Source organism: Neltuma alba, unplaced genomic scaffold, assembly GCF_004799145.2.
Source record: "Neltuma alba isolate B1F8T4 unplaced genomic scaffold, ASM479914v2 tig00010114_pilon, whole genome shotgun sequence".
In the NCBI taxonomy this organism is placed as follows: domain Eukaryota; kingdom Viridiplantae; phylum Streptophyta; class Magnoliopsida; order Fabales; family Fabaceae; genus Neltuma; species Neltuma alba.
The window spans coordinates 314283-386371 of record NW_021635066.1 but is presented as its reverse complement, the minus strand read 5'-3'; the positions used below and the strand labels follow the sequence as shown (position 1 = coordinate 386371).

Genomic DNA, 72089 nt, shown 5'->3' with positions numbered 1-72089 from the left:
AAGCTTCTAGAAGGGTAATTAGCCAAGTTAATCAAGGAATTAAGAGAGTTAACCTTGATTAAAGCCTAATTAATCTTAATGGATAAAAAAGATGACATAAGCCCTAATGATTCACCATCCAAGTGTCAACATATTAAGCTACATAGCCTAAGATTTGTACATGTGGATAGAGGTAAAAATTGGAAGGTCAAGATTAAGTCTTATGCAAGAAGGGCGTATGTGGAATTAATGAAAAAGGAAGCCTATAAATACCCCTTCCCATATGTTCATTTTGTGTGAAGCCTTTCAAGTAGGAAAACTCTTGCAAATTTTCATGTAGAGAGAGAAAGAGAAGAGTTCTAGTGAGAGAAAAAGTCATTTTGAATCAAGGTAAGCTTCTACAACTCTTCTATTTCAAGTTATAATGATGATATGTTAGTTTTAGGCTATTTTAATGATGATGGAAAGTCATATTTCTAAGGGGAAGTATTGTTCAAATTTCCTCAAAATGGATAGGAAGGGTTTAGGTTATGTATGGTTAAAGGTTAAGGATTAAGTAATTACATATTAGTTTGGTGGAAAATCCTTTTCCCTATAATTATATATATGGTTCAACCAAGTCAAGTTCAATGGGAAGGGATTGGATTTTCATAAAACTAATATGAATAGTGCGCAGAAGCATTCTGTAACTTGAGGTCGTAACCTGAGAAGTTGAGGTCGTGACCTGGAGGCAAAAATGGCCTCTGTAACCTCAAGTCATGACTTGGAAGCACTAAGTCGCGACCTGAACTGGGAAAATGAAAAAGTTTCAAATTTTTAAGCCTTTTCTCATACTTAAGGGCCATATAAAGTTTCAAACGTGATTTTTCATAATTTGTAGTCTTCAAAAGTGATTCCAAATGCTTCTGCAAGGCAAGTTATCTGGTATAAACTTAAGGTGTAACATGGTGCCTCAATTCGCTCTGAACCTTTTATGCCTGAGACTTAGACATAAAAGGAGGGGTGAATCCAGTAATGAGATAATTAACGATATGTGAATACCAAGGCTCTTTAAAAGCTAAAGCACATAAAGCTGAATCAGGAAAAGAATCACAAGTGAGTTTAAAAGAGTCTACTCCCCTTGTATCCTTTGGTAGCCTACTCAAGTGATCAGCTACGTGATTCATTACCCCGGCTCAATCCTTTATCTCAATGTCAAATTCTTGAAGAAGTAGTGCTCACCTTATCAATCTTGGTTTAGATTGTGGTTTCTTGAAAAGATATCGAACAGCTGTATGGTCAGTAAAAATAGCTGCATAGTCAGTAAACAGCTCTTTCTCTGTTGTTAGTTAGTTGATTTAAGCTAAATCTAGTGTTTTCAAGGCATAGGTAATGGCTCTTGAGAGTTTCTTCTCCCTTTGGCCTAACATAGCTCCTACAGCAAAATTAGAAGCATCACATGAAAGCTCAAAAGGTAAATTCCAATTAGGGGCAATTAGAATAGGAGGAGAAATAAGTTTGGATTTCAACTCATCAAAAGCTTCTCTACAAGAACCATCAAAATCAAACTTCACATCTTTTTGTAAAAGCTTTGAAAGAGGTAATGCAATCTTGCTAAAATCTTTTATAAGATGCCTATAAAATCCTGCATGACCCAAAAATGATCTTATATCTTTAACACAAACAGGATAAGGCAAAGAAGATATGACCTCAATCTTAGCTTTATCAACTTCAATTCCCTCGCTAGAAATCAAATGACCCAGCATTATTCCTTCATTGATCATAAAATGACACTTTTTAAAGTTTAAGATCAAATTCTTTTCAAATACATCTTTTCACAACTTTTTCAAGACAAACAAGGCAATCATCAAAAGAACCACCATAAATAGTAAAGTTGTCCATAAAGACTTCCATGCATTCCCCTAAAAAATCATAGAAAACAGCAATTATATAACGCTAGAAAGTCCATGAAGCGTTACATAATCCAAAAGGCATCCTACAATAAGCGAAGGTACCAAATAGACATGTAAAAGTGGTTTTCTCTTGGTCCTCTAATGCAATAGGTACTTGAAAGTACCCAAAGAAACCATCAAGAAAGTAGTAATGAGATTTGCCGTAAGTCTCTCAAGCATCTGGTCTATGAAAGAAGAGGGAAATTATCTTTTGTGTGGCATCATTTAGCCTTCTATAATCTATGCACACATGTCAAGAATTCTGCACTCTTGTAGGAATAAGATCATCACTCTCATTTCTAACCACCTACTCTTTTTAGGCACTACATACACTAGACTAACCCATTCACTGTCAGAAATTGGATAAATAATCCTAGCACTCAAAAGTTTGGTGATTTCCTTCTTAACTACATCAAAGATAAGGGGGTTTAGTCTTCTTTGGGGTTGTCTCACTAGTTTGGAACCTTCACTAAGTAGGATCCTATGTGTGTAAATAGTTGGACTAATAATCCCTGGAATGTCCACTAAAGTCCACCCAATAGCCCTTTTATGCTCTCTCAACACAGCAAGGAGTCTCTCTTCCTCAATCTTAGACAAGGAGTTAGCAATAATAATAGGTAATTGCTCATCAGACTTAAAGAAAGCATACTTTAATGTAAGGGGCACAGGTTTCAATTCAATCACAGGTGGTTACACAACAGAAAGAATTAATTTATAAAGTTCAAGAGAGAACAGATTACTCCTCTTGACTTCAACCAATGATAGCTCAGGTTCCATGTGATTAGCTTTACAATCTCTAACTATTCCAAGCATTGAACCAATCTCAAGTTGGTCTATAGTAGCAATTGTCTTGGATAAGTTCTTCTATATACCTGAATCATAACTAACTAGACAACAACTCATTCAAGTATCTCATGGTATGAAAAGAATTAAAAGTAGATAAGTCATGAGGTGTAAGGGATTGAGAATAATCCTTAGATTCTAGGTGTCTCTGCATTAAATGAGTAGGTGGAATAGCTAAAAGTGGATTGTCTTTGTTGTCTTCAGCCAGACACTTTCGTTGAGGAAAACCATCTTCATTAATTGCCACTGCAACATTAGCTTCTACAATGCTAGAATTACTTGAAACATTAACAGAATACCTTTCTCCAAGGAGATAATCACTGATAATAGAAAGAATAGAACTTATATGCGAGTCAGTAGATGATACAATAAATGTGTGTGGGATGGAAAGCATGCAATTAACTACTATATAGTTAAGGCATGTCACGTCATCGCCACATAAGTAAGTAGAAGGAAAAGAATAAAGAGATGAAAAGGAAGAAATGGTGTCATCCTCATCAACAGAATCAAGTGAATAAAGTTCAAAGCGAAAGGAATCATCTTACAATTTGAATTCAGAGCAAGCATCATCAGCAGTAATATCAATCATGTTAACACCCAAAAGAGAGTAATCTTCATAAGGATATTTTATTGCCTCATACATATTAAAAAAACTTTGTAATCACCTACTTCTATTGTGATGGTGCCTTATTTCATGCTAATCATAGTGTTAGCAGTCCTTAAGAAAAGTCTACCAAGAATTATTATGGTGTCATCAACAAATTCAAAAGACATGTCAAGCACATAAAAATCAGCAAGAAAGACCAAATCCTTAACCTAGACCAAAATATCCTCTATAATGCCCTTAGGATACCTTATAGTCCTATCAGCTAACTTGAGTACTACAGTGGTAGACTTAAGAGGCTTGACTCCCAATGAAGTGTAAATGGACTTAGGCATGACATTAACGGCTGCCCCTAGATCTAATAAGGCTCCCCCTATATTAACTTTACCTATAGTGCAAGGGATAGTGAAGGATCTAAGGTCTTGGTATTTAATAGGAATTTGAGGTTTAAACAGGGCAGATGTATTTGAGCTCACTTAACTCTTTCATTTAGTCTAAACTTTCCTCTTATGGGTGCACAGATCTTTCAGGTATTTGGCATAAGCAGGAACCCTCTTCACAAGATCAAGCAAAGGAATATTGACTTCCACTCTACTAAATAAATCAATAATATCTTTTTTATGCTTAGTTTTAGTCATTCTTTTGCTCATCAAATATGAATCAAGAAAAGGAAGGTCTTTAAGATTTACCTCCTTACCATTGGTTTTATCAGCTCTTTGCTTACTTGCCTTGACATGCTCCTTTGCTGTTGCTTGTTCATGGTTGCTCTCAGAATTTGCTCCTTTGTTATTTAGAGATGTGGACTCCTTTTCATCTAGCAGTTTTCTCTCTTTGGTACTTTCAAAATGTTTAATCCTTCTAGTTGAGGGAGGCAACTTACCACATTCAATCTCCTTATCAACAACTTCTTCATCCTTATCAGTGAACCTTACTTGCTTCCCACTTCGAAAAGTGATCGCATTTAAACCCTTAAGGTTTATAACAATATTTGAGAGTATGGTGCCACTGCTCCTAGCTTGTTGGTCACTCATATTATTAGATAGCTAAGTGACATAGGAGTTGATATTCTCAGTTTTTGTCTCCCATTGCTCTATTCTTTTCTTTAGGGCACAGAATCTAGCATCATTCTTAGAAGAGCCTTGTTGAATCAGAGAAGCTAAGGAATTGAACTGGTTGTCATTAGAGGTCCTTTCCTCTTTCATCAATGCCATCATATTATGTAAGAGTTTATTAGTGTCTTTCTTGGGTGGAACAGTCAAGGCTTGCTGTTGGTTTTGGAGTTGGTTAGTAGATGGACAAGCCCCTCCACCTCATGAAAATTTGTTTGGAGGTCTACTTTCATTTGCTTTCCGTCCCTCATTTTATATATTAGAATAAGGGTCTCACTTTTGTTGGGCCATAAATTGAAAGCCATTTTATCTCAAAAATTTCATGTGGATGAGAATGAAATTCTGTCAGTGACTTGAAATTCAACTTGGCTTCACAAAAAGAAATCACGAATTCGCATGAGGATTTTAGAAGAAAATTTCCACCATTTAGGAGGCCGTCAATCAAAAGCCATTTTGTTTCACCCAATTCATGCGTATGAGAATGAAATTTTGTCTTTGCCTCGGAATTCACCATTGCTTCACAAAAAACCTTAGAATGCAATAGGTATTCCTGAAATTTATCTAGACCAAACACTATGTCTTAGATGCATATGCAATAACTCTTGACAATTTTTCTACCCTTTGTCCCAACATCACCCCCACAGCAAAATTAGAACCATCACAAGATAATTCAAATTCTAAATTCCAATTAGGAGATATTAAGATGGGTGACAAAATAAGCTTTGCCTTCAGTTTGTCAAAAGTTGTCCCACAACAATCATCAAAGACAAAATCAGCATCCTTTTGGACTAATTGAGAATTAGGTTCTTTTCTACACTTTAACTAAAGCTTTTTCCAAAGTTAGTATACAGTCATCAAAACTGTCTCTATACAAGGTAAAGTTATCCATAAAAACTTCAACACCTTGTTCTGAAAAGCTCATTAAAGAAAGAAGTCATACACCTTTGAAATCTTACAGGGGCATTGCATAATCCAAATGGCATTCTTTGGTATGTAAAGGTTCTAAAAGGACAAGTGAAAGTTGTTTTGTCTTGGTCCTCTAGTGCTATAAGAACCTAGAAGTAGCCACTAAATCCATCCAAGAAACAATAGTGAGATTTACAAGCTAATATCTCCAACATTTGATCAATAAAAAGGAGGGGGAATGATCTTTTCTTGTAGAGTCATTTAATTTTCTATGATCAATACAAACGCTCCAAGAATTCTAGACCCTGGTTGGAATTAACTCATCTTTTTCATTCTTTACAACTGTGAGGCCACTCTTTTTAGGAACAACTTGGACAGGTGAAATCCATTCACTATCACTAATTGGAAAAATAATACCAGCACTTAGTAGTTTAGTTACCTCCTTTTTCACTAGCTCTAATATTAAGGGATTAAGTCTCCTTTGTCGCTCTAGAATTTTCATGTAATAATATTCTATGTGTGCAAACTGTAGGATTTATTCTAGCATGTCAGCCAAGGTCCATCAAATTGCTCTTCTGTACTTGCGAAGAGCTTTGTTTCCTCAATTTTAGTCAAAGAATTAGCTACTATTATAGGTAACCTTTTCATTTGCTTCCAAGAAAACATATTTCAGATTATGGGGTAGTGGTTTTAAATCAACACCAAGGCGTTATTCAATGGAAGGAATGAGCTGTTTAAGTTCCAGGGCACTAAGAAACTTCCTTATTATTTTAGCTTCATCATATCTGTATCTTATGTGCTCTTCACTATCCACAGATATCTTTCCATGTTCTGTCAAATCCAGTGCTGCATCTTTCTTTGTGGTGATTCCTGTACCAATAGCAAAACAAGATTTATGTAAAAAAATTATTCAATTTTTGTGGAAAAAATTTCAGTTAAGGTAGTTTGTTTCAAATTACTCCCCTTTCTGGTAGTCAAATTAATTGGCATTGGAAATGCAGAATCTGTGCCTTGTGTTCCACTCTTTACTTCTAAATTCCTTAGACTTAATTATTGCACTTGCTCCCTTAACCTTTGAAATTGATGTGCAGGAGGTACAACTATTTTAGAACATTGTCCATTCTCACATAGAGCTACCATTAGATTCTGAAAAACAAAAGTGAAATGCACTAGAGGTAGAAAGTGAGCTATATTAAATGTTAAGCATCTAATACTACACACATCACTCTTTAAGCAATGAGAAGAGATAGAATTTGAATGGGTAAAGGCAGAATCAAATGAGCAAACATTACAGTCTTCTTCCTAATTTTCAACATATTTATGCAAAGTCATCCTATGTTCTTTAATGGCATAATTAATGGCAGTATCAATCATGTTTAACCCCAATAAAAAAATAATCTTCAAATGGTTGTTTCATGGCCTCATATACATTAAATTTAACAATATGATCACCAACCTCTATTGTAATGAAACCATCCTTTAAGCTAATCACAGTGTTTACAGTCCTTAAAAATAGTCTTCCTAATATCAAAGGTTCTTTAAGGCAAGACTCATTTGACATGTCTAAGACATAAAAATCTAGTAGAATTACAAGACCCTTAACCTTGACTACAATGTCCCCTAAAAATCCATAAGGTTTCCTAATATTCCTATAAGCCAACTGAAGTATTACAATAGTGGTTTTAATATTTGTGATTCCTAATGAGTTGTAAATTGAATGGGGCATCACATTGATAGCAACACCTAAATCCAAAAGTACACCACTAAAGTTCAATCTTCCTATGTGGCATGGGACTATAAAGGAACTAGGGTTAGCACATTTGATAGGTAATTGAGGTTTGAATAATGCCAAAACATCATAATCGAGTTGAACTCTTTTATTAGGTGTGTAAATCCCTTTTATGTATGCATAATTCCTTCAGAAACTTAGCATAACTCGGTATTTGTTTAATTAACACCAATGTAAGAACATTAACCTCTAGTTTGCTAAAAAAGTCCATCATTTCTTTTTCAAGCATTTCATTACTCTTTCTTTGCATCTTATAACATGCATTCACTGGAATTTGGCTCATTAACTTTTGCATCTTGAATGTGCTTTGCAGTTGCAGAATGCTGTTTGATTCTTCTTACTACTGTCTAATTTTCGTGCAAATTATTCTTTGAGTATAGCTGCCTCTGATTCTTGATATTTTGGAGCATTTGTCTCCAGTACAGCCAGGGCTTGTGGCATTTTAGTCCTCCCAATTACCATTTTGCAGAGAATCTTCCTTATCTTCCTCGGCATTTCCAATCTTCTTTCCACTTCTTAATGTTAGCATGCAGTGCTATGGGATTTATGACATGTTGGAGGGTAAAGTGCCTCCAATTTGAGCCTGTTGATTACTCATGCTATTGGACAGCTGTGTAACATGAGAGGACAGATTGGAATTCTATATCTTGACTTCGTCTAGACCTTTACAAATAGCAGTAAGTTGAGAATTTATAGCTGCTTTGTCATTGTCCATCTTCTGTAGTACTAAAGTTAGCAAAGAATTGTAAAATTTTTTGTCTTCTTTCATTTGATTCAGCAAAGATTGCTTGTCTGTAGCCATTTAATTGTTCAACTGAGTCATATCCCTTCAAGAGTTGATCAGTATCCTCATATTTTCTAGAGTTGTCATGAATAGGTATTAGCACTTTAGATGGTTCAACTAGATTTTGATTTGTGGTTTGAAACTATGATGGTCCAACATTGTTGGATAAGAACTTATTATTAAAGTTCCTGTTCTCACCACCTCGCCACCGTAAATTGGGATGGTCCCTCCATCCTTCATTGTATGTAATGAAAATAGACCTCTTTTTTAGTACTAGTTGGGTTTATTCTGATAGAAAGCATTGACCTCTTCAAATTTTGAAGGACAGATAATAGAGAGGTACATCATAGATCGATAAATGTCACAAGAAGGAGCCATAATTTGGTTGCAAGGGGCTACTGGTCGAGAGGAATTATTAGGAAGGGTAGAGATTTCAGTTTTCAAACTCTCTATTTGAGCCACTAAATATTGTAGGACAGAATCAGAGGCAGGTCCGTGACTCACTTCTCTCACATCATAAATGTCTCTTGAACTAAATTTTTTATTGTTTCCAGCCATTTTTTCAAGAAGATCCCATCCAGCCGTTGGTGTCAGGTCCAAAATAGAACCATTGCCAGCAGCATCAGTTATGGCTTTTGTTTGAGGGAGCACGCCTTCGTTTACCAACTACTGTTTTGGTATTTGGTGATGAGGGCATCGAGTTAACATTCCCATAAATCTAGACCAGCAATCATATAAAGATTCTCCTTTATTTTTGCCTAGCACTATAAATTTCTTTTTTTAATGTTACTGTTCTAAAGGTTGGAAAATATCATTCCAAGAATAGTTTCTAGAGTTGGGACCATGTGAGCATGGCATAATGTTGAGGAAGAGACCTTAACCATTCTTTTGCATCGCCCAAACTTAAAAATGAAATTCTTTTTTCAGAACTTCTTCAATTGGCACATTATGTCGCTTGAATAAAGAACATGCCATATACAAGTCTTGCAAAATGTTGATGTGGATCATCCCCTATATGGCCATAGAATTTAGGAATTGCATTCAGTAAAGAACTCTTAATTTCAAAATTCACAGCATTATTCCACAGACCATATGGATCATAATCGACTATAGAATTATATAACTCCCTAATACTTCTACTTTCAACTTCAGGATTAGCATTTAAATGTTCAGGCCTATTTTCAGCTTCCTGTTCTTGAGCATGATTGACATTATTAGGATCATTAGGCCTGGGATTATTAGGATGAAGATGTGGATTCATGATAAAATGATGATCTATGAAATATCCTAAAGAGGATTTAGTATCATATATATGTGTTGGGTCAGAACTAACTGAATTAGTAGATGAAGGTGTAAGAGGAATAGGTGAGGTTTTTGATAGAGCACTAGTGGCTTGAAGCTGTTTGGCTTTTTTCAGTTTTCTTAAAGTTTTATTGATCTCTCTATCCAAAGGATAAAATTCACTAAAGTCACAGCTCATACAAGAATGTAATATCTAACTAGGAAAAAAAAATTCAAAGTAGATTGGAACTTTCAATATAACAGAATAAAATTTCAACAATCAAAATGAATATCTAGGAATTAAAAAGCTGGCAACGGTGCCATTTGATTAGTCCTTAGTCATATATGTAATCAAAAACACTAGGAAAGAGATGTGTAATACAATGATGTAGCCTAGGTGTCAAATCACTTGGTCTATTAACTCTCTGAATTCTTTAGGTGAAATTAACACAATTCAAGTATGAAAAAGTGTACAGATAGATTAGTGTCCTGTTCAGTGAAAGAAATTCTTTATTTAAGTTCTAAAAGAAGTAATAGGACGTAGGCCGAGGAACTGAGCAAGAAAGATAATTAGAATATCAGTTCTTCCAAGAAATTCACTTCATCTTCATTGCCTTAGGGGTGTTTGGATGAAACCAAACCATGGTTTGGAGAATAGCTTCTAAAGAATAGATTCTTGGGAGAATAGATTTTATGAAAAAGTGATTCTGATAAAGTGAGAGTGTTTGGATAGTTGTTATCAGAAGCACTTCTTATATGTACAGATCACTAAAAAGGAAACAAGTTAATATGATAATTACATAAAAGATAGATTTTATAATATATTTTAATTTGAAGGAATAAAATTGTTAATAATAAATTTTTTACCAACATAATTAACAATATGTAAGATAATGTAATTAATAAGTAATTAATAGGTGTGTATATATATTTATAAAATATAAGATTAAATATGTTTATAGAAAAATAATTAAGGGTGTTAAAGTCATATTACTGTTGGGATCTACTCTGATAGGCACAATCATACTCTTCAGTTTGAGCCAAAAAGTAGAATGGATTCACTTCTTCTGAAACCATGGTTTTGAGTCCAAAACTGTGGTTTGTCCATTTGTCTCCCTGTTTGGCAAATTTCTGACCCAAACCATGGTTTGGATCCCAAAACCATATTTGAGCATTTTGCCAAAAAGGCCCTTAATCTAATCTGGAGCTAAGTGCTACTGAATGTGCAAAAAAAACCAATCACTCTTAATCAAATAGAACTTTTATTTGAAAGAATCAATTAATCAAACCATAATGTTCAAGTTACTAAATTGGAACAAGGATCTAATTAACTTGTAACTCAAGAGTGAATTACCAAGTTCTCTACAACATTCAATTACACAATATTCATTTTAACATCTGAACAGAATATAATTGAACTCTATTCTAATTACTCTACAACTAGCATAGCAATTAAAGAAGATAGATGAATGTAAACTCCCTCTATAATCCAGTAGCTCAGACTTAGTTCTGCTGTTGGAATAATTTATGGGATTTAGCTATGCATGATGGCAACATTCTCTCTTTTCCCCTCTGAATACAGCTCTGCCATGGACGATGATGATTCGTTGATTACAACTAGAGACAGAGCAGACACGTTAGAAAGATAGAAATCAATTCAAACCAGCAAACATGAACCTCCTTCACGGAATTACCAATTCTCACTCGATGCCCCCTGCTTGTCCTCCTCTTTTCCTTTTTATATCCACTAGGGATTTTCTCTTTTCTTCTTCTGTCTGGTTACTTCTTTTCAGTCATCCACTTAATCTAGGCTAGCTATTACAACCAGTTTTATTAGCTTCTTAGCTGAGCGAGGAGGATTTTGAGCCAAATTTTAGTTTTCCCATCTCTGTGTTGAAATTTCTGAATATGATTATTAGCATTTTTTGTGGAATCTCTTTTCCATTGGTGATAGAAATTGGTTTCCATTAATGATGGAATTTCCTTTCCTCTGGACTCTTCTTTCCTTCCTCACAGAAAATGTGTTTCTGTCACTTTATATTTACAATTCTGCCCCTGAATTTAGAACAATAAGCCGAAGTTATATCCAATGGTGGAATTTCATAAGAAGAACTACTAAAAATATCATAACTACTTGATTCTTTTACTCAAGTGCTTCAACATTGTATTTATTTATTAATACAATTAATACTCAATCTATTTCTTGAAGTAGCCTAAAATACATATTCTAAACACATCAAAAATATGATTTATCAAGGTGACTTCTGCATAACTTTTGGAGCTTATAAATTATGTAGGATTGCTTGTTAAATGCTATGATATGTGATTGAATTTTATTTGAATGGTTATGGTTTCTTTTTGAAAAGTTATACCAAAAAGGGGTAAAAGTTGACGTTTTTAAAGGTAATGTTTGACCATATAAAACTTAACAGTCTAATAGGTCATATTTTTATCTTTAAAATGAGTGGTATTTCATAAAGTTTGAAGTTTTGTATAAAAAGTTATGGCCTTCTAAAATTGGGTATAAATTCTAAAAAATTGAAAAGTTCTGAATATATTTTTTCCCCCTTAAAGAGCTCATTACAAGCTTCAAGTATTAGGATTTGGAGCCATATCATTTTGATTGTTCTATAACTAGTTATGATGTGAAATTGGATAACAAAGTAAGGTGTGACATATGTGGATGATGGTAAGCCAGAAGGCCATAGAGATGAGCTAGTGGCTTAGAGAATTTAAGAGGCATAATGAAAAGAAAAGTGGCCTAAGGAAGCTAAAAGCTAAGAGTTAAGGAAACGCAGGAAGATGAATGATTCTGGAGTTAACAAAAAGGATAAAGTAAGGCTTAAGAAGGCAATACCAGTGTCTATGATTAGTCTTGGGAAATGATTAGTCAAGTTATTAGCTGAGTGGAGGCGACTTATTTTATAACTCAGTTTTGTGGTCGATGTTAATATGGATCGAGTAGATTATAGTATTCCAGGGTCATAGTAGATCTTGAAGAAGCTTACAGTTGACCATAGTAGATCCTAAGGTCACAGTAGACTAAGCCTAAGTAAAGTAGCTGAGCCATAAGAATAAGAGTACAGTACCTCTGTAGGAAGATGATAATGACTAAGGGTGAGTTTGAAATGTGAAAATGTTCTCAAGTTGGACAGCTAGTATAGAGAGAATACCCTTGACTTATCACCAGGTACCATTGTTATTGATTAGACCGAGCTCGATTCTATTTTGGTAAATGAAGGAAAATAAGAAAAAGTAAGAGTTGAAAGAATTGAGAGCTGTAAGTCCTGATCGTATGTATTTAGGCAAGTTAAGCATGAAATGAGAATTTGAAAGAAAGGAAATAGCCCTCATGATAAAGATAAAAATAATAGGAAACTTGCATTTAATCTTGCAATTTTCAAAACCTGCAACTCTTTCCTCCTTTTTTTTCCTTCCAATTTTCAGATTTTTTTTATTTTTTTCTTTTCACTTCTCTTTCCAGCACAACTGTCACATCTAGTAATATGGCATTTAGGAATAGGGATATTTCTAAATATTCAAAGGCCAAAAAGGATGATTAGGAAGAAGGAATATTTCTAAATAATTAAGGGTCAAAAATGACAAGGAGAAATAGAAGAATTTTGGTGGAAAATAATTATTATGGTTTTCCAAGTCGATTATGAAAAGTTTGACTAATTAAGAAAAATTGGTCAAGAATAATTATGGAAAAATATTTCCAAGCCTCAGAAAATTAAGAAAAAACAAGGATGATATCCTTGAAGAGTTATATGGGATTATAAAATTGGTTTTATGACCAAATTGCCCTTAGAGAAATTATAAAGGAATCTAAGGGTGATTTAAGCTAATTTAAGGTCCTTTATTTGGAAAATTCCAAATAAATATTTTTAAGAAGGATAAAATCTCAAGAAAATTCCTATGATATCCCAAGAAATTATAATAGATTATGAAATTAAAATAAGACCCTCAAGTATCCAACATTTTTCCCAGTTCCTTTGAAAAGTGGAAAAATCACTAAAGAAAAGGAAATTAGTTTTCCTTTCTATTTAATTATTGGGAAATTAAATTGGAGGCAAAGAGGGAAATTTGGAAGATAAAAATGAGGAGAATAATTTATGGATCTGATAGAAAATAATTACAGAGGCTAGAGCACTGTAATTATAGAAAAGAAGTTAAGCTCGGAGTAAAAGTGCACTGATAAAGTGAAGACTAGAGTCTTAAACTTTACTTGTCCCACAAGTTGCCACTTGTCAAGCCTCTAATGGATGATAATTAAAGCTTTCCAAGTGTCAAGCCACCAATAGAGAGGATCTTGACTTTTGAAATTAATTTCATTTGGCATTAAGTTAATTAAGAGAGAGGATTAAGATTAAGTAAGCATTTGACACTTGGCAAATCATTAATGTTAGTTTGTGGGATAATTTGTGCACTTAATAAGCTCCTCCTCCCCCATTTTTTTGAATATGTTTCAGCCAAGAGGGAGCTAGAGAGGAAAAGGAAGAACTTCAAAGAGAAACCAAGGAGAAAGGCATCAACTTTAAGCATACAAGTGAGAATCAAGGTTAGTTTATGGTTCCAAATGGTTCATTGCTTGTTTCCCTTGAGTTGTATGGTTGAAATTTCTAGTTTTCCTCCTTCATTATGCTAGCCGAAATGTATAATAAGTAAGATAGGAAGTTTGGTTGTTAAATCTTACTAGAACACTTCAAAACATGATAGATCCTAGTGGTTACAAGTGGTTGTAGGTTATTTTTGAAGTGTTTTCTTTGATATCTCTCTTAAAGTTCATTTCGGCCAAAACAAGAGCTGAACCCTAGGATGTGTTTTTCAAAGTTTTGAGGCTTCTATTGTGTTCAAAATGAAAAATGGTGTAGGGTAAACCTAAAGAACAAGTGTTGGAAGCCATAGAATCAAAGCTGAAATTTTTGGATAATGAACCCTTTTGGTTTGGCCAAGCTGAAACTGAGAGAAGGAATTTTGTTTTGTTAAATCAAAGTGGATATTTGGAATCTACATGAAAAATCATGCAGGAATGAGTCAAAAGGGAATTTTTAGGGTTTAAGGAAACAAACTCTAAATTTTAAAGAACAAAGGTGGATGCTTTAAGGGATAAAGATTGTCCTTGAGTTATGTTATTGATTTTTGTGTGGAATAGTTGATGATTCTTGCTGCCCTTTTTGTGGATTGCCATGTTAGGGCTTGGCATTTGTGGAAGCAAGAAAGAAGGACAAGAAAATCAAAGAGCATTGGATCAAGGTAGTAAAATTTAATTAACCTTAATGTTGAGTGTTGCATTGATTGCTATGCAATTTCATGTGCTATTATGTGGTTGAACTAAATGATGATAATGATGATGATTATGTAGCTATACTCCTTGCTTTATATACCTTGGCTGTTGCATGTTAGAGTGCTACATGTATGAGGTAAAGTAGTTCCCTATTAATAGCAAAAGGTTGGAATGCTTGTAATTGATGCATGTTGATGTTTTGGTTGATTGATCTTGCTACTGGGATTTCATTGAAATCTCATCCCCCATATGTAACTAATATTTTAGGGACTGAATCATCAAAAGGGAGGCTGTAAATCCAAGGATAAATATTGTGATGAACCATGAAGAAATATTTATATTTGGTTATGTATAAGCATGTATGATTGGAGTTGTAATCCCTAAGCAGGATGCCAAATTAGAGCCACAGTTTAGTAAGTTACCAAATGAAATTCTGCATGAAATTTGATATGCTTAAAGTTGATGTCATGAGCTTCAAATTGATAGGCAAAACATTAAAAATGGCCAACTACAAAATTTTTAATGATTTTTCAAAGTTAAGGTTCAGAATCTAGAAAAAGGATTTTTGCCAAATGGACAGAGGTGACTTTCACAAAAACCTGATACTTTTTTAAATGGAATTGGTTCATAAGATTATTTTTTCTTGAAATATCATTCAAATATATTTTTATAGAATTTTGAACCACTCCATTTTGATTTTTCTAGATTAAGTTATGAATTTTTGAAGTTGGGCCAGAAAACTGGATTTTTATCTAATGAACAATAAAAATTCAAAAATCAGCGTTTTTTAAGGATTTTTTAGCCCAAGACCATCCAAAATGGTCTAAAATGGTTTTAATTAAACCCTAAGTGGATCCTATAGTAAGGTGTGACAACAACACCTTTCTTTTTTTCCCTTTTTTGGACTTTTTCTAAATTTTTCCGACTACAAGAAAAAAAAACAACATTACTCAAATAAAAAAAATAGGCGGAAGAGGAAAAGAGAAATAGACTAATGGAAAGGAGAACAACGAACAAGAAAATGGGATCAACAAAGACAAAAGCAACAAGATAAAAGGAAAAAAACATAAAAGGATAGAACTTGGATCTAGCAAACATGGCTCTGTTACCACTTGATATAAGGGGATGTAACGGACTAGTTAGAAACAAGTATAATGGTTAGAATGAGACGCTAGGAAAACTTGCCTCTTATAAGCCCAAATACAAGAAGTTGGATAGATAATCAAAATAGGACCTTAAGAGAACCTGTCTAAAACACCACACAATTGATTACTGATATGGGGGGGACGTACGGACCGGCTAGAATCAAGTAACGAACAGATGGTTGATCTTACAACTCTAGCCATGAAGACACCACAAGGTTGATCAATCCCTTGATACTGTCAAGTATTCTCATGACAATACAAGGATGCAAGCAAAGCTCACATAGAGAGAAATAAACTCAATTCTCATTCATCTAAGTCTGAATTCAATTACAAAAAACGTAGCCTATATATAGGCAACAATAGAACACTCTAGAATCAGCATCCTAAGACATAAATGCTAGGAATGATGCCTCATTAATGATTATTTGACTATGGAAGGCGCCATTTATTACATAGAAATAAGAGAAAATAACTTAAACTTTAAGAACAAGTCTGCTATTTAAAAATAGGAAAGTAGATCAAAACATGATCTTCCAGAACACTCCTTGACAAAAAAACAAATTTAAATCATAATCAATTCATAATGATACGTTCTTGATCCTTCTTAAAGATTCTTGGACATCACTTATGATCCTTGTCCAAGGCACATGTTTATCACATGGTATTTTAAGTGAATTCTTCAATTTGAACCCCACATGGGCCTTATCCATCATCTTGTTGGGCTTCTAGCAATGTGATCACCATTTTTAGACTCCTTTTAGGCTCATTAAAATGTGCTTCTTCCAAATAAATGGGCTTCAACTCTTTTAGCTCTCTTATTAGACAATTTAGGGCCTCCTTCATAGCTTTAGTCCTTGCTCTTGTCATTGGGCCTCCAACACCTTGTAATGGATCTTTCAAAATGTTGGACTTCTTTGTTTAGGATCCTTGCCTATGCTCTTGATCACACCATATGCCTCCATCATTCCCTCCCTGCTCGAAAGAATTCATCCTCGAATCTGCAACATTAAACAGAGATAAATCAGCAACATTAAAAGCAGTACTAACATTACCATAGGAACTAGGCAAATCTATTTTATAAGCATTGTCATTGATCTATTCTAAGACTTAGAAAGGGCTATCTCCTCTTGGATGTAACTTAGATTTGCATTGTTCAGGAAATCTCTCCTTCCGCAGGTGTACCCAAACCCAATCTTTTGATTGTTTTGAGCTTGGAAATGGATTTTACATGCAAAATTATGTGAGAATAGCATGTGGAAATAATTTTAGGAAGATTGAAATTAAAACTCAAAAGCTAGAATTCAATTATGTTCAAGAAAGAACCAAGTAAGAAATAGGTTGGTGTCTTGGTTCTAATGAGTGTTTGGCATTATGTATGGATGTGTTTAGGACCTTGGAACATCCAAGAGGATGTTTAATAGTGTTGATAAAAAATCTATAGGGTTGGAAAGAAAAGGGAATCAAAGGAAAAGCAAGAGAAAAGCTATGTTACAAGGTAGTGAACTTACCTATAATGTGTGCTTGATATGTATGCTTGCATGATGTGGTGGTGTTGCCATGATATGACTAAGCTATGATGAAATGTTTGCAAAGTTATGTTTGTAATTTTATGTTATGTTTTGTCTTGGCAATATGTTATGAAAGCATGAAATGCTTTAGCTTACTTTCCATGGCATTCATGTGTTAATGTTATAACATGTCATACATGTGCATTATGTCTTGTATGCTTATGGGTAGTGTTTGCTACTAAGATTCTCCCAAATCTCACCCCTCCCTAACCAACCATTTAGGTCAATCAATGGTGGGCAATAATGGCATGAGAGGCAAGGAGAAGAAAGTGGAGAATTATTAACATTAATGAATGATGTTATTATTCAATGTGTAATTCTCCTATTATGTAATTTATATTATAGATGCCAATGATGTCATGTATTTAATTACGATGTTTATGAGATGAATAGTAATTTTTATTGATTAAACTATATGAATTGGTCATGGATAAGTCCAGTTTGATATTTTTTCCTTAAAGAGAATTGAAGGAGCTATCTATAGAATTTTAGAACACCTCAATACGATTTGTATGGAATTAGTTATGAATTTTTGAAGTTGGACCTGTAATCTGGAACTTAAACAGTGAATAGTAACCTGAGTAATTATGTTGAAATTTTAAAACCATGGGCTTGTGTCATGATCTGCTTGAACCATAACGCTTACGAATGCATGCTTTGAGGGGTTAAAGGTAGGACGTTTCACCATCAATGTCACACCTTATTTTATACACTTTAGCACATTATATGGAAGCATTCGAAACTACATTCGTTGGCCTTAAGGTTAGAAAATCAAGTTTTAAAGTTTTACTTGTACGATCACGGTTCACTGCACATTCCAAAATTTGGGGGCTAACTTTAAAAAATCATAACTAATTTTAGAAAAATTGAAATAGAGTGGTTCCAATTTTCACATAAATATCTTTCAATTCTCTACAAGGGAAAAATAACAATCTGGACTTAAACCTTGCCAATTCGTACAGTTTATTCATCAAAGATTACAGTTCATTTGGTCAAACAGTGTTTTCTAGAAGTCCTGCCTCAACTTTGAACAGCCATAACTCTTAGTATACACATTCGTTTCATGTGACCTATCACTTGTTTTAAAGCTTAGGATGTGCTCTAAATACTCACCAAATTTCATGGCAAAATTTGTCTATTTGCTTTGTCTTATCATTGGCACCAATTTGTGACTCATTTAGGGACTCTCTAACTCTCTAATTTAATTCAACATTTTCAAATAAATTCATTTCTTGCCTTTCCCACGTTGTCATTGATATACTATTTCCATACATAATGTCATGTCATCTTACATACCATAAACATTTTAAACATCATCGAATATACATGACATGATTATAACATCAACTAACATAATAGTTACATAACATAGCATGTTATGGAAACATAAAACATGCTTGGTTTTTCCTTCAAGCTTGTAGCACCTATTAGGGGTTGTTAAGGGAGGGTGAGATTCAAGAGAATCTCAGTAGCAAACACTACCCATAAGCATGTAAGACATAATACAAATACATGACATGTTATCATAACATTAACATATGGATGCCATAGAAAGTAAGCCAAACATCACATGCTTTCATAACATATTGCCAAGGTATAACATAAAAGTTTGCACGTAACTTTGCAAACATTTCATTTTGGCTTAGTCACATTATGGCGTCATAAGCATACCATGCAAGCATACATATCAAGCACACAATATAGGTAAATTCATTACCTTGTAACATAGCTTTTCTCTTGCTTTTCCTTTGATTCCCTTGTCTTTCCAACCCTATGGATTTTCGGTCAACACCATAAACATCCCCTTAGATGTTCCAAGGTCTTAAACACATCAATAAATTATGCCAAACAATTATTAGAATCAAGTCATCAACTTATCTCTACTTGATTCTTTCTTGAACATACTTGAACTCTAACTTTTGAGTTTCAATTCCAACCTTCCCAAAATTATTTTCACATACTATTCCCACAAAAATTTGTATGTAGAATCCATTTATAAGCTCAAAAAAATCAAAATCCAACTCCTTCCCCCTATTCTGGTTAGGCCGAAACATAGGTGCTTTATGTCCAAAATTTTCATTTTCAATTCGAATGCTTCCAAACATGTTTTTCTACATATATCCCTACACAAAATCATCTTTTAAACTTATTGGAAGCATCAAAATCATCAAATTCCAAACCCATTATAAATTTCCAGTCCTGGCAGAAACATACATATGAAAGGGAAAGTTGGATTTCTCCAAGAATCAATATCAAATCACTTGATTATTGTTGTTTTCAAGCTTTTAAACATGTTTCTAACATCAATTTCATTCTCTCCTATTCTAATCAATTTCATGCAGCACCTCCCCATAGGATTTCAATCATCAAAAATCCAATCAAACCAACCACCAGGCTCAAAAATAACAAGGGAGGTAGAAACTACATCAAAATTCATGAACATACCTTGATTTCGAGCTTAAACTTGCATGTTTTCCTTTGCCTTCTCTCTTGTCCTTCTTCTCCTCTCCATTTCAACTTCTCCCCTCTTTCTCCTTGGTGTGGCTAAAACATTACGAAAAAGGGGAGGGACGATATTTATAGAAAGCTAGAATAAGCCATCAGTTCCGATTCGATCTCGGCTGTCTATTCTTTCTTCTTGAATAAGCATGCTTTCTCTCTAAGAAATGTGACACTTGTCTAGGAATCTTTTCTTTCCATTCTTTGCTAACTCTGAGCATTGGCCAACTAGAACTTTTATTATTTACAATTAGGTCCCTACTTGGCCTAGGAATCTTTTCTTTGCAATTTAGTCCCTATGAATCCCTCTATCCCTCCAAGGAGTCTCTGGGACCTTGCCAAAAATGGTCTGCTAGCCTGCCTATTTCAGGCTAATTTCGGTACTTCTAGGCCCAAAATTCGGGATGTTACAATTAACACCTCTAAACTCACCAACAACATCCTTTTTCTATACCTAGTCACTGACCTTTTTCGCGCTTCCAATGTCCCTGAGTATGACAATGACAGCTACTTCGAGCCAGCCCCCTTATTTCGATATGACCGCCTTAAACAGCTCGTCATTAGCCCACCTCCTCCCATCCAACCTGTCTATGATGTTAGAGCAGCTCCTGCAGCTGGTGCTCTAGCCTAAGAGGGCCAAGAAGGCCAGGAAGGTTAGGAAGCCCCTGAACCTGTTACTTTTGACACCCTGGCTGATGATATCAATGAGCTGACCGAGCATGTCTACTAGTTGAGCATCATATTCCTCCGAGAGATGAAGAGGCAGAAGGACCGCGATGCTCTGTATGATCAAGACCGGCGTTACTGTCATCGTGTGGATGTTTTAATTACTGACTGGTTAAACTTCCTCCTACCCCTCGAGGAGGATGACCCTCAAAGCAGAACCAGAACATCTGGAGTAGGCACTTCTTGTGTAGGACCATCTGGGTCTGGGGTGGATGACACGGGGATGCAGTTGTAGTTCTTTCTGTGTTTACTTTGCTTATTGTTTTTATTTTTGTTTTGAGTTGCAGTTACTGGATACTTTTTAAGCTTTTCAGTGTTTTCGTTACTTTGCACTTACCTTGTTGGATGCTGGTTTAACTGCTTATCTACTGATGGCCTTCTTACTTTGCTGTTATCTTTACAATTGCATTAATCCCTTGCTCTATTTTCACTTATCCTTTTTGTTTTGCCTGCAACCTATCACCCTTCTCCCTCCTCTTTATGAATTCGATGTGTTGTGCTTCAATTTAAAATTAGACTTTACAACTTTCGGTTTACTTATTAAACATTAAGGACAATGTCATGTTTAAGTGTGGGGGAGGGATGCCCATTTTGGATTTCAATAAATGCTTCATCATGCATATATTTTGACTCTCTAAGTGCTTTAGAACTGATCAATTGTGTGTATTTTTGAAGTTATTTAAGTTAATTTCCAGGGAAGTTTGAAAACTACATTACATTCTGTCTTTCTACCAACCTTTGCCGCGGTAAACTTTTAAGTTCACCATGGCCAAGTGCTTCTTTCTTATTCATTCCATTTCTAGCCCATACTTTGTAGCGGCCAACTTATGGTTTCGTCACGGCGAAGCAGGGTGTAAAACCCTTTACCTCAAAACATTATAAACTCGTCATAAAATCACTACTATGGTAGAAAAGGAAAGTTGTTTTAACAAACTACCATAGTAGAAAGAAATTGCGTAATTTTTGAAATTAACATTCAAACTCGAGTCAAACCCAAACTCCGTTGCATGCAACTAGAAATCGTTCATTTACATCCACTGGGCCTCCGAGCCTCTGGCCCGGGTAACAAAAGACATCACATCAACCCATCTAAATGGTTTCAACAAAATAAATCAGAATTTCATAAGACACTAGAAACGGCCTCCGGCCAACCAAAATAAGGAGATAACATTCCCTCCAGTTTACAATAAGGTCGGGTAATCAAAATATTTGAAAAGGGGTCCTAAATGTGGCAATATATACTGGCCATACATATACAAGGGCTAGAGGCCTAAAGCTAACCAAGCTCAAGCCTCTGCGTCTCTTCCCGATGGCACACGCCTAGAATCTTCACCTGAAAACATTGTAAACCACGGGGTGAGACAAACGTCCCAATAACCAACCTTTCCAATTCAAGGTACTACTAAATAGATGCTCGTGAGGTGTTAAGTGGAGTAGTTCACAAGTAATATTATAAATGATAGCCACAACAAATCATGCAAGTACAATGATGCAATCCCATCAACCATATCCCTCACTTTGGGAGATTTTCAAGAGCCGAACCCGGTCTATCCCTCACTAGGGGGACGTAAGAAGCCATAAAAGGCCTATCCCTCACTTTGGGGGAGGTAAGGAGCCAAAAGGCCTATCCCTCACTATGGGGAACGTAAAGAGCCAACCATCATGCATTAATGGAGGCCTTACCACGTGGTAGTAACAATCAAAACTCTCACCAATTCCCAATTCATGCATCATGCTCAAACCGTAATCAAAGAGTAAATGATCATTTCACAATTAACTTCTTTCAGTGGCCTATCTTTCACAAGTTCCAGATTCAATCAATATCAATTTAAACCCCACAAGATGGTTTTTCATTTTCACTATACAACATACACTTTGAACACAGTCGTTACTTGGAGTACAAAACATAAATCCACTCATAATACCACAAAAGCATATACAAAGGATTGGAAAGTGGTTACCTCTTGCCTGAGCAAAGAATAACAAACCAACAACACGGCCCCGTGCACCAACAAGGCTCACAACCAGTCTACACAAGCACACAACCAACATGTATTAGCTTTCAACTAATAATATGGCCAAAACAACACTTGGGGACACAAAATTCCTAACTCCAACCACAACTCTACCCAACTAAAAAGGGTATAACCATCAAGGCAACACTCTAAGGTCATAAAAATCCATTAAAACCTTAATTCCTTTCCAAACATCAATTAAAACTCATAACCTCAAGGACCCACTATAGGAATTCAACACCCAAACATCCCATTTGAACAATAGAAGTCTTAACAACATTCTAAACCAATTAAACATCTAATTTAACCCTCCTTAACATAACCCAAATCACAAAACTCAAAATCAACCTCCACATTATCATCCTCAATCACAAACCTCCCATTTCCATAAACCCTAATCTTAAAAACTCAAAGTTCTTCAAATCCAAGAAAACTACACCGGTTAAATGCTTAGACTAACCCAAAGCAATCAGTTAAAATCAAAACAATCAGTCAAAAACCTCAATTCCATAACAACATAGAAAACTCTAGGGTTTCACCATAAATCCTCAGAAATTCCAAGTAAGAAAGTAGATTAGAGGTTAAAATCACTTACTTGAGGTAATGGATCCTTAAAAATGCCCCCTCCAAGCCAAAAATTCAAAACCCTAGCAGAGCCTCTCTCTCTTCCTTCAGATTTTCTAATTTTCGCACATCTGATCCCTCTAGCAACTATATAGATTCGACCCCTTTCGCCGCGATGAACCCAGAACTTCACCGTGGCGAACTAATCCCGAGAGGGATTACTTGCCTGAAAACCTGACTTCACCGTGGTGAAAGCTTCTTGAGAGGAAACTCTCGCTCGCCCAAAAAGCCTTCGCCGCGGCATGCCCTAACTTCACCGCGGCGAGACCTTCTCGAGAGGGAAACTTCGCTCACCTGAACAACTTTGCCGCGGCGTCCCTCTAATTTCACCACGGCTAAACCTTCTTGAAAAGACACTTCCCCTGGAACTCCCGGTTCGCCATGACGAACATACCCTGAGAGGGGTCTGTTCACCTATTCCTCTAACATACCTTAATTCCAACCCGAACACCAAGATTAACACTAAATCACTAATCTACCCTTAAAATCAACCAAAAAGAGGCTATGAAAACCTGATAAAACTCAGGATGTTACACAGGGCATGTTACCAGATATACCTCTCGACCACTATTCGCTGCGGCACACTTCTTCCTTCGCTGCGGTGATGGCCCAAAAAATTTTTTTTTTAAAACCCTAAATGTTTTGCAATTTCATTTTCTCTCTTCAGAAATTCTACCAATTTAGATTCTTAATGCTCCTGCATTTTTAAAAAAAATTGTTGGAAAATTCAAATTATACTTGTGCCTTTAGAAAACTGTCCATGCTTTTAAATAATGGTTGAACTTAGTTTAGTCATGCTCTATTGTTTTTGACAAAGAGTAAACAAGGTTGCACTTTGAAAAAAGTACTATGTATTTTTGAATCTTGAGATTGATTAATCAAGATGCTACACCTATTGGAAGGATATTTGGGCCTAAATTCGTTAAATGGTGTGAATCTATTTAATTTCATATCTCTCTAGAACTTGTTTTAATCCTTAATCGAAGCTTGATGGATCGACATCTTGTGAACATGACAAAGGCATTCATTTCAAAACCCTTGTTACCCAAACACAAGGCCAAACACTTTACCATTGCCAACCCCTTTGAACCATCACTTTGAGTACATGCATACAAATAAAATGTAAATATTTTATTTTATTTTAGCTTTGATTTCATGTATAAAAAAAAGGACAGATGTTGGAGAAAAGCCAAAGAAAGAAATAAAATAGATAGTAATATAAAGAAAAGAGAAAAAGAAAAGGGGAGTTGGTATCTTGACAAACTTTAACTCCTTTCTTTGGAAACCTTTATGTTTGTTTCATGGATAGAATAATTGTAATGCTTGTACTCAATCCTTCTTTCTCTTTTATTCCATCCATTTCACTTGACCTTCACTAAGACTTACAAACCCTAAAGTCCTCTTAATTTGCAATTTGCGGTTTTTGTGGTGGAGAGGTAGAATTATCACAAGCTTATGGTAGATATTGGACTAAACAGATTTAGAGTGAAATAATCCCAAGACAAGTGAGTTGAGAGCTAAACACATACCCTTGAAATAAATCTCTTTTACTCAATCTTTTAGATTATATACCCATCGTGTTTACTTTCTTAGTGTATCTTTGTTTTACTGTTGCCAATTTTCGTGGGGATTTCTTACTAATTTTCTACTCTCATCTTTAAGCATGTTAGCATTTCTCCTCACACTTGTACCTTTTTGAATTATTTTTATGGGCTTTGTCCAGGAGTACAAAGGTCTAAGTGTGGGGGGAATTTGATTGAGTTCAAATTGTTTATATTATTTGATGGCATTTTCTAGGTTTTTGTTACTCTTTTTGGCTCATTTTTAATGATATTTGTGCTTAATTGAGATTAAGAGTCTTTGCTTTAAGTTAGAGTTGTTTGAGGGTAAAATTGTCATATTTATTCATTAATTGCATTCAATTGATTTTTGGGACAATCGATACCTCAAACCATTACTTTTCATTTCAGGACACTCAAGAAGTAGAGCCAAGAGTGAAGATCAAGGGGCGCAACACACAAGAGGTAACATTAACGTCTCTGCCAGGTTTCGCCGCTACTAACTCATTCCTTCGCTACGACGAAATTCAGAACTTCAACCTGGAAACTTGTCGGCCATGGTTCACAGCGGCGAACCATACCTTCACCGCGGTGAACCCTTCAAAGTAGCAACCTAGACCCAAACCATTTTCAAAAATTTTACCTATCCACTCATACAAACCAACCCAGTATACCTCACTACTGGTTTAGAAACCCTATTTCAGTGTTAGTGACATCATTCACTCCTATAGAAACTTGCTAGTCCATGGAAGCTCTTAACTTCATTGGCATTCTTTGGGGTTAGCCAATCTCTTATAGCTTTTACCTTTTCCTCATCCACACGGATCCCTTGACCAAGAAACACAACAGAATCTATGCAAAAGGAGCATTTTTGAAAATTAGCATATAAGCTATTCTCCTAAAGAGTTTGAAACACCTCATGCAAGTAAATAACATAGTCATCTATTGTTCTACTATAAACAAGAATATCATCAAAGTAGACAACCATAAACTTCCCAATAAATGAACCAAAAACATGATTCATCAAGCTCATGAAAGTACTAGGTGCATTAGTTAACCCAAAAGGCATAACTAACCATTCATACAATCCAAATTTAGTTTTAAATGTTGTTTTCCATTCATCTCCCTCTTTCATGCGAATTTGATGATAAGCACTCCTAAGATCAATTTTAGAGAATAAAGTAGCACCATGTAACTCATCCAACATGTCATCTAATCTAAGAATGGGGTAACGATACTTAACTGTTATTTTGTTTATGGCTTTACAATCAACGCACATTTGCCACAAACCATCTTTTTTAGGCACTAAGAGTACTGGAACAGCATATAGGCTCAAGCTGAAATACCCTGCCTTTAACCCCTCAGAGCACACATTCGCAAGCGTTATGGTTCAAGCAGATCACGACACAAACCCGCAGATTTAAAATTTCAACATAATTACTCAGGTTACTATTCACTGTTTTACTTCAGGATTACAGGCGTAACTTCAAAACTTCATAACTAATTCCATAAAAATTTTATTGGAGTGTTCTAAAATTATAAAGAAAGCTATTTCATTTCTATTTAAGGGAAAAATATCTAATTAGACTTATCTTTGCCCAATTTGTACAGTTTAATCAATAAATATTACTGTTCATTTCGTAAAATCTGGAACTTCCAGATTCTATGCCTCAATTTGGAAATTCGTATCTCCTTGTGTACACATCCAATTGAGGTAATCTAGCTCTCATTTTAAAACTTGAGATATGTACTATAGGTCTGCCAAATCTCGTGACTTAACTCATTCATTTGATAGGTCAAACTGGAGCTACAAACTCCCTACTCCAGGACTTACGTTTTATCTCTTAGCATCTCTTTACTTTAATTCTTTTTATTTCGTTGGCATATATAACATGGGCTTACTCTTTCCCATTCATACTTATACACTTTCATTCATGCCATAAATATTTATAATTAATTACATGGCATCATAGGCATCCATAACATAAATTACATAATAGGAGAATTACACATTGAATAATAATATCATTCATTAACATGAACAATTCTCCACTTTCTTCTCCTTGCTTCTCATGGCATTATTGCCCATCATTGATTGACCTAAATGGTTAGTTAGGGAGGGGGTGAGATTTGAGGGAATCTCAGTAGTAAACAATACCATATTAATCATGCTAGATGGATGCTAATGCGCTACACGCAACTTGTTTATTCTCTTGTTAATTAGTGACATATTAGCATACTCAAAGCTAACTTCTTGATGCATGGCCATAGAGACATAATCTACTCATCATGAATAGCAATTACCGTAGCTAAAACTGTTGGAAATTGTGCCCTAGGGGCCAATCATTGTGTTATGAACATTGTTGATTTATGAATTTCTTAATTATGTTATCATATTATTTGCATGTTTACTGTGATGACTATCCTTGGATAACTCATGATTTATCTTAAATGTCCCTAGTCGGTCATCTATATGGGAGCAGAGATGAAATAAGACCAGTATCACTTTGAAGATATGTAGAGATATAAATCAAAGTCATAGGCACATGTAAGAGTACAAGGTGTTAGAACGACTCGCTATGAGAGAGCTGCATGGGTTAAGTCATAAGCTTCTCTCATATACAAACCATGTCACTGTGCCCTTTGACCTGAGATCATCATGGATTCCTACATGAGAAATGCTCAGCTTTGACCTAGTCAAAAGTCACTTTTGACCGAGTGATCATAAAGACTATGTTCAGGCTTAGTGGTTTTTCATGCGGAGGAATATGAATGGTCAAGATGGAATTTGTCCCTCACATTCGTAAAGAGATATTACTGGGCCCCTCAATGAGTGAGTCTGAGAAATGTATGGCCATACTTTAATGGAAAGGTAGTTCCGTTTCTATACTCAGACTACTCAAGAATCGAGAAAGTAACGGTTATGAATAGGAGGATGACGTTCTCCATGCCTCATCCATGACCAAAATGTCGTGTGACAAAAGGGATGTGATATGGTTGTATGAAAGGTTACATCGTTCAACGATCCTCATATGATTTGGGTAGTCATGATGTCTTGCTAGAGACCGCTTACGACTTGTGAGTCATTATAGTTAATGGCCCACTGCCAACTTCATATGGGCCTACAAGGTCGCACACAAAACAGCCCAACACGAGTTATGATGTCCAGATTCATTGAATCTAAGATATGTCCAGATTCAATGAATAATATAGGGTAGACGTATATATATATACACGTATTATATATAAGAGATATTAATTATTAGATTTAATTTATAAGGATAAATTAGATCTATATCACTTTTAAATTTGAAATTTAAATGGATATGATATCTTAGATTTAATTTATTAGGATAAATTAAATCTATATATCAATTTTAAATTGTTAAGAAATATATATATCTCTTAGATTTAATTTATTAGGATAAATTAAATCTATATATCAATTTTAAATTGATAAGAAATATATATCTCTTAGATTTAATTTATTAGGATAAATTAAATCTATATCAATTTTAAATTGATAAGATATAATATAATATCTCAAATTTGATTTATGAGAATAAATCAAATATAATTCTGTCATATCTTTATTTTGAATTAAGTAAATAGGTGAATTAAATCTGTGGGACGGATTTAATATAAACCATATTTATTTATTTGTTTTCTTATCTGATTACGCAATATTTGATATTGTATTAATTTCGGAATTAATTTAGGATTAATTTCAAAATCAAATATCCTTCATAATACCTATAGCATCCTATATATTTGATATTAGGAGCTAGGGTTTTGGGTGTGAGAGTGAAAAAGCTTACAGATAAGAGACAGCCAGTAAATAGAGAAGGTAAGACGGATTCTTCGAAAATAAACCCTAGAAGGACAAGAGGCGCTAGCACGTCGTTTGTGATTGGAATGCTATTCGTGTGGATATCGGTAGAGGAAGCTGATCTGAGTTGTCGACTTCGAGCCATAAAAGAGGCGAGCAGAGGCATCCTGAACGGCGAAATCCCCGAGCCACCAAGAAATCGAACATCGAAGGTAATACTTCTTACTACTTGACTTAAACACAATCGGTAGATCCGAGCAAGGGATTGAAAATTTTAAAGTTATTTTCCGTTGCACGTATTTCAATTCCCTTAAAAAACATGTCACAATAACATTCAAATAACATGTACACAGCAACACACAAGCATACAACATCAAGCATAGATAATAGGTAAGCTCACTACCTTGCACCTCAAGCTTTCCTCTTGCTTTTCCTTTGACTCCCTTGACTTTCCAACCATGTGGGCATTCGATTAAAATCACCAAACATCCTTTTGGATGTCCTAAAGATCCTAAACATAGTCATAATGATCACACAATCTATTAAGACCAAAAGACTACATAATATTCAAGACTAGCTCTCTTGAACCTCAACCCTTTCTCTTGCTTTTAGGGTTTTCTTTCTAGCTTTTCTAACATAAATCTCATCGTTTCCCATCTCAAGATCCATTTCTTGTCAATTAGGACCACTTTAGATGGCCTTAGATTCAAGAAGATCAAATCTGAAAATTTTGCTTTGCGGGTACTGTTCACGCAGAAATTCCAGAATTTTTGGTCAATTTTGAAAATTCATAATTAATTCTAGAAAAATAAAAACTGAGTGGTTCCAAGTCTCACTAAAAGATCCTTAAGTTCTATTTAAAGAAAAAATAGTTTCAGGAACCAATTCTATGCTGAACAGTACCAGAATTGTACGGAATTCGACACTTTTTCAAAGGTTAAATACTGTTTCCAGATTTCAGACTCTAACTTTAAAAAAGCACCATAAATCATACACATATCCAAATGAAGTGTTCTATCCATGAATTTAAAGCTTACAGAATGTACTTTAATCATGAAAAATTTCTGAATTAGATACAAAGATTTACTTATTCGAAATAGGTATCAAATCAGATGCTACAACCATCACATACCTTGATCTTGGAGCTTGAATCTTGTTCCTTCTTCTTGGCCTTCACCCCTATGTTTTTCTCTCTAAATATTGGCAGAGTTTTCCCTCTACAAATGGCTACCAAAATGCTCTTTCAAGGTGGGGTATTTATAGCCAAAACTTTGGGTTGAATGGACTAAAATGCCCTTGGTAGCTAATAGAAAGAGTAAGGGCAATCTTGGAACTTCAATTTAACTTTTACATTATCATTACATTATCTTCTTGCATCATCCTTACCTCATTCTTCTAGAAGGTGCTAGGTGTCACAAATATGGTGGAGGAGAAGGGAGATTAGATCCTAACTGTTGGATCAAAACTTAATCCTTAAGTTTCCTCCAAATTTACTTGGCCCACGTTTCTCCAGCTTTCTTTATGGCCTTCCAGAACTCAAAAAATTCTTCTGTCTATTCCATAAATTCCCTTTAATTTTATAGAGTATCTATGAATTTTCTTAGGCCATAGCACTTCCCTTAAGCCTTGTATAAAAATTCATTTACTAAAATGCCCTTTTATCAGTACAACTGGCTTTTTAATTTATTAAAGCCATTTCACTGGCCTTTTGGTTATGGGACTAATTTTATAAATTAGTACAACCTTCCAACCATTTAACCTCATTTTTGTGTACATTTTTGAGGTTTCTTGCTATTTTAGATAATTACCTCAAACAGTATACTTTTTACCGGCCATAACCTCATAAATTCCATTTAAGCTACCTTAGGGGTATTTTCATCTTTTCCCTTCACAGAAGAGCCTTAGAATATTATTTCCCATTTTCTAATATTTTCTTGGAATTCTCTATATACTCTTCCATTTTTACCCCTGTTGGTCATAACTTTCTAAATTTACGGTTTAGTCCCTGCTTAGACTCAACTTCATACAATCCTCTCTTTGAGGTTTCTAACTTAACCTTTGGCTTGTATCTACTCTCTTTTCTCTTTCTAGGCCCTTAAGACTTTACTGGAGCCTCTAGTCTTGATTATACTTGAGCCCTTGAAAACTTTCACTTTGCAGTTTAGTCCCTAAAACTACTTTGACTTCCTTTCTCATCTTTGGGACTTTTGCTCAAAAAGGGGTCTAGTAGCCTATCCAGTTCAAGGTATTTTTAGTACTTCTAGGCCTAAAAGTTAGGATGTTACACAAGCTTTCTCTTACAAAGCCTTTCTTCGTAAGCTCATCTACTTGGCATTGAATTTCTTTAGTTTCCTTAGGATTGGCTCTATAAGCAGGTCTATTGGGTAGAGAAGCTCTAGGAATAAAATCAATCTTATGCTCAATACCTCTTAAGGGAAGAAGCCCATTAGGTATCTCATATGGGAATAAATCACCAAATTCCTGCAACAAAGACACAACACTAGAGGGCAAAGAGGGATTAAGATCGTTAGTGGAAAAATAAGCATCCTTACATACAAGCACCAAGACTTGCTCACTCAACAATGCTCTCTTAACCTAACCTTTTCCAGAAATTAAACTCCCTATCTTTTTTTCACTTTTCTCTTATTCTTTCTTTTTCTTTTCTCTCTCTTTAGTTTCTTTCTTTTCCACTCTCTCCTTTTCTTTCAACTCATTCATTCTTTTGCACTCCTGCTCAATCCTCACTTGGTCTTTATAATCTTCTTTTCGCCTAAGAGGCTTTAATACAATGATTTTTCCATTGAATGGTATAGAATAACAATTTATGTAACAATCATGGTGAGCTTTACTATCAAATTGCCATGGCCTTCTGAGTAAGAGATGTCCAGCAAGCATTGGAACCACATCACATAGAACTTTAGTATGATAGTTCCCAATAGAAAAAGAAACTAAAACCTGCTTAGTGACTTTAGCCTTAGCACTATCATTCAACCATTACAATTTATAAGGTTTAGGATGCTTCATAGTAGGCAAGTCTAACTTTTCAACAAGTAAGGTACTAGCAACATTGGTAACACTACCACTATCAATGACCATGCTGTATACCTTATTCCTTATGAAACACATAGTGTGGAAGATAAGCTCTCCCTACTCTCTCTCATCATCTTATTCTTTATAAAGCACCTAGTGTGGAACATAAATTCTTGCTACGTGAGGAACATAAGCTCTCGCTGGTCTTTCTCATCATCTTCCTTTACATGAATATTTAGGGCTCTCCTAGCCACCAATACTTGTCCCGTAATAGGTTCAGCTTCATCAATCTCTAATTCCGAGTTAATCACTAAAGAGGGCACGTCATCATCACTTTTATCGCTAGAATGTTCATTGTCATACCCACCACTGTCTTTGATAATGATGGCTATCTTATTGGGACATTTGGAAGCAATATGCCCCTTTCCATCACAACTAAAACATTGAAGAGAAGAGGCTTTATCAGTACAAGAAGTTTTAGAGTCAAGTTTCTTACCTCCATCACCCTTGGGCTTTGATTCCTCCTTGGCTTTAGGTGTGAATCTTGTTGCATCCTTAGTCTTGCAATCCTTTCACTTGGGGGTTGATTTAGAGTCCCTCTAGCTATAGGATGAGGATTTTGTGTGTTTCTTTTTAAACTGTTTCTCAATTTTGATGGCTTTTTGCACCAACTCCTCCTTACCAACAAAAGTGTACATCTCAACTTTGTCTCTAATTTCAAGTCTCAGACCATCAATAATTCTGCTCATGCTTGATTCTTATCTTTTTCTACTTTAGTGTGCATCTTAAGAAGGTCAAGCTTATGTACATACTCCTCTACTGTCATAGATTCTTGGCTAAACAGTGACAACTTTCTATTAAGCTCTCAATAATAGAAACTAGGAACATACTTCTTGCGCATGAGTTTCTTTAGCTTCTCCCATGTACGAGGGGGACCTTTGCCCTTAAGGTGCCTCTTAAGCTACATTTGTAGGGGCCATATTAGGCCTAATGCAAGCCCAATTTATTGCAGCTTCTGGACCCTCCTATTTTTAATTAAAATAAAACCCAAAATTGTTGGATAATTGTTGGAAACTCCAATAACGGACACTTGTATAGATCTAAAGTTACATAGCATTTGATGGCTGCCAACTCACCATATTACATGGCACTTTGGGCATATAATTTTGAGGAAGGATGGTACCTTGAATTGGGCCTAATGTTGGCAGTGGACCTAAGTAAAGTAGAAGCCGTGTTAAACTGGGGACAACCCAAAATGGTAACTGAGGTAAGAAGCTTTCTGGGACTAGCAAGGTATTATAGTAGGTTTATACGGGATTTCTCTAGGATTGCACTACCACTTACCAAGCTCACTTGGAAGAACCAACCGTTCAATTGGGATACCAAGTGTGAGGTGAGCTTCCATGAGTTGAAGCAGAAATTGACCTCGACTCCCATGCTGATAATCCCCAATCCTATGTTGCCATACGTAGTATATACAAATGCGAGTAAGCAGGGATTGGGATGTGTGCTTATGCAGCAAGGTCGAGTGGTTGCTTATGCAACACAACAGTTAAGAACTCATGAGGAGAACTATCCCACACATGACCTTGAGCTGGCAGTGATTGTATATGCCTTAAAGGTCTAGAGGCACTATCTGTATAGGGCAACTATTGAATTGTACTGTGAACATAAGAGCCTCAAGTACCTGTAAGACCAGAAAGAACTCAATATGAGACAAAGGAGATGGATGGAATTGCTTAAGGATTATGATTATCAGATAAAGTACCATCCAGGAAAGGCCAATGTGGTAGCAGATGTCTTAAGCCAGAAGACAGTACAGGTGGCATCCTTAATGATAAAAGAACAAGAGTTGATTGAGAATATTCGAGATTAGGATCTCATCGGCCAGATACGACTAATGGCAGGCCAAATTGGTATTGCAAAAGCAGAAGCATAAATATTAAACAAATCAAGGAGGCCGAACAAAGAGATCAACTGGCCTATATTTTTAAAGCGAAGGTGCTAAAAAATGAGACGAAGGATTTTGAGATAACTCAGGAAGGGATCCTGAAATATAAGGGAAGAACTTACATTCCCCCAAACACAGAAGTTAAGAGGCAACTTTTAAAAGAGGCACACAAGAGCCAATACACCATATATCCAAGCATGACTAAAATGTATCGAGATCTTAAAAAATCATTATGGTGGCCTGGTATATCCAAGAAAGACATAACAGACTTTGTGTCAAGGTGCCTAACTTGCCAAAAGGTAAAGACAGAACACCAAAAGCCATCAAGATTCTTACAACCATTGAGTATTCTGGAATGGAAATGGGATAGCATTTCTATGGATTTTGTAATGGGATTACCTCATACATTATCAGGTTACAATGCAATATGGGTGATTATGGATCGCCTGATGAAGTCAGCTCATTTCTTAGCCATCAAGAAAGAGTATCAACTGGAAAAGTTGGCATGGATTTACATCAAGAAAATTATAAGGTTGCGCGAAGTACCCGAAATGATTGTCTCTGACAAGGACCTAAGATTTCTCTCTAGATTTTAGAGAGCATTATGGGAAGCCATAAGCACTAAGCTGAGCTTCAGTATGGCTTATCATCCTTAAACAGACGGGCAGACAGAATGCACTATTCAGACATTAGAGAATATGCTAAGAACTTATGCCCTAGATTTCAAGGGGAACTGGGATGAGTACTTGCCACTAGCGGAGTTTGCCTATAACAATAGTTATCATTCCATTATCCAAACGGCTCCTTATGAAGCTTTATACGGGAGAAAATATAGATCCCCGTTGTGTTGGACTAAATTAGGAGAAAGGAGGTGTTTGGTCCCGACTTGGTAGAGCAAACCTCACAGCAAATTAAGATGATTTGACAAAGGCTACTCACAGCACAAAGTACACAGAAGAGTTATACTGACATACAGAGAAAGCCCCCTGGAGTTTGAAGTTGGAGGTCATATTTTTCTGAAAGTGTCTCTAACTACTAGCTAAAAAAGGTCAATCAAGGCTCGTAAATTGACGTCGAAGTTTATTGGACCCTTCCAAATTTTGTCAAGAGTTGGCCTTATGACTTATAGATTGGCCTTACCCCCTAATTTGAGCAGATTCATGACATCTTTGTTAGTGGTAGTCTCACCCAAGAGGGGGTGAATTGGGTGAGTTATAAAAATTCAGCTGAATCAAAACAGTGAAATTAATAAAAACAGAGAGCCTTGAGTTAGAAGGATTTCACCACAAATTAAAGACACTAGATTTATATTAGTTCAGTCTTTACCACTTAACCTATGTCCAGTTCTCAGGACACCTCTGAAATTTCTACTATGATCTAAAATTAAACAGGCTCTTGGTACCTCAGTACAGCAATTGATTTTCTTAATCACTCCCGCTTACTACCCGTAAGGTTACAATCCCTCTCAAGAGTCCACACTCTTGAGTTACTCTCAGAAACTGAGTAAAGAAGGTGTGTCAGTCTCTCTTACAGAGTAAATGAATATGAAAATTGAAGCTTAGTAAAGAAGAAAACAGAGTATTGAATGCAATAGTAAGAATTTTGCAAAAGGTAGCTCACGTATTCAATACTACATTCAATGCTTCTTCCCGCCTTTTATAGTTGGAGAAGTTTAATAACCATTAGACCAAAGAGCTTCTAGTTGTTGAGAGTTCGGTTGCATGTTTTCCCAGTTGCGATGGTATTCGCCATTCATGCTTCTGACATGGTAGGATATAGGCTACTTAAATAATTGTTGAATAACCGTTAAGCTTGCTTTATATTCTGTAACAATACTTCAACCTAATATGTTTTTCCTTCAAAATGAAACTCATGAAGATAACTGATCAAATGATAATAATATTCATATGGTAGTTGAAAGGGAATCAATCAATCATCAGATCCAATAACTATGAACTGGACATCCTTGATCGAAGTTATGATCGATAACTGGTTTGTCGATTAAGTTATCGATTAATTAAAATGAAAAAATTTGAAACAGATAACTATATTTATCGATCAAGTTATGGATTAACTAATGAATGCAAAGAGTGATTTCAAAAAGATTATGTATAGAAAAGGCTCAAGGTCACCTATGATTTTGGATCCCCTAAAATAGAGAATTATGATAAATAGGAAGGCTGAGAAAAGCTTAAAGAGAAATATTCAGAAGTTTTTAAATCTCACTGTAGTTTCTTGTTATTGAAAGAACTAGATCATTGATTGAATAAGTGATCGAAAAATATTTGATCGATCAGGTTATCGATAAAGCTAAGCAAGATAGAAGTTGATTTTCATAGAGCACTGATCGAACATTTTATCGATAAATTGATGATAGAAAATTTGATCGATAAAAAGGTTTAACAAAGATTTTCACAAAGGGCACAAAGCATATGATGATTGAGTAAGTGATCGATAAAAATATAGTCGAGAGACTTAGTTCTAAAATGCCAAGAAAATATTTGATTGATCACATTATGTGAAAACAGAATATTCAAAGGATTGGATGATCGATCATTTTATCGATAAATAAATGATCAATCAAGTGATTGAAGAAAAACTTAAAATAGTTTAATCCAGTATAGAGCTGATGATCAATCATTTGATCAATAAACCACTAATCGATCAAGTGATTGATAAAGAACTTAAACATATCGATAAACAAGTAAGTTATTAAGTAATGACAAAACAAGTTATCGATAAAGTGATCGATAAATGGTGGTTAAATCAGAATATAACGTGAGTAGGAAGCTTTACCATTCATCTGTCTTCTCATTGATGACTTATTTATTGATCATGTGATCGATAAACACTTACCAAAATTGTGTCCCATTATCTGTCAGTTGTTCAATCATTAGATTATCGATCAATTGATCGATAATTTTCTGCATACTTCTATACAAAATAGTGTTAAAAATGATCGATAAACTGATCGATCAACACATACATTTTGGATTATCTATCAAGTTATCGATTAACATTTCTGCTAAGTTTCTTATTTACACAGGAATTTTATCTGTCATGTGATCAATAAAGCTTTGATTGATTAGGTGATCAATTAACTTACTAAAACACAGATTACTCAATTTGTTATCATCAAAACCTTAAATCTAACAGTCTTTCATGTTTCTCAATTAAAGAAATATCAGCCGGATCCTTCTCATGTCCTGAAATACAAAGACATAGAGCTATGAGATAACCTCACTTTAGAGGCTAAACCAGCAAAAATGATAAATCGATAGATCAAGCAGCTACAGAATAAGGGTATTCCGATGGTTAAAGTTATCTAGAGGGATCTAACTCAGGAGAAGGCCACATGGGAGAAGGAAAAAGAAATCAAGGCTAGATATCCAGAATTGTTTAAATAAGGTATGTTTCTAAATTTCGAGGACGAAATTTATTTAAGGGGGGAGGAATTATTACATCCCACGAAATTTCACCTGGACATAGAGAATTAAAAATTTGGATGAGGGCCAATGTAGAAACTAAATGGGGAGGCAAAATAACTTTTGATGTGAAACCCCAATAAGGTCCAGGCTGGTATTTTCATAATTATCGGTATAGAAAGGGCAGAATGAAAAATTTTGAGAAAAATTCTGGAAAATTCCTGAAAAAAATTATAGAAATAGAAAAGGATAACATGGTATAGAAGTCCTACATCAACTAATTTATAGTGAAGGAGCTTGATGAGCCTATATATAGGAGGTGGTGCGTAAAGTTCGGAGTAAGTAAACAATTTTCGCACATATCTAAGGTAGTCTTAGAAAAGTGCTAGTTTTGAGTTTGTTAATCATTAGATTAGACTAAAATTTAGTCAGTCTATTTGGGACATCCAAATCATCAATTTCAACAATTGGATCATCAATCTGGTCTCTAAGTTACAAGTTATTAGGTATGTTTTCAACTTATTTTTTAGATTTTGTAGATAGCATCTTGAATAGTAAATTAGCATTTTTAAATTCATTCACCATTAGATCTAGCTATAATTTAGAAAATAGAATCATAATAGATAGGAGATTAAATTCAATGGCTAGATCAATGGTTTAACTTCTGTGGTGAGAATAACCTAGCTCGTATTAAATCTATTCATCTAAGTCCCTTGAAGATGGAACATAAGTTATAAATTAGGGATAATTAAAAGATATTTAAGTTAAGAAAAATCTTGGAATTGAATCTAAATCATATATATATCTTCTCACTCCAAACCTTAGGGGGGGAAAAAGGGCCTTTTGAACTAGAATTCTAAATGAAAGTTGGAGCTTTTAGAGGCAGAGTTGGATGCTAGAATTTTGTGAGTAGCTTACTCTAACACTATAGAGATAACATTTTAATTTTGTTTGTAGATAGATATAATCCTATTGTGGCATTTTTGAGGTTGGGCCTTAGTTGTGTTTGACTATTAGCCAAGATACTGGTAACAAGATTTCTATCTGTTGCATGCTCTGGTATAAAGTTGGTGAGTGGTTTTATAACCAATTTTTATATATGTATATTATGTTTTGTATGAACTATCTTGTGGGATGCTATTTTGAAAAGGATTGAAATTGCTTGTATTGTTAGAAATTAATGATTATGACTATCAAGTTTTATTCTGGAATTCGATTGATTATGCATATAAATGTGTTATTGTGAAACCTGTGCATCTAGTTTAGGTGAGGGAATGTGATGATTGGAGTTACTGAGGTTTATATACTTGCTATGTGGTATTAACCTCCATGCAGAGCTCTATGGTTGGCCATTATTATTGTCCCACTAGTTCTTCGAGGGAGGACCCATAGTCCACCAAGTGCTCTGTGGTCTTTGGCCAGTCTATATCACTCGTGTGGTGAGTTTGTCAGAGTAGCTAGTCAAATAGAAAGAACTTAACCCATGGCATCTAGTTGGTGAAAATAAGGAGGATATAAGGATAGATTTGGGTTTATGGATTGTATATGACATGGGATCTTTATTGATGTTTATATCTTCTAAATAAATGAAAAGTATGTTATCTCTTTTGAAATTATTAGCTACACGATATTGGTAGAAATATTTAACTTATATGATTGTTGTAAGTTTAAATGTCTATTGACTGTTATCAACTCTAAGTATCCCACCTGACACCTCGCTAGCCCATACAAGTGTATGTGATAGATAGGGATTTAGTTACCGAGACGTTGTCTCACTCTTTTTGTTTAACCAATTTTAGGAAACAAAACATTAGTAGGACCTTTAGGGAAGACTCCTAAGGCTCAATTGCTACAGCTGACAATGTAGAGCTTCTGGAGCTTACTTTATGCAATCTTTTCATATATTGCCACGAATCAGGACTGCATTCTTTTAGAACTTATTTTACTTTCTCATATTTTTATGTTATCTGTCTTGATCAACGTATTGCATCTTCTATCTTTGGTTTATTTTGTCTAGACACTGGCTTGGAATGCTGGTAGTAGCCTTGAGGTCCTTAAGTTGCATATGATTGGATTATTTGTGGATCCATGATGCGATAATGGCAATTTTTGCAAGTTTAGTCTTTGTTAATGTTAATTGAGATAGTCAAATATGAACTGTTGTTATAATTTATCAATCAGGGGCATGTTGTCTTATAACCAGGTTAGTTATGACTAATCTTTCCTACCATGGGTTGTATGTGAATGTGCTATATGATAGTATACGTTGATTATAGATGATAAGATATTTATGTTTCTAACCATAATAGCCTTGATTGAGATTGAATGCCTTTCTATCATGGTTAGCCCCTTAAAGATGTGATTGCTTCTAAACAACCATGCTAGGGGTCTGTTTATTGGTTTTATTCCTTTTTATCATGGTTAGTTCTAGTTAGGTAAATGAGACATTATAGTTATCCTCTCTAGTGCATGATATTCTATAGATTGATGGTTTTAAACTCAGTTTTGATGGAGGTTGATGGTTGAAAACCCTAAGTATATGATTCATACTACATTGATATATGGATTAAGGGATAGAAAAATGGTTGTTTGATGATGATCAAACCTTATTATTTGAAAGATTTGAACTTGTGTAATTTTGACGTACTGTTCAGCCAGACCTGGTACATTGTTCTACAGTTTGATTTTTGTTATTTTGATGCTCCCAATGAGTTTAGAAGGTGAATTTGTGTAGGGGTATATAGAGAACATGTGTTTGGAAGCATTGAAATTGAAAATAGAATTTTAGAACCTTAGGGTACCTCTCGACCAAACTTAAAAAGCAGGGAAGGAGTTGGTTTTTGATGAATCTAAGTTCAAATATGAATTCTACATGAAAAATTGTGTAGGAAAAACTTATGAGAATTATGTTAAGTGTCACACCTCCTTTATCACATAATTATATAACAATTGTAACTATTCGGAATCATTATTTAAGTCTTGAGCATGAAAAAATTTCAAAATTTTAACTTTGGTTCCGAGTTACTATTCACTATTAACTAAAATTTTTGCCAACTTTGAAAATTCGTAACTAATTGTAAAAAATCAAAACCAAGTAATTCTAAGTTTTATGAAAAGCTCTTGATATGCCCTTTAGAGGAAAAATACTCATTGGTATCTAGATCTCATGCACAAATCCCAAATTTCATTCATATTTGGTTATTTTCTAATTTTTCAGGATTTATGCCCAACTTTGGAAGGACATAATTTTTTGTACAAAACTCCAAATTCAATGAATTACCATTGTTTTAAACCTAGAATAAGATCTGTAAACATGTCAAATTTCAGATCCAGATTCATCTAATTGCTCAAAATCATGTTGGTCAAACTTTACTCACAAAAAGTCAACTTTTATTCCTTTTTCATACCATTCTTGCCTTTTCTTTTCCTTTCATCTAACTTTTCCAATCATATGGCACATACTTAATTATGATAGGCTAACTAAATGTCCAAATCTGGTTAGGAAGTAATGGAGTTGGTTTGGTTCAATTCTAATTAGAATCTTGCACCCAATTTACCCCTTTTTAGCCCTATATTAAGAAAAGAGCTCGAGGCTCCTAAAAATTTATTTCTTTTCATGATAAATCCCCATTTATTCCAAAAGCATGATCTGGAAAGTTTGGGAATTTTTACAACTTCTAACTATTTATTTCACATTTTTCTCTGAAATTGGGCTCTTACTGATAGAATTTCAGAAGTAAATTCATCATAAATATTCCCTTCATTTCCAATGCTTGGAAATAATTTGAAGAATTCACATATATTCCTAAGGAATTTATCCATATTTTTTCTTGAATTCTTGAGGCCTTTACATAATTCAAATAATTATATTTCCTTAAATTTCACTATTTTCCTCAAAAATAATTATTTTTAGGAAATTTCACCACAATTTATTTTAGGCCATTTTCACTCCCAAAACATCATAGGTGCCTCAAAAACCTCTGATTTGGCCTTTTTCTATTTTTGGGAAATTTTGAAAATTTCTGTAAATTTTTCAATTTTACCTTTTAGAATCCAATATTACCAGTCTGGCTTCTTTTAGTGTTCAAATTTTGGGATGTGACACCCTTAACCAAATTTTTCATCCCTTCTATCAATGCTAAATTTGGCCGGATGTGACATTTAGAAGGATGATACTAAAACCCTAAAATAAAGGTTAAATGGCTAGGGTTTTAGAGTGAATTGCTTAATGGAATGATGTTATTCATTTGGAATGCCATTGTTCTTGTTGTTTAATAGGGATTATTGTTCAGTCAGAGAGGGCTCAAAATCAAGGACATGGGTTATCTTGGTTGGTTTGTTATTATGTGTAATTCTTTGTTTATATGCCATGTTGTGGTAGAGCTTGATGAATGACAATATGCTTGATTTTCTATTCTCTCTTCCATTCTCAACTTCTCCATCTCATCCATTCTCTCATTCTTTTCACCTCAGATTCTTTGCCAAACTATGACCTCCAGATTTTATCTTCCTTCTCCACTATTGCAATGGATGATCCTTCGATGGATCTTGGTGAAGCAACTCGAGATGCCATGAGCAGTTGAACTTTCACCTTTCTAAGAGGTATGACCGAACCAAAGCCTCAATGCTAATAGGGGAGTTTATCTTTGGTTTATGTTCATGGTTGATTGTTTAGTTGTACTTTTGACTATGATTTTAGGCTGAGATTGAATTGTTTTTGCAAGCTATATTGTATTCAGATTACACTTTGAATTTTTAACGATGAATTCCTTGAGTACAATAGGTTAGATTGGATTCTTAGGTCTAATTTGACTGAGATTTTGATTTGGCTGAATGGTGTATAGTAGATATTAGTTGATTCTATCTTGGGAGTTTTTAATTTATCTTATTGTTATTTGATTCATTATACTGACTGCAAGTAACTCTTTAACTCTGTTATCCTTTAGGCCATGAAGGTTAGATTGCAACTTTTAGGAAGATTATCATCACTGTATTGTGCTTAAATTAAGCAAAGAGAGAGGGAAGGGAATTGAGCAGAGAGTGTCACACCTTACTATTTGATCCAATTAGGTTTTAATCAAAACCATTTTAGACCACATTGGATGGTCTTGGGCTCAAAAGTTTATGAAAAACGCTGATTTTCGGATTTTTACTGTTCATCAGGTAAAAATCCAGTTTTCTGGCCCAGCTTCAAAAATTCATAACTTAATCTAGAAATATCAAAATGGAGTGATTCAAAATTCTATAAAAATATCTTTGAATGCTTTCTCAAGGAAAAATAATATTATGAACCAATTCCATTGGAGAAATCATAAGGATTTTGTGAAATTCACCTCTGTCCATTTGGCAAAAATCTTTTTTCCAGATTCTGAACCTTAACTTTGAAAAATCATTAAAAATCGTGTAGTTGGCACTTTTTAACGTGATACCTATCAATTTGAAGCTCACGATGTCAAATCTAAGCATACTAAATTTCGTGCGGATATTTGTTCAGTAACTTAATAAAACGTGGCTCTAAACTGACGTCCTGCTTAGAGATTACAGCACCAACCATTGATATTTATATATAACAAAAAGTCCATGAATTTTTATGGTGTGACACCATAATTTAGCCTCCAATCTGAAGCTTGCTCTTCGGAGTTTCAGGTCCTAAAATGTTAGATTGTATTTGGGGGATGAGATCTTAAGAAATCCCAGTAGTAAGATCAATCAACCAAAACATTAATATGCATCAATTACAAGCATTCCAATCTTTTGCTATTAATAGGGAACTACTTTACCTCATACATGTAGCACTCTAACATGTAATAGCCAAGGCACATAAAGTAAGGAGTATAGCTACACAATCATCATCATCATCATCATTTAGCTCAACCACATAATAGCACATGAAATTGGATAGCAATCAATGTTATCAACATTAAGGTCAATTAAATCTTACTACCTTAATCCAATGCTCCTTGATTTTCTTGTTCTCCTTTCTTGCTTCCACAAATGCCAAACTCTAACATGGCAATCCACAAAAAGGATAGCAAGAATCATCAACCATTGCTCATAAAAATCAATAACATAACTCATGTAACTCCTAAACCCCTTAAAGCTTTCATCTTTGTTCTTGAATTTTTGGAGTTTGTTTCCATAAACCCTAAAAATTCCCTCTTGAATCTTTCCTACATGATTTTTCATGTAGATTCCAAATATCTACTTGGATTTAACAAAATAAATTTCCTTCTTTTAGTTTCAGCTTGACCGAACCACTATGGTTCACTTTCCAAAAATTACAACTTTGATTCTATAGCTTCCAACACTTGTTCTTTAGGTTTACCCTACACATTTTTCATTTTAATCACAATGGAAGCCTCAAAAATTCAAAAAACACATCCTGGTATCCAGATCTTGCTTTGGCCGAAATGGATCTCAAGCAACACAACAAAGAAAACACTCCAAAATCAACCTACAACCACTTGTAACCACTAGAATCTATCATACTTTGAAGTGTTCTAGTAAGACTTAACAACCAAACTTCCTTCCCCACTCAATAAACATTTTGGCCAACTCAAGAAAAAGGGGAGAACCAGAAATTCTAACCATACAACTCAAGCAAACAAGGCAAGGAACAACTTAGAACCAAAAACTTATCTTGGATCTCACTTGTATGTTTAAAGTTGATGCCTTTCTCCTTGGTTTTCCTTTAAAGTTCTTCCTTTTCCTCTCAAGCTCTCTCTTGGCCGAAACATATTCAAAAAATGGGGGAGGAGAAGCTCATTAAGGCACCAAAAATATCTCACCAACCAACATTAATGCTATGCCATGTGTCAAAAGCTTACTTAGTCTTAATCCTCTCTCTTAATTAACTTAAATCATAATATAATTAAATTCCAAAAGTCAAGATCCTCTCCATTGGTAGCTTGACACTTGGAAAGCTTTAATTACCATCAATTGAAGGCTTGACAAATGGCAACTTATGGGCCAAGCAAAGTGTAAGACTCTGATTAACACTTTATGGTGCATTTTTACTCCGGGTTTAACTTCTTTTCTATAATTACAGTGCTCTGGCCTTTGTAATTATTTTCTGTCAAATCCATAAATTATTCTCCTCATTTTTATCTTTCCAAATTGCCCTCTTTGTTTCAAATTTAACTTCCCAATAATTAAATAAAAGGAAAACTATTTTCCTTCTCTTTAGTGATTTTTCCTCTTTTCAAAGGAATTGGGAAAAATCTTGGATACTTGAGGGTCTTATTTTAATTTCATAATCTCTTATAATTTCTTGGGATATCATAGAAATTTTCTTGGGATTTTATTCTCCTTAAAAATATTTATTTGGAATTTTCCAAATAAAGGACCTTAAACTAGCTTAAATCACCCTTAAATTCCTTTGTAATTTCTCTAAGGGCAATTTGGTCATAAAACCAATTTTATAATCCCATATAATTCTTAAGGAACATTATCCTTATTTTTTCTTAATTTTCTGAGGTTTGGAAACATTTTTTCATAATTATTCTTGACCAATTTTCCTTAATTAGTCAAACTTTTCATAATTGACTTGGAAAACTACAATAATTATTTTCCACCAAAATTCTTCTATTTCTCCTTGTCACTTTTGACCCTTAATTATTTAGAAATATTTCTTACTCTTAATTATCATAGTACTGGATGTGACAAAGAGAGATATGTGTAGGGTTTGTAAATGCTTGGAAAACATTTTAGTGTGACTATCCATATAGTTTTATTTAAAGGGAAAATTGGTTAAAAATCCCCATTTGACAACTTAATTAGGGAATGGAACCTGCAATAAATGTAAAAGTATGGGGCCCTTAATTGTTAGAAAGTATAATTACATATTACCCTGATAGATGCTAATTACATATAAAGGATCCTTACTTGCATATATAATGGATGCTCACTTGCATATGTAATTAGTATCCGTATTACATACTAACATAAGAACGTATATACAAGCAGGAATCTATCATATGCAAGTTAGGATTCGTATATGCAATTAGTATTTGTATTACACGATAACATGCAATAAGAACCTATATGAAAGTATGGATCTTCCATATGTAAGTGAAAGTCTATATATACAATTAGTATCTATATATGCAATTAGTATACATATCACATAATAACATGCAATAAGAACACATATGCAAATGGGAATCCGTCATATATGATTAGAATCTGTATTAAGCAATAACATACAAAAAGAATCAATGTGCAAGTAGAGATCCATCATATGCAATTAGCATTTGTATTATGAAGTAAACCTATATGTAAATAGCCATCTGTATATGCAATAGACATATTTAAGTGAGGACCCGTCATATGCAAGTGAGCTATATTACATAATAAACTCATATGCAAGCAAACATCTGTCATATGCAATGAGTCATCTGCAGGTGAGGATCCATGATATGTTAGGGCAATGTGGTATTTTTTGTTTCATGTTTATTGACACTTGAGGTCCCTACATCTTTACATTTATTTCAAGTCTCATTCCCTAACTAATATGTCAAATTGGAATTTTTAACCAATTTTCAAAAAAAAAAAAAAGGGATGAAGGAATAAATCATGAGGGTGGCATGAGAAGGGGAACGAGAACGAAATGATTACAAAGTTAGGCTACATACGCCTCTGACCCTGTTATAGGTCACATCATTAAATTCTTAGTATGAATATACTATTTTGTCCTTCATTTATTATAATGTAGGCTGTCATTTTTTTGGAAAGTGTAGATATTAAATAGAAGTAAAGTTGAAAAGTTATTATATTTTAAGGTGGAGTTAATGTAGTTTGATCTCTTGTCATTCAAAGGTCAAATTTAATACTCTAGATTAGGTAGAAGATGAGCCAACTAGAGGTTAGTCTCAAGGAGCTATGAAAGATGTAGCTAACAGAGAAGGATGTACCTTCTGGAATTAATTTCTATCATGAATTGTTGTTTATGAAAGTTGATTTTCAAAAGGAATGAGAGAAGGACAAGATGCAAAAAAGAGTTTGAAGAGATATTAATAAAGTAAATTCCCTTGGATCTGTGTTTTGACCTTCCTTGAAACTTAAAGTCAAATTTCCATTTCTCTTGGGCACTTCGTTAAACAGTAGGTTTGCAATCAACTCTAATGATATAATTAGATAATTTCAGGATGAAGATTAACAAATTCACCTTAGATTCATCACAATACTTAAGTTCTGGACTTAAACAAATCAAAAACTGAATTGAAGCTACTTAGAAAAAGGAAATTATAACCTCTAAACACATCACAACTTAGAAGTAGCAGAACCCAATGAAATCTAAGATAAGTCATATATCTAAATCTTAAACAGAGATTTATAACAAGATCCAAATCTAAAACACAAGTACAAACTCAAGAGAAGAACAAAATCTCCTTGACAAATTAGTGCTCTAGATCCATCACAGCTCCTCAGGAATCAGTGGCTTAGCTACTCATGTTGATGGAAGAAATCTGGCCAAATCTCCTCTAAATCTCCATGGCAGAATGCAAGAAGGGAGAAGAAGATGAATCTGAAATTTAAGAGAATCTGAAGAAGTGAAGAAAATAAGAGAACGGATGAGAATGATAGAATTGTGTGCAGATCCATTTTTTGAAGCCTCTGGATGTCCTTTCTTTCTCCAAAAACTGCCTTGCTTTTTAAATTCCCCCCTCAGCATTCTCACATCATAATCTACCATTTGAAGACCTGTAATGTTGTGTTTTGATATGTGAAATTTCCTTGCTTTAGCTCTGCATTTTATTAAAGCCCAGGACATGTGTCACTCTCTTGAAACTCACTGGCCATGGAACTATGCGCTTTACTTAAAGTTTTTTCTCACAGAATGCTACACCATACCACAAATGATTTCAGCTCTTAACTAGATTCAAAACACTACGTTTTAACTCCTAACTCAAGATTTTTTGGCTACATCTTTCCAGATTTGTCCATTCTTCACCAATACTTCCTGAATTATAGAAAATCCTTTCAATCTTGTAATGATACATCAAATTCTCACAGCATCATTTCTTGTCAAATATTTAAATTCAATAGGAAATCACATTATTTAGCTTATCAAAATGTGGTTCATAAAATTCCCCCATACTAGCACTTTGCACTTCTGAGCAAATATGATCAAATAGTTCCTGAAATCTCATCAACAACCAGCTACAAATTGAAATAGTATCCAATCATGAATCTTCAACTCAACCCAATACTCAAGAGATAAACCAGCATAATAAGGAATCACAGTGCCAATAAAAAGACTAGGAAATGATCTTAATTCAGCAAATTGCACAAGGAAAAGTGGAAGTATTCTTTTAGCAAGTGTTTCACTCTCCTCACCATTCCATTACAGGGTTATTTCACTCCTCTCTCTTAGCCTAGGCCCTACCATGAGCTTGATAAAAGTCTACTATCTCCACTACTAAGGAGCATGAGGTAATTTTGCATTAAGAGGACTTCCCTTATGGTTGTAATGTTGGAAAGGCTAAAGGATGGAATCTGGCCACTTGAGCAAGAATGCATGCATGCTTAAAACAAGACAGAAAGAATACAAATAATTCACAAATGAACTTTAACACAAGCTATGAATGCAAATGCTAATATACAGCTCTTATTGGAGTACTAAAGTTATGAGATTAGCTAATAATTTTATTATAACTCTTTGCTTGGGCTTCTTCTCAGAAATTTTTTCTTCCTTTTTTCCCCCCTTTCAGATTGCTTCTATACCCCTTCTTCTTCTTTTTCTTCTTTCTTCTTTTTGTACTGCTTATTGGCTCTTTCTGTATATCATTTTTTTCCCTTTCAATTCATTTCTTTTACTTCAATTGCCTTTTCCTTTCTTCTCTGTTTTTTTCACAGCTAGCATTCTCTGACAGAATCAAACAAATGTGATACAAAATAGATCCTAACACTTACTAATAACAATGAAAAAGCATGAAACTTGATGACCAAATGCAATACAATCCTACATAAGTTGGCCAGTATGATATGAAAAGAATCGTGAATTGCTTAATGGGGTTAAGCAAAAGTTAGTATCAGTGGTTTATGTTTGGAGTAAATAGGGCTTAGAATAGAATGCCTCTTTCATATGCAATTTTCCAAAGCAAAAATGTCACCTTAATTAAGAGCTAGGTCAAGTTCTAAAGGGTCCTAGCACTAAGGAGATTGCACTCATAATAAAAGGAATTTATGCTCAAGCAAGACCTTCTAACATGGGTTATTCTTCCAAAATCCAATGCAACAGCTGAATAAACCAATTCTAACCTTAATATAACATTTCTCAACCCTAAATACTGAATCTTCCCAAGAATAATTTAGTTTCAATGAATTCCCAAATTTCTAAATATCCAAGTTAGAAAGTTGTCAACATGATTTTAGAAAATCAAGTTTATAAACAAAGAGATTTTTGGAGTAGTAAAGGTTTAGTACAGCACAACCGATCTAGAAAGTGGATTATGCACAAGCCAGGAATTTCAATCTAAAACCAAGAATTTCATAGCAAGAGACACAAATGCTAAGTCATATCAGTAGTACACAATCTAAAACCAAGAATTTCAAAATCATCAAGATATTATCCTTCCCCCACACTTAAATTCAGTATTGTCCTCAATACAATCTAGAGCACATGATAAGTCCAGAGTAAAGCAGCAAAACCAAAGAAGGAAAACGGGTAAAACACAATTTTTTTTAGGCCTAGAAGTACCAGAAATTTCGAGGACAAAATTTTTTTGAGAGGGGGAGAATTGTAACATCCAAACTTTTAGGCCTAAAAGTACCAGAAATAGCCTGAATTGGATAGACTGCTAGACTCCTTTGAGTAGAAGTCCCAAAGATGAGAAAGAAAGTCAAAGCAGTTTCAGGGACTAAACTACAAAGTAAAAGTTTTTTAGGGGTTTCAGTATAATCAAAGTCAGAGACTCCAGTAAAGTCTCAAAGGCATAGAGAGAGAAAAGAGACTAGATATAGGCCAAAGGTTGAGTTAGAAGCCTCAAAGAGAGGATTATATGAAGTTAAGTCCAACCAGGGACTAAACTGTAAATTCCAAAAGTTATAACCAACAGGGATAAAAATGGAAGAGTACACAGAGAATTCTAAGAAAATCCAAAAAAAAAGGGAAATAATATTCTAAGGCTCTTCTGTGAAGAGAAAAGACAAAAATACCCCTGAGGCAGCTTCAATGGAATTTATGAGGTTATTACAGGTAAAAAGTATACCATTTAAGGTAATTATTTAAAATAGTAAGAGACCTCAAAAATTTATATAAAAATGAGATTAAATGGTTAGAAGGTTGTACTAATTTATAAAATTAGTCCCGCAACCAAAAGGCCAGTGCAGTGGCTTTAATAAATTAAAGAGCCGGTTTTGCCGATAAAAGGGTATTTTAGTAAATGAATTTTATGCAAGGCTTAAAGGAAGTGTTATGGCCTAAGAAAATTCATAGATACTCTCTAGAATTAAAGGGAATTTATGGATTTGACAAAAAATAATTACAGAGGCTAGAGCACTATAATTATAGAAAAGAAGTTAAACCCGGAGTAAAAGTGCACCGATAGTGTTAATCAGATCTTGCACTTTACTTGGCCCACAAGTCACCACTTGTCAAGCCTTTAATGGATGGTAATTAAAGCTTTCCAAGTGTCAAGCTACCAATGGAGAGGATCTTGACTTTGGAATTTAATTACATTATGATTTAAGTTAATTAGGAGAGAGGATTAAGATTAAGTAGGCTAATGACACTTGGCATAACATTAATGATGGTTGGTAGGATATTTTGTACACATTAATGAGCTTCTTCTCCCCCTAATTGCTGATGGTGTTTCGGCCAAGTGAGAGGAAGAGGGAAAAGAGAGGGTTTTGAAGGAGAACCAAGGAAAAGCTATCAACTTTGATCAACCAATCAAGGATTAAAGGTTAGTTTTTGTTCTTAAGTTGTTCTCCACCTTGTTTGCTTAAGTTGTATGGTTGAAAATCATAGTTTCCCTTCTCTTTTGATGCTGGTCGAAACATATATATTGTAGAGGAGGAAGTTTTGATGTTAGATCTAGCTAAAACACATGGATTAAAGGTTGTTTCAAGTGGATCTATGTGAAAATTGGAAGAATTACGTGCTGATTGGATGCCTATTTCGAATTAGTTACTGTTTATATCTGGTTTAGAAATTTGGCATGCTTAAAGTACACTCTGTGAGATTTAAATCCATGGGTAGAACACTTCATTTGGATATGTGTACGATTTATGGTGATTTTTCAAAGTTAGGGTTTGAAATCTGGAAACAGTGTTGAACTTTTGGGAGAGTGTCGATTTCCGTACAATTCCGGTACTGTTTGGCATAGAATTGGTTCCTGAAACTATTTTTCCTTTAAATTTAACTTAAGGAGCTTTCAGTGAGACTTGGAAGCACTTAATTTGGATTTTCTAGATTTAATTATGAATTTTCAAAGCTGAGCAAAAAATTCTGGAGATTCTACGTGAACAGTACCCGCGAACCAAAATTTCCAGATTTGATCTTCTTGAATCTAAGGCCATCTTAAGTTGTCCTAATTGACAAGAAATGGATCATAAGGATGGGAAATGATGAGATTTATGTCAGAAAAGATAGAAAGAAAACCCTAAGACTAAGAGAAAGGGTTGAGGTTCAAGAGAGCTAGCTTTGAACTTTATGTAATCTAGTGATCCTAATAGATTGTATGATCACTATGACTATGTTTAGGACCTTTGGAACATCCAAGAGGATGTTTGATGATATTGACCGAAAGCTAACATGGTTGGAAAGTCAAGGGAGTCAAAGGAAAAGTAAGAGGAAGGCTTGAGGTGCAAGGTAGTGAACTTACCTATTGTCATTGCTTGATGTGGTATGCTTGTGTGTTGCTGTGTACATGTTATTGAATGTTATTGTGACATGTTTTAGCTGCTATAATTTCTATTCATGATGAGTAGATTATGTCTCTATGGCCATGCATCAAGAAGTTAGCTTTGAGCATGCTAGTATGTCACTAATTAACAAGAGAATAAACAAGTTGCGTGTAGTGCATGAGCATCCATTTAGCATGATTAATATGGTATTGTTTGCTACTGAGATTCCCCCGAATCTCACCCCCTCGCTAACCAACCATTTAGGTCAATCAATGGTGGGCACTAATGGCATGAGAAGCAAGGAGAAGAAGTGGAGAGTTATTGATGCTAATGATTGATATTATTATTCAATGTATAATTCTCCTATGTTATGACTTATGTTGTGAATGCCATGTACTTAATTATAAAACTTATGGTGTGTATAGGAATGTGTGAACATGAATGGGAAAAGTAAGCCCATGTTAGGTATGCCAAAGAAATAAAAAGAATTAAAGTAAAGAGATGTTAAGGGATAAAACGTAGGTCGTGGAGCAGTTAGTTTCGAGCTTGAGTTTGACCTATCATATGAATGGGCTAAGCTACAAAATTTGGTATATTTATAGTGCACATCCCAAGCTTTAAAATGAGTTGTGAATTACCTCATTTGTATGTGTATACAAAGAGATATGAATTTTCAAAGTTAAGGCGGAGAATCTGGAAAGTCCAGATTTTACCAAACGAATAGTAATCTTAATCCAATAAATTGTATGTTTTTAGTGAGGGTGAGTTCAGTTGAATATTTTTCCCTTAAAGAGCATTGAAAGAGCTTTCTGTAGAATATTGGAACACTTCCATATGATTTTTCTAGAATTAGTTATGATTTTTCAAAGTTGGACCTGTAATCTGAAAACTGGACAGTGAACAGTAATTTTCTGAAAATTAACATCCAAATTGAAATTTTTAAATGTGAGACCATCCAACATGATCTGGAATGGTTCTAAATGAATGCTAAGGTACTATATAAGTAAGGTGTGACAACAGGTTAATTAAGAATCAAAAAATCCCTTTGCATTTTCAGGTAGCCTACTTAAATGGTCTGTAACAAAGTTTTCAGCACCACTCCTGTCTTGAATTTTCAAGTCAAATTCTTGTAGCAATAGAATCCATCTTAATAACCTTGGCTTGCTATGTGTTTTCTTAAAAGGAAACTTCATAGCCGTATGGTCAGTATAAACAATAACATGAGAACTAAGAAGGTAAGGTATAAACTTGTCCAAGGCAAAGACAATTGCAAAAAATTCTTTTTCAGTTGTTGTGTAATTAATTTGGGCACTATCTAACATTTTGGATGAATATGCAATTACCCTAAATAGTTTACCCTCTTTTTGACCCAACATTACACCTACTGCTGTATGAGTGCATCACAATTGGCTCAAATGGTAAATTCCAATCTGGTATAGTGGGTATTGATGGTGAGACAAGCATTGATTTTAAAGTATCAAATACATGTTTACAATCCTCATCAAAATTAAAATCAACAAAGGAGAAGCAATCGTGTTGAAATCTTTAACAAACCTTTTGGAAAAACCACAATGGCCAAGAAAAAGATCTGAGTTCCTTTAAAGTCTTAGGATAAGGTAGAGATGAAATGACTTCTATTTTGGCTTTATCTACCTCAATGCCCCTTTTAGAAACTAAATGACCTAGTACTATGCCTTGATCCACCATAAAGTGACATTTCTCAAAATTCAAAAACATATTTTTCTATATGCATTTGGCCAAGACTTTGTCAAGACTCTCTAGACAAGCAGAAAAATTATCCCCATACATAGTAAAGTCATCCATGAATACCTCCATGGATAAACCTAAGAATTCTCCGAATATGGCCATCATAGCCCTCTGAAACGTTCCTAGTGCATTACATAGCCCAAAGTGTAACATCCTGATTTTTAGGCCTAGAAGTATCAGAAATAGCCTAAATGAGATAGGCTACCAGACCCCTTTTTAGTAGAGGTCTTAAAGATGAGAAAGAAAGTTAAAGCAGTTTTAGGGACTAAACTGCAAAGTGAATGTTTTAAGGGGCTAAAGGGTAATCAAAGTTAGAGGCTCCAGTAAAGTCTCAAAGGCCCAGAAAGAGAAAAGAGGCTAGATACAGACCAATGGTTAAGTTAGAAGCCTCAAAGAGATGGTTTTATGAGGTTGAGCCTAAGCAGGGGTAAAACCGTAAATTCAGAAAGTTACAGCCATCAGGGGTAAAAATGGAAAGTACTTAGAAAATTCTGAGAAAATCCCAGAAAATAGGAAATAATATTCTAAGGCCCTTTTGTGAAGAGAGATGGTGAAAATACCCCCGAGATAACTTAAAAGGAATTTATAAGTTTATGGCTCGTTTTGAGGTATAAAGCTAGATTTAATTATTTGAGCCATCAGGAGGCCTCAGAAATGTAAGTAAAAATGGGATTCACGAGTTAAGAGACTATAAAAAATTATAAAATTAGTCTCATCCCCAAAAGGCCAGTAGAATGGTTTTAAGAATTCTTGAAAGCCAGTTATGCTGAAAAAGGGCATTTTAAAGAATGATTTTTAAGTGGGGCTACAGGTTGAGTTATGACCTGAGAAAATTCACAAATTTTCTCTAGAATATGAGGAATTTTATGATATTTTTGGATGAATTTTTGGAGCTCTGGATTGAATAAAATGCTCCAGTCAAATATTAAATAATTTTGTCCCCTAAATAGGAGACAAAACCAAAGAAAATATCTAAGAGCCATCATGACGATGCTGAGTCAGCATGCTGAGTCATCAAGCATAATCATGACACGACGAGTCATCATGCTGAGTCACCAGAAGATATTTATGGACAGCATAAAAATCAGAACGCAGTACGGGAATATTTTAGACAGTCTTTTGTCTACCCGTTATAGTGAAATCTCTACTGCATGACTCAGTAAGGTTAAGTAGCCTGTCAGTAGAGCTAATTATTTTTCCCTCTGCTCCTCTAAGGTGGCACCATATATGTACTTGTTAAGATGAGAAAATAGTGTCAGAACATGTCCTGGTGATACAGGGTAAGTCAGGACTCGAAAAGCATCTGATATGGTGCAAGATTGGCTTGATAGGTGGAGAAATAATTAAGGAGATATTTTTGCACGAATTTCCATTTATTTTCTCCCTATTTTAATGCCATAAATGATGAAAGGACATAAAAGTGACAAGTGTACGGTTAGATGAGAAAAAGAAAATATTACGTGTACGGCTAGATGGAAGACACGTGTACGGTCGGATGCAAGGCACGTGTGCGGTCGGATTAAAGACATGTGGCTTGATGATGTAAGCATGATGTCATCATGATGAGGTAAGCATGATGTCATAGGACACTTGTCACCGTAAGATCAAAAGAGAAAATGGACGGTCCAGATCGAGCCACGTATTTTTAAGATCAACGGTCCAGATTCGGTCTGTTTTTCTATAAATACCCCCTCCCCTCCCTACCATTTCGTCCAAGCATAAGGAATCCATGGGGAAGCTCTTGCAAAATGGTTTCTAGAGAGAGAAAGAAGAGGGAGAAAGAAAGGCCAAGTGGTTCCAAGCGAGATCAAACTCTAAAACACGGTATGTGGTGGTTATAGCACCTGATTTTATGCCTATTTCGGATTAGTTACTGTGCGTATCTGATTCTGAAATTTTGCATGCTTAAAGTAAACTCTGTGAGCTTTAAATCCATAGGTAGAACACTTCATTTGGATATGTGTACGATTTATGGTGATTTTTCAAAGTTAGGGTTTGAAATCTGGAAACAGTGTTGAACTTTTGGAAGAGTTTCAAGTTCCGTACAGTTCCGGTACTGTTTGGTGTAGAATTGGCTCTTGAAACTATTTTTCCTTTAAATCTAACTTAAGGATGTTCCAGTGAGACTTGGAAGCACTCAATTTGGATTTTTATAGAATTAATTATGAATTTTCAAAGTTGAGCAAAAATTCTGGAAATTCTGCATGAACAGTACCCGCGAAGCAAAATTTCCAGATTTGGTATTCTTGAATCTAAGGCCATCTAAAGTGGTCCTAATTGACAAGAAATGGATCTTAAGGATGGGAAATGATAAGATTTATGTTAGAAAAGTTGGAAAGAAAACCCTAAGACTAAGAGAAAGGGTTGAGGTTCAAGAAAGCTAGTCTTGAACTTTATGTAATCTAGTGGTTCTAATGGATTGTATGATCAATGTGACTATGTTTAGGACCTTTGGAACATCCAAGAGGATGTTTGGTGATGTTGACCGAATGTCCACATGGTTGGAAAGACAAGGGAATCAAAGGAAAAGCAAGGGGAAAGCCATGTTATAAGGTAGTGAACTTACCTATACTGTGTGCTTGATATGTATGCTTGCATGATGTGATTGTGTTGCCATGATGTGACTAAGCTATGATGAAATGTTTGCAAAGTTATGTTTGCAAGTTTATGTTATGTTTTGCCTTGGCAATATGTTATGGAAGCATGAAATGCTTTAGCCTACTTTCCATGGCATTCATGTGTTAATGTTATAACATGTCATGCATGTGCATTATGTCTTGCATGCTTATGGGTAGTGTTTGCTACTGAGATTCTCCCGAATCTCACCCCTCCCTAACCAACCATTTAGGTCAATCAATGATGGGCAATAATGGCATGAGAAGCAAGGAGAAGTAAGCGGAGAATTATTCTTGTTAATGGATGAGACTGTTGATATATGTATAATTCTACTATTTGTGAACTATGTTATGGATGCCAATGATACCATGTATTTAATTATAATATTTATGGCATAAATGAAAGTGTATGAGCATGAACGGGAAAGAGTAAGGTCATGTTATGTATGCCAAAGAAATAAAAAGAATTAAAGAGATGTTAAGGGATAAAACGTAAGTCCTGGAGCAGTGAATTTGTAGCTCAGTTTGACCTATCAAACGAGTGAGTTAGGTCATAAGATTTGGCAAGCAAAGAGATCTGATGTTTCTATTTAAAATGAGGGGTAGTTTGCCCGATTCCGATAACCGAGCAGAAAGTTATGCCTTTCCAAAGTTAGGCAAAAATACAGTAAAATCCGAAAATGACCAAATGAACAGTAACTTTTTCAAAGGAAATAGAGCTCGAATTTCAAGGCAATCAGTTTAGAAACTATTTTTCCTCAAAATTTTATCCAAAGAGCTTTCTGTAGAACTTGGAATCACTCAATTTCAATTTTTCTACAATTAGTTACGAATTTTTGAAGTTTGTCACATTTTAAGGTGACAATGAATAGTAACCCGTAAATGAAAATTTTCAAACTTGATTTTTAATCAATTGTAGCCTTCAAAAGTGATTCCAAATGCTTCCGCAAGGAAAGTTAATTGGTATAAACATAAGGTGTTACACAAAGGGCATTCTTTTATAAGCAAAATCCCATAAGAACAAGTAAAGCTAGTCTTATCTTGATCCTCTGGTGCAATTGGTATTTGGAAATATCCTGAAAATCCATCTCAAAAACAATAATTAGTTCTACCAGATAATCTCTTGATCATTTGATCTATGAAGTGTAATAGAAAGTGGTCCTTATGTGTTGCATCATTTGGCCTTCTATAGTCACTGCACACATGCCATATATTATGTATCCTAGTTGGTATCAATTTATTTTTTTCATTTTTAATAATAGTGATACCAATTTCTTAGAAACCACTTGTACAAGGCTGACCTATTCACTATCCGAGATAGGGTATATGATGCCTGTACTTAACCTCCTTTTAACAACATCCAGAATCAAGGGGTTAAGCCTATGTCCAAGTCATCTAATTGGTTTTATCCTATCATTTAATAATATTCTGAGAGCACAAATTGAAGGATTAATTCCAGGTATGTCTGCCATAGACTAATCTATTGCCTTTTCTGCAAAATAGCAATTAATTATTACTCCTTTATAATAGTGAGTGAAGTAGCTATAATCATTGGTAATTTATTAATTTTAGCAAGATACACACATGGGGGGTAGTGGTTTAAGTTCTAGTTTGGGGGGTTTCACCACAAAAGGAACCAACTCCTACCCAACAAAATGCTGCTGTAGGTCCTCACTTGATTCTGGAATTAACATCCCATTAGAATAGCAACTGATTGAACCCAATTGTTCTATGTTATTTCATATCATTTTAAGGGTATTTATCATAGATTTTGGTTCCTTTTGATGACAATTGTGCTTAATTTAGATTAAGAGTCCTTACTTTGAGTTAGTGTCTTTTTTAGGGTAAAATTGTCATAATTGGTTATTAATTGTATTCAATTGATTTCTAGGACAATTGATGCTTCAAATTGTTACTTTTTATTGTAGGACACTTGAGATCAGGGCCAAGATTAAAGACTCAAGGCACAAGATGCAAAGAGGAGCCTCTGCCATAGTTCACCGCGGCACACTTCTTCCTTCTCTGCGGCGAACGTCGCCCATCAAAGAGGAAAGCTCTCTGCCATGGTTCGCCGCGGCAAACCCCTCGTATCAGCAAATTTCAGACCCAACCATTTCGAGAAAATCTGACCTACCCACCTCCAGGAACCAACCCATACACGTCATTTTCGGGTTAGAAACCCTATTTTGGGTATGGGTGAGGTCAGACATAAGGAGGTAGCCACCACTTACGTTTTCTATCATCATCTCTTCTCATCTTTCCCACAAAACCCTAATTCTCCATCTCCATCTCCTTCACCTTCCATTTTCCTACACTTCTTCTTCATCCACTTTCATTTCCTTCATCTCCTGACTGTTATGGCTGAAGATTTACCTCTGGTTGGAGCTGATTCCAAGGCTATGATGAGCTGAGCTTTTCCAACTCTTGAAGATGGTGGAGTAGCATGAGTTTCCAAGCTTCAAAGGGGAGTTTTAGTTTTAATCTTTAGTTTCTAGCTATGTGTTTATAATTTCCTAGGTATAGGAGTTGTAAAGTCTTAGTTAGACACTTTGGTTATTTATGTAATCATTGGTTAATGATTAACATTTGTAATTTGGATTGATTGATGTTGAATTTTGTGTTTAAATATATGTAGTTGCATATATGCTTATTGTAACTCTCATGATTCTCTCCTATCTTGCATGGTTATGTTTCGGTACTGAGTTGATTGTGTGTTACATTGAGCCAATTGCATGATCATTCCAAAATTACACATTAGGGAAGCTAAACAAAGCTTTCATTAATGTAAGCTTTGGACTCAATGAGTTATTGAGGTTCATATTAAGAAAACCTAATGGATTTTGAAACTCCCAATATTTAAGTGAACTATGATTGCCATCAAAACCATTTTCAAGAGATTTCCTATCAATCATTTCCATTACATCATTATTATCTTAAAACACTAAAAACATAGTATCTTACGTTTGTTTTCATTGCATTCAGTTTAGGCACCATTTATTTAATGTTAAAAACCCAAAAACCCCTTTTCATTACATTGCATGGCATTTAGTCTAACTTAGGTAATTAATTAAGGCTCCCAAGCGTGAAACGACCCGAGTTTGCACTACACTGCATAGCTTGGATTTATTTTTGATTGAGAACCCCAAAGCGAACGACAAAAAGGCTCTCGTCAAGTGGCGCCGTTGCCGGGGAGCCAAGGAATTGGTTCTCTAGGTTAGCTTGTGCTAATTGGTTGTCAATTGAAGTTTTGATCTTTTTGGGTTGCATCTTAGGTAGTTTAGTTGCATATTTGTTCATAGTATAGGTTTTCATCTTGCATAGCATCAAAATTTTTAGAAATACAAACAAATATACTAATTTTCTTGATTTTCAGCATCTCTCACGTTGCATCAGTGGAGTCCAGTATCTGATAAGCATTATGTGACACTTCACCGCGGCCAACTTGCTCCTTCGCCGTGGCCAACTGTCTAAAAAACTGAAGGATTCCTCTCGGGATACCTTCGTCGCGGCACACCTCTGCTTTCGCCGCGGCCAACTCCCTGCAATCAGATATCTGGTCGCCTCTGTCAACCTTCGCTGCGGCCAACCTCTGCTTTCGCCGCGACAAACTCTTTTGGAAAATTTTGAAACTTACACTTTTTGCTTCTTTTTCTGTGCATACATACTCATACTCACCCATACACTTGCATTCATCACATTGCATGCTTTTAGTTGACTTTGTGTGTTGCAAGTCAATTTTGTTTGCTCTTTCTCTTGTGGCTGTTATCTTGCATGCCACGAAAAACAAAACTTGTGCCCTATAACCTTGAGATTAAGAGAAGACTCAGAGAGATAAGAAGAGAGAAAAGAATTGAGGGGACAAGTGAGTTGGTGATTGAGCAAGAGAATATTTCTGTGGAATCTAGCCTATCTAGTAGTGAGAGTGAGCCTACTGACCAAGAGATAATGGCTGAATTACCACAAAACCAACCTAATCCTAACCTGAATGCTAATCAAGTGAGGAATGGTGGTAATGGTGAACAAGAGAGAGTAGGAGAAAATAATGGACACCCTGGGAGAAGAACAATTAGGGAAGCCACAACTTCTGATGTAAATTTTGATCCTTTTACTGCGGCTTGTCCAAATTTTGAAGTTAACTTTGAGATTAAGGGTTTATTGATTAACTCTCTTCCCAAATTTCATGGCTTGACAGGAGAAGACCCATACCTCTATCTGCAATCTCTTTCCATGATTTATCAGAGTATGAAGCATGTGGGAGCATCATTAGACCAAGTGCTATGGAAAGTTTTTCATCTATCCTTGGAAGGAAAAGCTAGAGAATGGTACATGAGCCTCCCAAGACATGTAGCTGATGCATACCACAGTTGGGGGAACTTAAGGAAGGCATTTCTGGAGAAATACTTTCCGGCTTCTCGTACTTCATCAATGAGGAAGGAGATTTATTCTACCAAGCAAGACTATGACGAATCTCTCTATGATTATTGGAATAGATTTCAGGACCTACTTTCAAGATGCCCACATCATCAAATTCTGGATGAACAACTGGTGCAGTACTTCTATTATGGGTTGAAGAACCAAGAGAAGGGTATGTTGGATGCTACATCGGGAGGATCTTTGATAGACTCCACTGCTGAGGAGGCTTGGGATTTGATAAAGAAGATGTCCCTGAATCATCAACAATCTGGTGTGAGAGATACTAGAGGAGTGCATGAGGTGGGAGCTGCTTCGGTGCATAGTAGGAGAATAGACGCTTTGGAATCAAAAGTAGATTCTTTGGGAAGCAAAGTGACATCTCAATTGTCTTTGATCACTGCTGAATTGAAGAATATGAGTGTGCATCGCCCATCCGCTCCTATGGACATTACAGCACCTAGTTGTGAAACATGTGGATCAGTCATGCATATTTCTAGCGTTTGTCCAGACCGCTATGAGGAAGTGTCTGCAGTCTTCCAAGGCCGTCCAAATCAAAAGTGGGACCCCTACTCCAACACTTACAACGAGGGATGGAAAGCAAACCCTCGATTGGGCTGGAGGAATGATGATAGCAGACCTCCAAACAGATTTCAGAAGAGTGGAGGAGCTGGTCCATCTTCAAACCAGTTCCAAAACCAATCTCAAGCCCTAACTGTCCCACCTAAGGATGAAACAAATAAACTCCTACAAAATATGATGGCCTTAATGAAGGAAGAAAGGGCTGCTAACGCTACTCAGTTCAACTCCTTAGCTTCACTAATTCAACAAGACTCATCCAAGAATGATGCTAGATTTAGTGCTTTGGAAAAGAGGATGGAGCAATGGGAGACTAAATCTGAGAACATCAACTCCTATGTAACTCAGTTGTCCAACAACATAAGTGAGCAACAAGCAAGGAGCAGTGGCGCAATCCCCTCCAACACTGTTATCAATCCTAAGGGCTTGAATGCTATTACCCTTAGGAGTGGGAAGCAAGTGAATTTTAGAGAAGAGGAGGATGAAGTTATAGATGAGGAAATCTTGTGTGATGAGCTGCCACAAGCACCTTCAAAAGTGAAGCATTCTGAAAGCTCCAAGGAGAAGAGGCTAAAGCTGAAAGAAGCCTCAAAAGAACATGATGGCAAGGGTAAAGCTGTGGAATCTGAGCCAAGCAATCATGGAGCCTCAAGCAAGGAAGGTAAGGAGGTAAACATCAATGAACTACCTTTCCCTAATGCTTATTTGAAAAATGTGAAAATGGGTAAGGAGAGGCAAGATCATGAGTTGCTTGAGACATTTAGGAAAGTAGAAGTGAATATACCCTTGCTTGACCTGATTAAAAAGATTCCTAAGTATGCTAAGGTCTTAAAAGAATTATGCACTCAAAAGAGGAGATTTAAACCTAATGAAAGAGTCCAATTACCCTCTAATGTGTCTGCATTGTTTAAACCCCAAATTCCTGTAAAGTGTCAGACCCTGGATCTTTCACTATCCCTTGCACCATAGGAAAGGTTACTATAGGGGGAGCCTTGTTAGATCTAGGTGCAGCCATTAATGTCATGCCTAAGTCCGTATACACCTCTCTAGGAGTCAAGACTCTTAAGTCTACTACTGTTGTGCTCCAATTGGCTGATAGGACTATTAGGTATCCTGAGGGCATTATTGAAGACATTTTAGTCCAAGTTAAGGGATTGGTGTTTCCTGCTGATTTTTATGTGCTTGACATGTCTTCTGAACTTGTGAATGACACTACACTCATCCTTGGTCGACCTTTCTTAAGGACTGCTAATACCATGATTAGCATGAAAGAGGGCACCATAACTATAGAGGTGGGTGATAATAAAGTTTCTTTTAACATGTATGAAGCAATGAAACATCCTTATGAGGACTATTCACTTTTGGGGGTTAACATGATAGACATTGCTGTTGAGGATGCTTGTTCTGAAGTTGAATTGCAAAATGACTCTTTCTATTCTGATATTTACACTGATGAATCTATTGATGAGAATGAATCCATTTCTTCCTTTTCATCTCTTTACTCTACACCTTCTACTTGCTCATGTGGTGGTGATGTTACATGTCTTGATTGTACTGTGGTTAATTGCATGCTTTCTATCCCACACACATTTTCTGTTTCCTCCCTTGACTCTAAAGTAGACTTTGATTCCTGTATTATCAGTGATGATTCCCTTGGGGAAAGGTTTCTTGTTGTTGTTTCAGATATGGAGGAAGAAGTCATGGAGAAGAATCCCTCTAAGGCAGTTGCTGTAGATCAACTAGAAGTTGGTTCAACGCTTGGAGAGGAAGTTAACTACAAGGCTGAGGAATTATCACTAGTTGAAGGAAAGGGGAGTAATCTGTTCTCTCTTGAAATTCATAAATTGATTCCTTCTATTGTGCAACCACCTACTCTTGATTTGAAACCTTTACCTCCTACTTTGAAATATGCTTTCCTTGAGTGTAATGAACAACTACCTGTTATAATTGCTAACTCACTGTCTGAGAGTGAGAAAGAGAGACTCTTATCTGTTTTAAGGGAGCATAGAAGGGCAATAGGTTGGACACTAGCAGATATACCTAGAATTAGTCCTGCTGTGTGCACACATAGAATTTTACTGAATGAGGAATCAAAACCAGTGAGACAACCCCAAAAAAGATTGAATCCTCTCATATTAGATGTAGTTAAGAAAGAAATTACTAAATTGTTGAGTGCTAGGATAATATATCCAATTTCTGATAGTGAGTGGGTCAATCCGGTGCATGTTGTGCCAAAGAAGAGTGGGGTAACAGTAGTAAGGAATGAAAGGGATGAGTTAATTCCAACAAGGGTTCAAAACTCATGGCGTATGTGCATAGACTATAGGAGACTTAATGATGCAACACGTAAGGATCACTTTCTTATACCCTTCATTGACCAAATGTTGGAGAGACTAGCTGGTAAATCACATTACTGCTTTTTAGATGGCTTTTCTGGCTATTTTCAGGTACCCATAGCCCCCGAGGATCAGGATAAGACCACTTTCACATGCCCCGTTAGTACCTTTACTTATCGAAGGATGCCATTTGGGTTATGTAACGCTCTAGGCACCTTTCAAAGGTGCATGATGGCAATTTTTAGTGACCTTTTAAAACAATATGGAGGTCTTCATAGATGATTTTACGGTTTATGGGGAGAGCTTTGATTAGTGCCTAAATAGCCTAAGGCAAGCTCTAGAGAGATGCATAGCCAAAAATCTTGTTTTGAACTTTGAGAAATGTCATTTCATGGTAGGCAATGGCATAGTGTTAGGTCACCTCATCTCTAGTAAGGGGATTGAAGTTGATAAGGCTAAAATTGAAGTTATATCATCTTTGCCTTACCCCACTTGTCTGAAAGACTTGAGATCCTTTCTTGGGCATGCAGGGTTTTATAGGCGCTTTATTAAAGATTTTAGTAAAGTTGCCTTGCCCCTTTCTACTCTACTTAAAAAGGATGTTGAATTTAATTTTGATGAAAAATGTAGACATGCCCTTGTTACTCTCAAGTATATGCTTGTTTCACCTCTTATTTTGACTGCACCCAACTGGAATTTACATTTTAAACTCTCATGTGATGCTTCTAATTATGCAGTGGGTGCTATGCTTGGCCAGAAGGAGGAGAAGCAATCTAGAGTTATAGCCTATGCCTCTAAAACACTTGACCCAGCTCAAGTCAACTATACCACCACTGAGAAAGAAATGTTTGCCATTGTATTTGCTTTAGACAAGTTTAGACAATATCTAATCAATTCTCGAGTGGTTGTGTATACAGATCATGCAGCTGTTTGCTATTTGCTCAAAAAGCCACAATCCAAACCAAGATTGATTAGATGGGCTTTATTGCTTCAGGAGTTTGATATTGAGATTAAGGATAGACCCGGGGCAGTGAATCAAGTAGCCGATCACTTGAGTAGGCTACCAGAAGACACAAGGGGAGTAGACTCTTCTGACTTGACTTGTGATTCTTTTACCGATTCAGCTTTATGTCCTGTGGTTTCTATAGAGCCTTAGTATGCTAATATTGTCAATTATCTCATGTCTGGACTCACTCCTCCCTTTATGTCTAGATTTCAGGCACAAAAGCTTCGTAGCGAGTCAAAGTACTACATTTGGGATGCCCCTCATCTGTGGAGGATGCGCAGTGACTAAGTAATACAGAAGTGTGTGCCGGAGGAGGATTTTGAACCTATTATTTCAGCTTGCCATTCCATGGTTTGTGGTGGTCATTTTAGTGCAAGGAGGACATCTAGAAAGGTCTTAGATTCAGGATTTTATTGGCCCACCCTCTTCAAAGACTCTTTTACATTTTGTAGATCTTGTGACAGATGTCAACGATTTGGGGGGTTGGGAAAAAGACATGAGATGCCTCAACAGCCCCTCCTGTTTTGTGAGATTTTTGAGGTTTGGGGAATTGACTTTATGGGACTCTTTCCTTCTTTCTTTGGTTTTGTATATATTTTATTAGTCGTAGATTATGTATCTAAGTGGATTGAAGCTATACCTTGCAGAAAAGATGATGCCCCAACTGTACATAGATTTCTAAAATCACACATTTTCTGTAAGTATGGGATCCCTAGGGCTATAGTGAGTGATCGGGGAACATATTTTTGTAATAGGAAAGTCAACAGCCTATTGTCCAAATTTGGTGTCACTCATAAAATCTCCACTGCCTATCACCCCCAAACCAATGGCCAAGCTGAAATATCTAATAGGGAAGTGAAGCATATTTTGGAGAAAATGGTCAAACCATCCAAGAAGGACTGGAGCTCACGTTTAGAAGAAGCATTATAGGCTTACCAGACTGCATACAAATCGCCCATTGGCATGTCTCCCTACCGCTTAGTTTATGGAAAGCCATGTCACTTGCCAGTGGAGCTGGAACACAAAACATATTGGGCGGTCAAGCAGTGCAACATGAATATAGAGTCCTCTGGCATGGAAAGGAAGCTGCAATTGCAAAAGCTGGAGGAGATTAGACTTGAAGCTTATGAGAACTCCAGACTCTATAAGGAGAAGACTAAATTTGTGCACGATCGGGGTATCTTGAGAAAGGAATTCAAGGAAGGCGATAGAGTACTGTTGTACAAGGCTCGATTTACCTTCAAGCAAGGAAAATTCAACACCAGATGGGATGGGCCATACACAGTCACTAAAGTGTACAATTTCGGTATGGTGGAGCTACTACATAAGGAGACCGAGGCCAGATTCAAAGTTAATGGCCATCTACTGAAGCTCTACCATGAGAACCAAAAGCCTCCTTAACTCCCTGGTCGTTTCTTTCCTTCACTCATTTACATGCTTTTGCTTAATTATTGATCTTGCTATGTTTTGTGCATTGTATGTTGAATGAGTATGGTGTCACACCTTACTTATATAATACCTTAGCATTCATTTAGAACCATTCCAGACCACTTTGGATGGTCTTAAGCTTAAAAATTTCAATTTGGACGTAAATTTTCAGAAAATTACTGTTCACTGTCCAGTTTTCATAACTTTAAGTTAATTAGTGACATGCCATCATGCTTTATGCTTGGTATAAAAATGCATGGCCATGGGAACATATTAAAAACAGCATTTCCAGCAACAATCATCATGTCATAACATCATTCAAACAACAAATACAAACCAACACATAAGCATACCATATCAATCACATAAAGGGTAAGTTCACTACCTTGCACCTCAAGCTTTCCTCTTACTTTTCCTTTGACTCCCTTGACTTTCCAACCATGTGGGCATTCGGCCAACATCACTAAACATCCTCTTGGATGTTTCAAAGATCCTAAACATAACCATAATGATGACACAATCCATTAGGACCATTAGATTACATAAAGTTCAAGACTAGCTTTCTTGAACCTCAACCCCTTTCTCTTAGTCTTAGGGTTTTCTTTCTAACTTTTCTAATATAAATCTTATCATTTTACATCCTTATGATCTATTTCCTATCAATTAGGACCACTTTAGATGGCTTTAGATTCAAGAATATCAAATCTGGAAATTTTGGTTCGCGGGTACTGTTCACGCAGAATCTCCAGAATTTTTGCTCAACTTTGAAAATTCATAATTAAATCTAGAAAACTCCAAATTGAGTGCTTCCAAGTCTCACTGAAATATAATTAAGTTAAATTTAAAGGAAAAATAGTTTCAGGAGCCAATTCTACTTAGAACAGTACCAGAATTGTACGGAAATTGACAATCTCCCAAAAGCTCAACACTGTTTCCAGATTTCAAACCCTAACTTTGAAAAATCACCATAAATCGTACACATATCCAAATAAAGTGTTCTACCCATGGATTTAAATCTCATAGAGGGTACTTTAGGCATGCCAAATTTTAGAACCAGATATGAACAGTAACTAATCCGAAAAAGCCATCAAATCAGCACGTAATTCTTCCAATTTTCACATAGATCCACTTGGATCTACCATACTTTGGGGTGTTCTAGCAAGATCTAACAACCAAACTCCCTTCCCCACTCATCAACCATTTCGACCAGCCATCAAAAGGGAGAGAAGACATATTTTCAACCATAAAAGAGAAAGAAACCAAGGCAAGAACACATCTAGAGCCAAGAACTCACCTTGAACCTTGATTGTATGATCAAAGTTGATGCCTTTCTCTTGGTTTTCCCTCAAAACTCTCTCTTTTTCCCTCTCTTCATGCCTTGCACGAAATTGCCATCTGATTTAGGGGAGAGATGAGCTCATTAATGTGTTCAAAATATCCCACCAACCATCATTAATGTTATGCCAAGTGTCATTAGCCTACTTAATCTTAATCCTCTCTCTTAATTAACTTAAATCATAATGTAATTAAATTCCAAAGTCAAGATCCTCTCCATTGGTAGCTTGACACTTGGGAAAGCTTTAATTACCATCCATTAAAGGCTTGACAAGTGGCGACTTGTGGCCCAAGTAAAGTGCAAGACTCTGATTAATACTTTATCGGTGCACTTTTACTCCGGGTTTAACTTCTTTTCTCTAATTACAGTGCTCTGGCCTCTGTAATTATTTTTTGTCAGATCCATAAATTCTCTTTAATTTTAGAGAGTATCTATGAATTTTCTTAGCCCATAACACTTCCTTTAAGCCTTGCATAAAATTCATTTACTAAAATACCCTTTTATCGGCAAAACCGACTCTTTAATTTCTTAAAGCCACTCTACTGGCCTTTTGGTTGCGGGACTAATTTTATAAATTAGTACAACCTTTCAACCCCTTAATCCTCATTTTTGTATACACTTTTGAGGTCTCTTGCTATTTCAAATAATTACCTCAAACGGTATACTTTTTACCGGTCACAACCTCATAAATTCCATTTAAGCTGCCTCAGGGGTATTTTCATCTTTTCTCTTCATAGAAGAGTCTTAGAATATTATTTCCTATTTTTTGGGATTTTCTTGGAATTTTCTGTACACTCTTCCATTTTTGCCCTTGTTGGTCATAACTTTTTGAATTTACGGTTTTACCCCTGCTTAAGCCTAACCTCATAGAACCATCTCTTTGAGGTTTCTAACTTACCCATTGGCCTGTATCTAGTCTCTTTTCTCTTTTTGGGCCTTCGAGACTTTACTGGAGCCTCTAACCTTAATTATACTCGAGCCCCTGAAAACTTTTTCTTTGCAGTTTAGTCCCTGAAACTGCTTTAACTTCCTTTCTCGTCTTTGGGACTTCTGCTCACAGGGGTCTGGTAACCTATTTAATTTAGGCTATTTTTTGAACTTGTAGGCATAAAAGTCTGGATGTTACATATAGGGGAGAAACCCTTTTCAGTAGGATAGTAGTGTAGTTGTTGTTTGAATTCAATAAGACTCCCTCTATCCTATCTTATTTTGTGCTTGATGATTTGGTGCTTTTAATGAATTATATGATTCAAATTGATTGAGAAAGTTTGTCTGTGGTATACTTCTTAATCATGGACTTATTGAACACCTTCTAATCTCTTTTGTTGCACTTTAAAGTTTTTGAAGTATCCAGCTACATCTGTTGTTTGGTGTTGTGTTTCTATGATGTTTGAGTGTTTTATGTATTATTCTGTGCTCTCTGTGACACTTCATCGCGGCGAAGTGGTTCTTTTTCTCTTGTGTTGCTCTCGGTGATATTTCGCCGCAGCAAAGGTCGCTAGCCTTTGTGTGTTGCTCTCAGGAAGGTTTGGCCGCGGCGAAACCCTTCTTTTCTCCCTTTGTTTTCGCCTCGGGCATAGTTCGCCACGGCGAACCTATTCTTCACCGTGGCGAACCTGCCGTTTCTGTGCTGGACGGTTTCTTCCTTCCTTATTTTTTCGCGTGAATTGTCCTTTTTGCCCCCCATTCTGACTTACCCACTCTTTTCTCCTGAACCCATTTCAGTCTTTTCCCCTACCCATTCTATTAAACCCCCCATTAACCTATTTCATTTCATCTGAAACCGTCGGTCCTTGCTCTCATTCTGAACCTCTCCCTCTTCAACTTCTCCCTTTCTACAGCCGTTGCAGCGATCCCTCTCCCTATAATTCTTCTGTGCCCTTCTATCTCTTCTCTCTGGTCTCATTCTCCCTTTTTCCTTTCTTCGTTTTCCCCTCTTTCTCTTCTTCTAGCATGCACACCAGCCTATTTCTCCCCTCATTGTGGTATGTTTTCTCTCTTCCTTTGTTCTTTCCTTTAGTTTAATTTTGTTTAGTTGTTAATTTGCTTATTTGTTATGTTATTGTGTTGTTGGGTTGGGTTATTTTGTTGTTAAATTGTAGTTACGTAGCCTGTAGGTTATCTAATGATTCATAGTATATTGTGTTTTTCTTTAATCTCTTTACTTAATTCTGAAAGCTTTTGATCATCTGAAAACCTATGAATCATTATATAACCATGTGCTACTGTCTAGGATGTGATTTTGGTTTTTCTGGGTAGTGTTAGTTATTCTTTGTGTAGTTTTTGTTTAGTGTGTGTTACTTCTTGTGTTCAGACTATGCCCCGCACTAAGAACCCCACACCTGTGTCTGAGTCAGATTCGGGGGATGAATACACTTTTAAGGAATTATACCGAAAAATTGACTAAAGACCCCTCCTTAATGAGTGCCCCTTTCCCTTAGACCCGCCTGACCATCCTTTTGTCCGCCAGCTCCATGCCTCCCAATTAACCGGTTTAGTCCAAGAGCGTTCCATGGGTAATGACGCTTTTGTTCGCCACTTTTACACTTATGCCCGTTTCCATAGTTCTTTGGTAGTCGACTTCCGCAATGTCGTTGTCCGCCATGCCCTTACCGCCGACAACATCCGCTTCCATTACCGCCTTCTCCCTAGTCGCCATTCGGGCTATTTAGCCTACAGAGACAATTACCCATTTAACGATGTGGTCCAAACCCTATGTCATGACGGAGCCACTTGGCATTACCCCTGTACTTCCGAGCAATACCTTAAGCGATCCGAGTTCCGACCTGAGGCTCGCCCCTAGCTGCATTTTGTCTGTAACAACCTCATACCTACCACCCACCTAGCTAATGTTCCAAAGCACTAAGCTCTTTATGTTTACCTTCTCATGACTGGCCGCTCCTTCGATGTAGCCAACACCATCTACTCAGCCCTCCACGATGCCATCAACACCTCCAAACTCACCAACAGTATCATTTTTCCCCATCTAGTCACTGACCTCTTTAGGGCTGCCAATGTCCCTGAGTACAACAATGACAACTATTTTGAGCCCGCCCCCTTATTTAGATATGACCGCCTCAAACAGCCTGTCATTGGACCCCCTCTACCCATCCACCCTGTGTATGATGTTGGCGCAGCACATGCAGCCAGTGCACCAGCTCCTGAAGCTCAAGAAGACCAGCCAGATCCAGAAGCTCCTGAACCTGTCACCTTAGACACTTTAGTTGACGATATTGATGAGCTGGCCGACCATGTCCACCGGTTGCGAGTCACACTCCTCCGCGAGATGAAGAGGCAGAGGGATCGTGATGCTCTATATGATCGAGACCGCCATTACCGCCGGCGTGTGGATGCCCTAATTGCTGACCGGTTGAACTTCATCCTCCCTCTCGAGGAGGAAGATCCTTAGAGCAGAGCCGGGACATCTGGAGCAGGCACTTCTGGTGCAGGACCATCCGGGTCTGGGGCAGATGATTCTGGGACGCAGCAGTAGCTTTTCACTTGTGTTTTGATTTCTTTATTGTTCTTTTTGTTTCTGTTTAGTTGGTGTAGCTGGATACTTGTTAAACTTTTTTGGCTCTTACATTGGATGTTGTTTGACCTTTTGGCTACTGATGGCCTTTACATTTTGCTATTGCTCTTACATTGGTCTCAACTTCTATTTTCCTTTTCCTCTTTGTTTTGTATGCAACCTCTCACCTTCTCCCTCCTTTTTGTGAATTCGATGTGTTGTGCTTCAATTTCAATTGGACTTCACAACTTCCAGTTCACTTTGTGATTGGTTTGCCTATACTGGTTCAAACATTGAGGACAATGTTGTGTTTAAGTGTGGGGGAGGGACCTATTGTGGATTTTAGCAAATAATTCTCATGCATCCATGCATCTATGTGATTTTGAGGTGTTTTTGAACTGATAAATTGGTTGAATTGTGAATATTTTGAACTTGGTTTACTGAAGAGTTGAAATTGCACAGGATTTTGCTTTCTGCCACCCTTCGCCGCGACAAACATTTGCCTTCGCCGTGGCGAAGCCCCTTTTATCATGATTAATGTAGCTCTCGGCCACACTTCGCCGCAGCCAACTTATGTTTTGCCGCGGTGAAGCAGGGCCTTTCTCCAGATTTGGCTCTCTGTGAGCCTTCGCCGCGGCGACCTCCATTCTTCGCCGCAGCGACCCCCCCTAAAAATAAAAAAAAATTTAAATAATAAATTCTTTGCAATTTCAGCTGGTCTTCAGAAATTTTTCCTGGTTTAGATTCTTTATGCTCCTGCATCCCTTTTAAAATTATTGGAAAAGTTCAAATTGTACTAGTGCTTTTATAAAACTTCCCATGCTTTTAAATGAGGGCTGAACTTGGGCTAGTTTATTCTCATGTTTTTGACAGATAGTAAGTGATGATATGCTTTGAAATTATGACTGTGTGGTTCTTAACCCTTGAGATTGATTAATTGAGATTTTAGCCTTGTTGGAAGGATTTTTGGGCCTAAAAAGTTATTAAATTGAGTGAATCTGCTTATTTCATATTTCTCTAGAACTTGTTTTAATTCTTAATCGAAGCTTAGTGAATCAATTTTTGTAAAAATGATAGAGGCATTCGATTTCAAATCCTCGTTTCCCAAACACAAACCCAATCATTTTACCGCTGTAAACCCCTTTGGACCTTCATCTTGAGTACATGCATGCAATTATTTTGTAAATAAAAAAAAAGAAGAAAAAGAATAAGAAGAGGAGAAGTTGCTTAAATCGAAAAAAGAAAAAAAAGAAAAGAAAAGAAAAGAAAGGATAAAGATATAAAAAATTGTTATAAAACAAAAACTAAGTAGCTTCTCCCCTTACTTTTATTTGGATTAATTCTGTCTTAATAATTTGTATGTTTGTACTCATTTCTGTTTTCATTCTCATTCCATTCATTTCACTTGGCCTTCATTCAAGTTCTAACCCCTAAAAATCCTCTTGATTTGCAAAGTTTGCTTCCTGTGGTGGAGAGGTAGAATTATTACAAGCCTATGGTAGGAATTGGATTGATAAACATTGAAGCTGATCATGTGATCACCCACTTCCATCGTGATACAACCATCTTTCATACTAATCACTATATTGGCAATTCGAAAGAATGGTCTCCCTAAGATCAATGATCCCTTAATGGTTGATTCATGGGAGATATCCAAGACATAGAAACCTATAGGAAAAATCAAGTGCTTGACCTTGACCAGAATATCTTCCAATAGTCCAAGAGGTCTTCTAATGCTTCTATCGGCCAACTGAATGACCATGCTAGTGTCTTTTATTGAATTAATGCCCAAAGACGTGTAGATAGATAATGGCATAACATTTATAGCAGCACCCAAATTTGGTAGGGCAGTAGCTATATTCAATTTACCAATAGTTTATGGAATCGTAAATAATCCTGGATCAAAACACTTCACTAGTAAATGTGGCTTAAAAAGTGCTGAAACACTTAAGCCTATTTGAACCAATTTATTAGGTTTGCATTTCTTCTTGTTAGTACGCAGCTCCTTTAAAAATCTCACATACTTAGTGTCACATCCTGAATTTTGGGCCTAGAAGCATTGGAATTAGCCTAAATTGGGTAGGCTACTAGACCTTTTTTGGCAGAGGTCCTAGAGATTCCCTGGATGCACAACAGGATTCCTAGGGACTAAATCGTAAAGGGAAACTTTTCTGGGACTGAGAAAAAAGGAAGTTGGAGACTCAGAAGAAGTCTCAGGGCCCCAGGAATGAGAAATAGAGATAAATGTAAGCTAAAGGTTATGTTGGAGGCCTCAATAAGGTGAATTTTGAGGTTAAGCCAAATCAGGGGCAAAATCATGATTTTGTAAAATTTTGGGCTGGTAAGGGCAAAAAAAGAAATTATGC

General features: G+C 35.8%; 1 protein-coding gene across 1 annotated transcript; it reads left to right on the top strand.

Annotated features, from left to right (window-relative positions):
- The first annotated feature begins 32652 nt into the window (after positions 1 to 32652).
- On the top strand, positions 32653 to 33135 carry LOC114754220 (uncharacterized mitochondrial protein AtMg00860-like). Its single transcript, XM_028943001.1, has one exon. It carries the CDS (start codon positions 32653 to 32655, stop codon positions 33133 to 33135), a length of 483 nt encoding a protein of 160 aa, XP_028798834.1.
- The last annotated feature ends 38954 nt before the right edge of the window (positions 33136 to 72089 follow it).

What these genes read in the sequence shown, in the direction of transcription:
- LOC114754220 (XM_028943001.1), top strand. Translation starts at nt 32,653, where the DNA reads ATGGCACTTTGGGCATATAATTTTGAGGAAGGATGGTACCTTGAATTG.